Consider the following 72,089-nt stretch of genomic DNA (forward strand, 5'->3'; position numbering starts at 1 on the left):
TTCTTCAAAAACTGTTTACTTGATTCACATCGGTAAAGACGTGAATTGCTGTAGAGCTACACAAAGCTAGCACAGGGTTTTCATGACCTTCAGTCAGACTAACCACAACTACTTCATATATATTCTCTAAGCATTCAAATAACAATTAAGTTTAAATTGTAAAAGAATCCATTTATATCTGACTTCCGCGCGCGAGGCTCAAACTTATGTAGTCACTTTCTATTATTTTTTAAGCTACAACAACATAAAGGAAAAAAAATCCATCATCACCACCGCGACGAACACAGTAGTTTTGTCATTATATGTTAAATAAAGATCCAATATAAAATATAAATAAAATTTAACAACACAATCATATCCGTTCGTATAAAACTTCGTCAGTTACAGGCTTCAATTAAACAATCAATAAATAAATAGGTTTCAAAAATAAATATTTCATCCAGAATAAATCCGTTGTTTGAACTTCGTCATATAAACTCTCGTCATTGTTAAAAGCTTTTAAATTTCGTTCTGTACAACAGAAACTTTCACGTGTGAAATACATTGTCTCTTGAACTCCGCAAGTGTTGGTGCACGTTTAACATGTCTTGGCATCGAATTGAAAAAAATTATACCTTTATAAAACAATGAATTCTGTGAAGCTCTGGTTAAAAAGAAAGGTGTTCTTATTTCATCCGCGTTTCTAGTGTTATATCTATGAAAATCACTTCCTCTTTCAATTCGATCACACAAATATTGAGGTAGCAAACCATTAATTATTTTAAAAATGAACACCATAGACAAATAAACAATTCGTTGCTTCACGGATAACCATTGCAAAGCGTCCAACATAAAAGCAGAGGAAGTTAATCTATCATAATTTAAAATCAAACGCATTATTCTATTCTGCAAACGCTGTAACCTCAATAATTGTGTGTTATTGGCCAAATACAAAAAGGTAGGGCAAAAATCCAAATGGGGCGAGATGATTGACTTGTATAGCTGTATTTTACTACTAATTGTTAATTCGTTTTTCAAACGGCATAATATTCCATACTTCTTGGCAATTTTCTTGATAACATTGTCAATGTGAGCGTTGAACTTTAGGTTGTCATCAATAATCACGCCAAGATATTTAATCTCCCGAACGCGACCAATTGTCTCATCATCTATTATAACAGAGACATCGTCATTTACCACGGTGCGCGAGAAAATCATAAATTTAGTTTTATCAATATTCAATTTCAATTGCTTATACTGCTTAGAGAACGTAAATCTTCATTCAAGTGTGAAACAGCTTCTTCTAAATTTTTAGCTGCAATGAACAACACGGTGTCATCGGCAAAAAGATTTATGTCACAGAAACGTAAAACTCGCCGCATGTCATTTATATACATAATAAATAAAAGGGGCCCTAATACACTTCCCTGTGGAACTCCAAGATCATTCTCCACGGGACCAGATACAGAATCATTAAAAACAGTCCGTTGAGTTCTGTCAGACAAATAGCTTCTAGACAAATAGTCAGACAAATAGACAAACCATCTGAATGCAGTACTCGAAATTCCAAAGCGCTTGATTGTGTTCAACAATAAGGGCCTAGAAATTGTTTCAAAAGCGCGTTTCGATCCAAAAATACAGCAACTATTGTGTCTCTATTTTCTAAGTTATCTTTCCATTTTGCAAGAACTAAATTCAACGCGGTTTCACACGAATGGCCTTCCCGGTAGCCAGATTGTTCCGGAATTAATAACGAGTTACTATTTAAATATTCTAACAGCTGACCTTTAACAACAAGTTCCAATATCTTTTCTAACGTGTGAAACATATTGATGGGACGAAACTCTTCGGCTTAAATCGTTCCAGCAACCTTTTGAATCGGAACAACCAACGATTCTTTCCACACTTTAGGCACGTGCCCAGTTAGCAATGATTCATTAATAAGGTTCAGCAGAGTGTGATCAATAACATTAAAGCAATCTTGAATAACCCTAGCATTTACATTGTCTACGCCAGCCGTTTTACCTAATGAAACAAATATTTTTAAGGTCATCCATTGTGATTGGGTGAAAACCATCAAATCTACTATTAACGTTAGTCGGCTGTTTTATTTCATCCGGTTCATCGACCAGTTCAATTGATTGATTGATCAATGAAATACTATTGATGAAATAATCATTAAACTTACTAGCAATTATTTGTTCTGTTTGTTCTAATGTGCCACCAAAAGTTATGGACCGCGGTTTACAATTACAAGGTTTTAATAAAGATTTCAAAATTTTCCATAACTCTTTGCTGTTGTTTTGATGCTGAGTAATCTTTCTCTGGATATATTCACAACGCGTCTTTTTTAACGCTTGTGAAGATTTATTACGCGCGATTGTGTACTCATTCCAATGACTCTGACTATTTGATCTACAAAACTTTTTGTACAATTTATCCCTCTTGCGCTTAAGACGCAAAAGATCCAAATTGTACCAGCTGTTCGCATTCTTTAAGGTTACAAATTTATGTTCAACTAATTGATTCGTACACGTTTTCAAAATACTCGTAAGAACAGCTGCAGAATCATCTAAATTACCGGACGCGATTGGAAAATCCAAGCTTCTTTCAACAAGATTCGAAAAAGCCTGTTTAAAATAATTTCTCCAACATTTCAATTTTTTTAAATCATTTTACTCACTCAAGTTGTCTAATACAGTGATCACTAATGTCTCATGATCGGTTATTTTCATATCAGAATCCGTTACTGAACAAATGGAATCCAAATTGGAATAAACATGATCAATCAAAGTTCTACTTCGCTGGGAAATACGTGTAAATTCATTAACGCTTTGTTTTAAATTAAAAGATTCTACTAAACGCTTCAAATGTTTCGAATTTGTATTATCTCGCCAGTTGATATTAAAATCGCCAGTCAATATATTCAGTTTACTATAATCGAGAAATTCATCAAGCCAATTTTCCAATATTTCAAGGAAACGGTGATCACTAGCATTGGGAGAATGATACAAAACACCAAAATTACCCACCTTCATACCACGTACTACTGTTATGCCCAAGAACCAATTGCCATCCTTCGCTTCGTTTCGGCAAAGCTCGAATTGAACTGATTCTCTGACATAAATAGCAACACCGCCAGTTTGTCTAGAATGTGATAAACAAGCAGCCATTGATCATATGCTTCAATATCGACAATATGAGTCTCTGATAAGAACACTAAAAGTGGACGTTTATCTTCAACAATCTGACGTAATGCAACGTAGTTTGTTGTCAACCCCGCAATATTCAAATACAAAAATTCAAACTTATTCACATTCTTCTTGAAACTTGTTTGCTATTTATTGAAACACAAGCTGCTTTTCTTTTGATTGAATAATCTTTTATATATCAAGCATTCTGAACTAAATGCGGCATGGTTGACGTCCAAATTCATGTTACGCTCTTTATTCGTCTTTAAACAATTAACGCATTTCAAAACAGTAGACGTGCATTCAGATGTTTTGTGTTTTAGGCTGCACCTGAAACACGTATCACAATTTTTGCAATCCATGCTCTTGTGCCCAAATTCTCCACATTTGAAGCATAATACCGCGGGAAATACTAAGCACCGATCAAATTCTACATTTACTTGCTTAGCAGATAACAAGCTGTTATACGTTTCCAAATCAACATCTATTACCGCGCTATACTTGTTATACCGAAAGCGTGGATTTTCATACGAGTTTATTACTTTTACATCATTAATTTTGATACCTTCATTTTGACTCTTTAAAAAGTCAATGAAAACATCAGGAGAAAGATTCTCGCTCATGCCCACTATTTTCAATCTCGGCACCGACGTGGGAACAACAGCACTGTGTGTCTGTTTCCACCCAGACTGCTTTCAATGCCATTTTTCAACTTATCAATATTTTCGCCAACAGCGCATTCAACAATAATGGAACCATCTTTACCGTTCCTAAAATAACTCACTTTGTGTGTTTTTGGATCTAATTTTGTTTTCAAAAACTTCCGAGTTTCCTCGCAAGCTTGTTTGGACTCTTTCGGTTTGATCACAATGACCGGACGAGTCTTATGTTTAACGTGCTTAAAACCATCATTTATATTATTATTATTACTAATACTCGTTTTAATACTTTTACGGCGACCCTTCACGACTTGCGCAAAAGTCACGCCGTCATCAAAAACATCATCACTATTATCGTCATCAATTCTACGCTTCTTGCCGATTTGGTCCGATTCAGAAGGAACCGTCCCATTCCGCGCGCGGGCATCATTAATTGCAGCTTTATTTTGACGCGTATTTAATTCCAAAACCGAATTGTTCAATTTATCAAATTTCTCACAAAATAATTTTTCAAGAGATTCATTTACATTTAATCTCAACTGTTCCATACCGAAATTCAACGCGCTGTTTATCTGGGCCGATATTTGATCCCGCATTTCAATGACCGAATCAGAGAGAGAAGATAATTTCTTCATCTCTTCTTCAATACGCTTGATGTCCGGTATCAAATGTTGCCCACCACAACACTGGTTTGATAAACATTCGTCACACTTGAAGCAAAGATTATCATTATCTGTAACTATCTTTACCGTTGCCTTGGTGAGTCCAGTACACTTGTAGTGAAACAAACGTGCACAGTTGAAGCCCACACATTTCAACGGCAAATCCGATAGGACAATTGCCGTACCACAGCCAGAGCAAATCATCGCACACAACACACGTTAACACGGGACGCTATACCAATAGACATGCAGAGAAACAAGAGACAGAGGCAAAAAAAATGATCGCCACCACCGCTGCTTTGAAAGCGTCGGGGGGGATTTTATTTTAACAAACTTTAACGCGAACTTGCTGCTTAAAGCAACTGTTCTTGTACTTAGCCTTTTGTAGATTCACTACCGACACACGTTGGAATATTTCTACCGTGAATCACTTCACTATTTCACACGTAAATTAACAATTATATATCACAACAAAATAACATCAACTACTTTGTTCGCCATCAAAAGAGAAGGAGGTAAAAATAAATTGTATGCTAACGGTTGCTTGCATATTCAAACACTCAACTCCTCCGAGCACAAAAAAAAAACAAAACACTCAAAAACATTATGGGTATTCATGTCGAGCTCGTAAATAAATACCCAGCCGTAAAAATACTCACCTCCATTGACGAGTAATGGAAGATACACAGTTTACGGCTGGGTATTCGTATACGAGCTCGATGTGAAGACCCCTATTATTTTTTAATTTATAAAAGTAGGGTAAGGAACGGCTTAAGCAGTAGCGCCTATTTCAATCAGTCGAAGAAAACAGGCCTCAAACTCCTGAATTTTGATCAATATCGACAATTTCAATGATGTAAACAAAAACTTTGATTGTCTAACTGTCTTACGAATATAAGAAATACCGTTAATACCGGTGCTGAAAAAAAACGCCTGCAAAACAGATGGAAACTGCTTAAAATAGGATCGGGGTAAAGTTTGCCAACTAGTTTTACAATCTGAAAACAAGTTCTGACGGAGAAAAAGATAGAGAACAGATTGATATACTTCGTCTCAATACACAGGCGGTTCCTGAAACTGCTTAGAATATGTTTCCTACCCTATCAAGAGCCATAAACATATTATCAAGGCCCCTAAAATGCGAAAAAGTACTATATTTTCAGTAATAGAGTTATTGAAAATTTTTGAATGTCAACACGGCAGCGTCAAAAAGTAGAATAAGAGCGCCAGTGTCAAACATGCAAACATGAAAACTTTATAATACATATCAGGGTGCCTAAAATATTAAAAAAAAAATTAAATTAAACGGAGTTTAATTTATTATTATGATTGTTATGAGGAATCAGAATCATGGTGCAGATTTATTCAATCTGGGTGCAGAAATTAGGAAGAAATGTTTTCAATTAAATTGATAAGCATTAATCAGGCCCTCAACTTTGCAAGATAAAAAAACAGGACGCTTAGAACAGAGCCAGATTCTTTTGATTCAACACTTGAAAATGTTTCAAGTTTATCTACAGAAATAACCATATAATAATATACATTAGGTTAATCATTCAAAATGAAATTTTGGAATAATTCGAGTTGAAATTTGTTGAACTATCTAAAGTTGTTTAAACTTGAAATGTTCGTTGAAAGTCTCAAAAAAAAAAAAAAAAAACAAATACTGTAGCAAATTTACTAAAATTCATCAGAATGGAGGTGTAACAATGACGAACATTAAGATTGAGAAGAAATTTGAAAGTAATAATCGAATTTATAGGCCAAATTCAATATGCAATTGCCGAATTGTACTATATTAGATATGAATTGCGATTTGTCTGATTGCTAGTGATATCGTTTGTTGTAAACTAACAATCGTATTTTTAAGAGGTTATGATTGATGAATTATTTTTCCTGGACAAGTTCGGAGAAGAAAACAACACGAAGAACATATAATTTATATACACCTTAGGACACTGGTAGTATACACCGATACTTATTTGTTATTTGATATGAGTTTACTGGAGATTTCTGTTTCTAACTTATCCATTTTTTATTATGTTTTAGTACACTCTCTCAGCTAATCCCGAGGTAGGGGAACAACGGGCAACACGGACAGGGCGAGCAAGATAGACCGTTGCTCATTTCTATATAAACCATTGAAATTAACACAAATCAGTTATGCCAGTTACATACCAACAGGATCCTGGGAGTTTCGAGATATTATGTAGATTGAAACAATAGTTAGTTATTTGAGAAATAATCAAAATAAGCTCACCCTCAACAGCAAAGCAATCTGATGTAGTTTTGGCCTTGTCGAATTTAAGCTTCTGCTTCGGTAAAACTTCAAAAAAATATAGTTTTCAATGACATAGGAATAATTGAGCATATTTAAGATATGTGGGTGAAGATAGTTTAGTAAAAATATTATTTTTTTGGAAATCACATCGATCCAAAAAAATGTTTGCCTCTTGGGCAAGATGGTCAGATGTTGTGTTAGCAAAATGGGCAGTCTGAGAAAACGACAATAAGTCATTACCTCTCATTTGAAACAAAAATCATCATTGAAAACATTGTTAAAAGCTGTAAATATACTACATCTAAATGATGTGAATGATTCCATCGGCGCAGCCGACGGTAAGCTTCAAACACGTTTTTTTTTGCGCAGCGTGTCGTCCCGTATAGAAAAGAAATTTGCTATAGTCTTTCATAGGTCTGTCTTTTCAGCACAGCCGGTCCGTTTCATATGCACGTTGTGAAATAGTGGCTTTTCGAGACTGTTTGTATTTTAGTGAAAACTAATATAAAATCACTCTAAAAAGGAAAAGTTTGCATTATTTTATGAAAAGCACTAGTCAATGTCAAATATTATGAATATCGTTGGTTGAAATGTTGTGTTTTGAGCAGAATAATGAATGATTTCCTTAGGGTGACCGTCTTGACCGTTGTTCCCCTATGATGTTGGCCTACCAAGCCAGTCGTCGTAGGTTCGATTCTCGGCTCGACACTGTTAGCGTCAGTAGGATCGTAGCGCTAGCACCGCAATGGTCCTGTACACTAAACTGTTCGCTGCAAAGTCTGTGTATAATAAACAGAAGCTCGAGCGCTAACCAGGAATGTAGCACCAAGGCTTTGCTTTTTAGTGCACTCTTAAAGAAAACTTGCTAAATAATATTCTGGCTTATGGTTGCTAAGCTGCACGGCCATTTTTTCCATCTTCTCAACCCTGTCGAATTCTGAGTCATCTCTCCGCTCTTTTGCAACTTTTGCGGTGTTGATTTTTGTAGTAATTGAGAAATCGAAAAACGAACATTATAATTTTTCAAGCATTCATAAGCCACGCTTCATCGGCTAAGATCAAAAACAGAATAGGGCTCTAAAACACTTATTTACATTAATTTCTCTTACTTTACTTTACTTTACTTTACTTTACTTTACTTTACTTTACTTTACTTTACTTTACTTTACTTTACTTTACTTTACTTTACTTTACTTTACTTTACTTTACTTTACTTTACTTTACTTTACTTTACTTTACTTTACTTTACTTTACTTTACTTTACTTTACTTTACTTTACTTTACTTTACTTTACTTTACTTTACTTTACTTTACTTTACTTTACTTTACTTTACTTTACTTTACTTTACTTTACTTTACTTTACTTTACTTTACTTTACTTTACTTTACTTTACTTTACTTTACTTTACTTTACTTTACTTTACTTTACTTTACTTTACTTTACTTTACTTTACTTTACTTTACTTTACTTTACTTTACTTTACTTTACTTTACTTTACTTTACTTTACTTTACTTTACTTTACTTTACTTTACTTTACTTTACTTTACTTTACTTTACTTTACTTTACTTTACTTTACTTTACTTTACTTTACTTTACTTTACTTTACTTTACTTTACTTTACTTTACTTTACTTTACTTTACTTTACTTTACTTTACTTTACTTTACTTTACTTTACTTTACTTTACTTTACTTTACTTTACTTTACTTTACTTTACTTTACTTTACTTTACTTTACTTTACTTTACTTTACTTTACTTTACTTTACTTTACTTTACTTTACTTTACTTTACTTTACTTTACTTTACTTTACTTTACTTTACTTTACTTTACTTTACTTTACTTTACTTTACTTTACTTTACTTTACTTACTTTACTTTACTTTACTTTACTTTACTTTACTTTACTTTACTTTACTTTACTTTACTTTACTTTACTTTACTTTACTTTACTTTACTTTACTTTACTTTACTTTACTTTACTTTACTTTACTTTACTTTACTTTACTTTACTTTACTTTACTTTACTTTACTTTACTTTACTTTACTTTACTTTACTTTACTTTACTTTACTTTACTTTACTTTACTTTACTTTACTTTACTTTACTTTACTTTACTTTACTTTACTTTACTTTACTTTACTTTACTTTACTTTACTTTACTTTACTTTACTTTACTTTACTTTACTTTACTTTACTTTACATTACTTTACTTTACTTTACTTTACTTTACTTTACTTTACTTTACTTTACTTTACTTTACTTCACTTTACTTCACTTTACTTTACTTTACTTTACTTTACTTTACTTTACTTTACTTTACTTTACTTTACTTTACTTTACTTTACTTTACTTTACTTTACTTTACTTTACTTTACTTTACTTTACTTTACTTTACTTTACTTTACTTTACTTTACTTTACTTTACTTTACTTTACTTTACTTTACTTTATTTTACTTTACTTTACTTTACTTTACTTTACTTTACTTTACTTTACTTTACTTTACTTTACTTTACTTTACTTTACTTTACTTTACTTTACTTTACTTTACTTTACTTTACTTTACTTTACTTTACTTTACTTTACTTTACTTCACTTTACTTTACTTTACTTTACTTTACTTTACTTTACTTTACTTTACTTTACTTTACTTTACTTTACTTTACTTTACTTTACTTTACTTTACTTTACTTTACTTTACTTTACTTTACTTTACTTTACTTTACTTTACTTTACTTTACTTTACTTTACTTTACTTTACTTTACTTTACTTTACTTTACTTTACTTTACTTTACTTTACTTTACTTTACTTTACTTTACTTTACTTTACTTTACTTTACTTTACTTTACTTTACTTTACTTTACTTTACTTTACTTTACTTTACTTTACTTTACTTTACTTTACTTTACTTTACTTTACTTTACTTTACTTTACTTTACTTTACTTTACTTTACTTTACTTTACTTTACTTTACTTTACTTTACTTTACTTTACTTTACTTTACTTTACTTTACTTTACTTTACTTTACTTTACTTTACTTTACTTTACTTTACTTTACTTTACTTTACTTTACTTTACTTTACTTTACTTTACTTTACTTTACTTTACTTTACTTTACTTTACTTTACTTTACTTTACTTTACTTTACTTTACTTTACTTTACTTTACTTTACTTTACTTTACTTTACTTTACTTTACTTTACTTTACTTTACTTTACTTTACTTTACTTTACTTTACTTTACTTTACTTTACTTTACTTTACTTTACTTTACTTTACTTTACTTTACTTTACTTTACTTTACTTTACTTTACTTTACTTTACTTTACTTTACTTTACTTTACTTTACTTTACTTTACTTTACTTTACTTTACTTTACTTTACTTTACTTTACTTTACTTTACTTTACTTTACTTTACTTTACTTTACTTTACTTTACTTTACTTTACTTTACTTTACTTTACTTTACTTTACTTTACTTTACTTTACTTTACTTTACTTTACTTTACTTTACTTTACTTTACTTTACTTTACTTTACTTTACTTTACTTTACTTTACTTTACTTTACTTTACTTTACTTTACTTTACTTTACTTTACTTTACTTTACTTTACTTTACTTTACTTTACTTTACTTTACTTTACTTTACTTTACTTTACTTTACTTTACTTTACTTTACTTTACTTTACTTTACTTTACTTTACTTTACTTTACTTTACTTTACTTTACTTTACTTTACTTTACTTTACTTTACTTTACTTTACTTTACTTTACTTTACTTTACTTTACTTTACTTTACTTTACTTTACTTTACTTTACTTTACTTTACTTTACTTTACTTTACTTTACTTTACTTTACTTTACTTTACTTTACTTTACTTTACTTTACTTTACTTTACTTTACTTTACTTTACTTTACTTTACTTTACTTTACTTTACTTTACTTTACTTTACTTTACTTTACTTTACTTTACTTTACTTTACTTTACTTTACTTTACTTTACTTTACTTTACTTTACTTTACTTTACTTTACTTTACTTTACTTTACTTTACTTTACTTTACTTTACATTACTTTACTTTACTTTACTTTACTTTACTTTACTTTACTTTACTTTACTTTACTTTACTTTACTTTACTTTACTTTACTTTACTTTACTTTACTTTACTTTACTTTACTTTACTTTACTTTACTTTACTTTACTTTACTTTACTTTACTTTACTTTACTTTACTTTACTTTACTTGACTTTACTTTACTTTTGTGGCGACAGGACTATCATAGATGTGGCCCTAAAGCTTAAATTGGTGAAAATGAGAGATTATAGCTTTTTACACATTCCTGTGAACTTTGGTGCCTCTAGCCATCAGCATTTTTCAGAGAGGGGCCATCCACATACCACGTGGACAGATTTTTAACGATTTTGAACCCCCGCCCCCTCCCCCCGTGGACATATGCCCATAAATTTTTTTTTGTAACCCCCCCGCCACAAGCTGTCGACGTGGTATGTGGATGGCCCCAGAGATGGGTTATCCCGTAAACATGACGTTGGAGGGACGAACCCGGTGAGCAATTACTATGCGACACTTTGACGTTAGTTTCACAGGAGTGGTTTAAAAGCTATAATCTCTTTAGGTCAACTACATTAGACTTCGGGGCTGATTTTTTTCGCTTTTATCGACAGCACGTATCTAACCAGTGCAAGGTCTACCCCGAAGTCAACGGCCTTTAGTGGGGTTACTGGTAAATGTAGCCTTTGCTGGTCGTTTTTTCGGTATTTTAGGTACATACTTACCGAAGCCTGTCCTGGTTTGTTCGCTTGATTATGCCGCCGCTTTTTATACTTGGTACACTTCATGGTTCATGCGTCTGAACCCAACACTATTTTCTAGTTTACCACCAAGGATTGAACGTAGGATCCCACGCTCAAAAACCCCAAGAGCTTGCCGATTAGCCTATTCCAGTGTCCATGCTTCATGGTCATAGAGGGACACTGGGAGAATCAGGGTTGTGTAGAGTCTAATTTTTGTACGGTTTCGCAAGCTGCGGAACGTTAGTTGGTTACGCAACCTTTTGAAGGCCCTGTTTTGCGGCTACTATCCGTCTTGTTATCCTTCGGCTAACTTCATACCCAGGTAAATAGGCTCCTCGGCTATTTCAAATGAATTCACCGTTCAACAGCACAACCCTGTGCCTCTGCAAGGAACGCTCCCATTGCTCACGTTCCTTCTGGCGCCCTTTTTAGCGGACCTATAGCTGCTCGATATCTCCCTCCGTTTTGACGTATCACAGCTGTTGACAACATTTAAACTGTGACGCAGTTCTTCTCATCCGTCGTTCGCTGGCTTTCAGCATCAAACCAATTGGACATGGTTGTCGCAGTTGTACCCAACACTTTTCGCGCTGTGGTGCTGATCGTACTGTGGATATGTCGCCACTGTTCGTTCAGGTCTCCTCCAACACGTTCATCGATCTGCTCTTAAACTTTTTGCGAGTACTCTGCAATCACTCTTCCAGTTCATAACCGATGTTAAACTGTATCTTCCTTGTTGAGCTATCAAAACGTTCTTAATCCTGTATTGTTTGAAATAAGTACTTCAGATAACCATGCTTCTGCCTGCAGCAAAATTGATATACCTTAGACCATTGTCGTGTGTAGAGGAGTGGAAGCTTTCTTTACCAATTACAGGGCGGAAAAGTCTTCCTTTCCAACCTCTTTCTGTAATCTGTAATGTAAAGCTTTTCTCATAGAACTCCTGCATCTTCTCATCGTATTACTTTTTAGAAGATACGTACACATTGGTTAGACTGTAAAGGAAGAATTTGCCTTGAATTCTTAACACGTATATACGGTCACTGATCGGCCCCCATCTAATAACACACTTCATCTGTTTCTATATTAGCACTTAAATTATTTCTCCTTCTACTTTGACGCTGCATGAAGTATTTGTAATAGGATCAACTGCCGGAATTCACGTGTTGCACAAGTCGGTTCCAGCAGAGTCCTTACATTTCAAATTTCCGAGTTTCCTATAATCATCATCCTCTTTCGTTCGCCTAGGTTCTCCATAGCGACATTCCGGGATGGCCATGCCATCTACCAGAGCTGCGGCAACACGCATGAGCTGGGGACAGCGAGAGATGGACGAGATTCGGTACCGACGCCCGCTCCGGTTAGATCTCGCGCAACTGAAACAACCTTGCGTCGCTGAAAACTACGCGCACTCACTCGAAGCTGCGCTGCCAGAAGAGGACCAGCTGAAGGAAGGCCCTCTCGAGCACTGTAGGAACACAATTGAAACAGCCATCAACGGCGTAGCGGAAAACGTCATCGGTCATGTGGGACGAATCCAACGGAAAGAGTGGCTCGATGACGAATGTAGGAAAGTGATGGATGAGGAGAATGCTGCTAAGATGCGTAGTGCTACTCGTCGGCATGTGGAAAGACAAAGACAGAAGAAGATGCAGCAAACCCAAATTTTCCGGGAGAAGAGGTGCCGCCTAAAGGAGGAGGAGTTTGCAGAGCTAGAATAGCTGCACCATTCTCAGGAAACGCGAAAGTTCTACCAGAAACTCCACGCATCCCGTAGAGACTTTGTGCCGCGAGCCGAAATGTGCCGGGATAAAGGTGGTAGTATTCTGACGGACGATAGTAAGGTGACCGAAAGGTGGAAGCAGCACTTCGACAGAACACCTGAATGGCGTCCAGGCAGTACGACAAACGTGGAAGACCTGCCAGCCCCAACGATAGGCGAAGTTCAATCAAGCAGCTGAAAAATAATAAATCGGCTGGAAAGGATGGCCTCGAAGCGGAGTTTATTAAGATTGGCCCGGAGAAGCTGGTCACCTGTTGCACCGGCTGATTGCAAGTATTTGGGATACAGAACAGCTACCGGAGGAGTGAAAGGATGGGGTTATCTGCCCTATCTATAAGAAAGGCGACAAATTGGACGTGTGAACTATCGTGCGATCACCGTCCTGAATTCCGTCAACAAAGTGCTTTCCCAAATCATTTTCCGCCGCCTCTCACCCCTAGCCAACAGATTTGTGGAAAGTTAGCCGGCTTCGTGGAAGGACGATCTGCGACGGACCAAATCTTTACCATACAGCAGATCCTCCAGAAATGCCGCGATAACAGAACCCGCACGCACCACCTATTCATCGGCTTCAAAGTCGCGATGACACTATCGACCGAAAAGAGCTATGAAAGGTCATGAACGTAAACGGCCTTCCGGGGAAGCTGATTAGACTGATAAAGGATACGCTGAATGGGACGCAGTGCTGTGTGCGGACTTCGGGTGGATTGTTGGGTCCATTTGAAACCCGCAGGGAACTTCGATGGGGTGATGATCTCTCCTGCCTGCTATTCAACATTTCGCTCCAGGGTGTAATGAATCGAGCAGACATCAACACGCGGCACAGTGGGGAATCGCCAGCCATCGACCCAAAATTGGAAATGCGAATTTCATTTCAATTATATTTTTCATATAGTTGTATACTATTGAAGTGTTAGAATCCAAATTTTTAGAGTAATACAATAGACTTTGAATTTTCTATGATTTTTCAAAGTGTACTGAGTCAGCGTTTTTAAGCGTTTTTTTTTGAAAAAAAAATGCAATGTTGCGAAATTTGCTGGAGCCTCAAGGGTAACTTGAATCTTGATGACGCCTAAGGAAAAGTTGTCTATAAAATAGTGGAGAATAAATCCTCATCATTCGATAATGCATAATCTCATTGCAATCTTCAAAAAAATTAGGCGGAATCAAAAAAGTAGGAGGTTGTATCCAAGACACGACCGCATAACTGACGTAGAACTACGCACACTATTAACAAATGCATTGTTGTAGGTGTTTCATCAATGAGTCATAAAGTCTACTAATGCTTGCTTTGTGCTGCCTCAATAGTGGGGTAATAAAGACACTGAAAACACGAGCTGTAAAAGCTGTTTCACATTCTGTAAATTAGACGGCTGCTACAGATTTAAATTGCTACTATCCAGCACAGATTGCTCGCTTTAGCTGTCAAAAATTATTAACTTTTAAATGACTTGTTATTTGCCTTGAAAAAGGCATTTTGCTGTTCAAAATTGGATTAGCAGATAGCAATCTTTATGCTGCCCCAATAATGGCGGAATAATGGCAGTCTGGCGAGACACGCTAAGAAGAACCGCGCTGCTACTGAGACATGGTGACCAACCCCAGTGCAAGTGATTTATTTAATTTGAAGGCAGCCACAGGCGCAACCCGCTGTTACTTCTGAGTGCTGTATCTGCTTCTACTGCTGTCAACGTTGTGGACGGTCCATCCAGCTCACCTTCCGACTAATGAATGTAGCTAGTTTTCCCAGAAACACTCTTTTATAGCCGAAGGGTGCTACGTAATAGGCCACGCCTTTCAGTTCAGTTGTCACATTGTTTGATTTTTGTATCCAGCTAGTAAACACCGATGGTGCTCTCACACACGCAACGATATTACCCCTATCGTATTACGGCTTGTAATATCAAGCAAGCGATTTCGTTTGGTCGCTGTCGCGTGTTGCATCATGTTGCAACTGAGCAGTTAAGAGACGACGCAATTCTGTTCATGCTGATTGATAGAATCGACTTTATATCAGTACTGCATATTCGAATTAACTGCCTTTGTGAATGCGTTCTAACAGGGCAGTTTGTTATTCAAAATCGGTTATGTTGATCGCAGCCTTTGTGCTGTCCCAACAGTGGGGGTATTAACTAAATAAACTACAACAGAATTTGATTGCTAGGATCCCGCGAAGAATGTTTGCTTGTGTTGATGCTAGGAAATTTTCACCCTTCAATTACTTGTTTATTTGCCTTGAAAAAAGGCATTTTGCTGTTCAAAATCGGTTGCTGATCGCAACCTTTGTGCTGCCCCAACAGTGGGGGAGTTAAGATACACGGCCAACATGCACTGTGGAAGCTATTTCACCTTCTGTAAATTAGACGGCCGCGACAGATGTAACTGCTAGAATTATTAACTTTCAATGACTTGTTTATTTGTCTTGAAAAAAGGCATTTTGCTGTTCAAAATTGGATTTGGTGATGACGATCTTCATGCTGCCCTAACACGGGGGAACAATGGCAGTCTGGCGACACACGCTGAGAAGAACCGCGCTGCTCCTGAGACGTGGTGACCAACCACAGGGCTACTGCTGCTGCTAAGGAAGGACGACTGCTGTTGACAACTTGTCGCTGCAATTGCAAGGTATATGATTCTGTCGACCGTGCTTGGGAAGCAATTATATAAGGACCAATCACAGGACGTAATTTTCGTTTAAACAAGGCTTGACAATTATCAATAGTACAATAGTTTGCATAATCAATCAACAATTTTCTACATTTGGGTGGATGCGTGTATAATTTTCCAAACAATTGCTGCAAAAATGAAGGAAATCGGTTGAAAACTAACCGATTTATAAGCATTTAAAAAGGGACATATTTCGTCCCCTTTTCGTTAATAGTTTTCCTATTTACATCCCTATGTGGTAGGCTAAAGAAAAACGTAGTTCTACGTCAAAATTACGTACTTTTTGCATAAAACAGCGTTTATAATTTGGACGGCAGGGTTTGGCACTATTGGCACTAGTTTTAAAAGATAGCTTGAAAAAAGTGCTTTCAAATGTGTTCAGTCCAACCTGTTCGAACTGAAGCGACAGAGTGGCAGCGAGCGAACGCTTTATATCCACTAATTGCGTCGCAGTAGGTAAACAGCGGTGTGAGATTCAGCCCCGCCCCTTTGTATACTTTAGCACTGCGGAATGATATAAAAGAGCAACAGATGCGGCAGCATTTATTAGTATTTTTCCAACCGCGATACGATAAGCAGTAGAAAGCAGACAGTGAAAGGAGAACAATAGCAGCAATAACAGTAGCTGCAGTAGCAGTAGCATCGGTGGGCAAAGTTGCGTCACCGCGAAGAACTTTAACGCGAAGAATAGATATTAAGAATAAGAAGAAGAGAAAAATGAATAAATTCGTGTAAACAGTAGTTCTGTGTTTGCACCTGACCGCCGAACATTCTGTCCTCTGTCTCCACCCGTAAGAGTTAATTGAAATTGAAGAGTTTTTTGAGAGTCTTTTTCAAGGCTCATATCTTCGAGTTTGATTGCTGCTAGCCAAGTGGGCTAGTCCAGGCCAATCACGTCGCGGCTTCATGAGGCGAAGCCGATCAAAGGAGTCCGGCCAATCTAGTTGCCCGCCTGGGAAGGAACGAAAGGGTCCTGCTCCCATCCGGCTTGGTTCCCGCTGGGAACGCAAGCAACGTTTACCGACCGGCGCAGTCACAGTCCACTGCAGCCCCAACATATTTTTGGTCCTTCGAACCGGATACTCAACCGTGAGCGTATTCGGTTCATCTTTTGATTCGTCACCCGGCGATTGCGAACTGTTACATCGGAGTGTGGGATGGATGTTGGAGGTCGGAGGCAAACACGGAGATTGAAAGTGAAACAACGCTAAAAACACTCAAAGAACTCATAAGTGAAAGTTAAACAATCAAAGAGACTAAAAGTGAAGTGTGAAAATGACGACGTTGCATACGCCAGCCAAAACCAATAAGGGCAATGAAGAGGCAGAAGCTGCATTGAATACGCTGGTCCACATGCGTGGAATGGCTCAAGGGAATGTCACTCGAATCAAGAACATCTTGGCTCGAGCCGAAGCGGATCAGACTGAACTAACTCCTGCTCAAGTAAAGGTCTATATCAAGAAGGTGGAAACCGCATACACCGAATATCACCAGTTACATCAGCAAGTTATGGCCAGTCTTCCAATCAACAAACGAGAAGAGCAGGATGCAAAGTACTTGAGTTTTGAAGCGTTACATGAAGAGGTATCAACTATTCTCGAAACCTGGCTCGGGAATCTGACAGCACCTCCACAGAATCAGCTCCAACAAATGGCCCCAGTCACTGGGAATCAGCAACCGGTGGTAATCCAGCAGTCCCTTCCTCGTGCGATTCCCACGTTTGACGGAAGATACGAGAACTGGGAAAAATTTAAAATCATGTTTCGCGACGCCGTGGACCGTACCAACGAAGCACCACGCATAAAGCTGTACCATCTTGAGAAGGCTCTCGTTGGTGACGCAATGGGGCTTATCGATGTGAAGACGATTAGCGACGGGAACTACGAACACGCCTGGAAACTTTTAGAGGAGCGTTTCGAGGATAAAAGGCGAATGATCGACATTCACATCGCTGGCTTACTCGGAACAAAGAAAATACCGAAGGATGATTATGCCGATCTGAGAACACTGGTCGAAAGTATTAGCGGTCACGTGGAGAATCTCAAGTTCCTCAACCAGCAATTCACAGGTGTGTCGGAGCTAATTGTCGTTCATCTTGTCGCTCGTTCTTTGGATGCGACAACGAAGAAAGAGTGGGAATCAACAATAAAGCGAGGCGAGCTTCCCACCTACGAAAACACCATCAAGTTTTTGAAGGACCGCGTCTCAGTTCTGGAGAGATGTCAGGGTTCAAACGAAGAATCTCGGTCCCAGCGAGGAACAGCCAAACAACTAACAGGGAAATTTGCAGTTTCGAAGGCCAACACCGTAACGGCCTCTTCGACATCGGATCCACATTGTGAGATGTGTGGAGAAAGACATCCTACGTTCAAGTGTTCGTCGTTTAACAGCCTTTCCACGAGTGAACGGCTGTCCAAAGTTAAAGAGAGGAACATCTGTTTTAACTGCTTGAGGCGTGGACACAGCGTGAAGAACTGTCCATCGAAGAAGTCTTGCTTTAGGTGCAACAAGAAGCATCATACATTGTTGCACTTGGAGGGTAATGCCAGCTCGACGAGGCCTTCGAGTGAGAGCAGTGAAGAGAAGCATTCGCAGTCTAACCCAAATTCTGCGATTGGAATACCTGGCTCCAGTAAAGCACCGGAGTCCAATAAGAAACCGGAGACCCAGCCATTGGTTACGGCAGTACACACTAACAACCCGATGAATTTGGCGAGTCAGGTGATCTTACTAACCGCCCTTGTTCAAGTGGATGATCAACATCAGCGCTCTCGTTTGTGCAAAGCCCTGTTAGACTGCGGATCCCAAGTGAGTTTTGTAACGCAATCATTGGTCGCTACTCTTGGGATTAAAGTGGAAGAAGTAAGTGTCCCGATAACAGGCATTGGCAGTGTGAGATCAACTATAAAACAAAAATGCACCATAAATGTCCGCTCTAGATGTAATGACTACTCATTCCTCGTGAATTGCTTGGTCTCACCGAAAATCACCGGTCGCATTCCATCGGTGAAGATAAATTTGGACAATTGGGAACTGCCACAAGGTCTAAAACTGGCTGATCCGTCGTTCCATGAACCCAGCCAAATTGATTTGCTTATTGGCATGGACTGGTTCTATGATATAATGAAACCAGGGTGCTTTAAACTAAACGACGACCTACCTAGCCTTCATGACTCCCAACTGGGATGGTTAGTGGGTGGTAAGCTGCTCGAGAGGTCCTGTTCAAACCTTGCGATGAACTCCTGCGCTGTTAGCGTCGATCCAATGGAAGAGCTTATGCATAAATTTTGGGAAGTGGAAAGCGTTTCACCAGAGATGGTTCCTTCGAGCGAGAAGGAGCAGTGCGAAGCACACTTCACTGCAACATATCGTCGAGACGACAGTGGTCGTTTTATCCTCCATCTACCGCTGAAGGACAACGCTCCCCAGCTGGCAGATTCTCGTTCTATGGCCTTGCGGAGATTTTACATGTTGGAATCGAAGCTACAACGTAACCCAGATTTGAAAGTCCAGTACGACGCCTTCTTGGATGAGTACGAGACTCTTGGGCATTGCCACGAGATCAAGGAGCATGATGACCCCCCTGGAATATTGAAGTTTTATCTTCCTCATCATGCTGTTTTACGTCCCTCAAAAACGACTACCAAATGTCGAGTTGTGTTCAACGCATCGGCCAAGGTGTTTGGATTATCACTTAATGACGTGATGATGGTCGGTGCTACAGTGCAGAGCGATTTGCTGTCCATAATTCTTCGCTTTCGAAAGTTTCGATACGTTTTGAGTGCAGACGTATCAAAAATGTATCGTCAGATGCTGATCGACCCCGCCTTCACTCCATTACAGCGGATTTTCTGGCGGAAGTCCCCTCAAGATCCTCTGCGAGTCCTCGAGTTATCAACAGTGACATATGGTACAGCGGCGGCCCCATTCTTGGCAACGCGGGCTCTTCTTCAATTAGCTCGCGATGAACGACACAGATTTCCTCTCGCAGCGATGATCGTGGAAAGGAATTTCTACATCGATGATGCACTGTTTGGTTCCGACGATTATGGAGAAGCGTGTGAACTTCGGGACCAACTGATAGGCCTACTGAAATCCGGTGGGATGCATCTACACAAGTGGTCTTCCAACGATGATAGCCTTTTGGATCCTATTCCCAATGAAGACAGAGAGCGATGCGTTCCACTTGGTGACAGCGGTATCAACGACATTATAAAAACATTGGGTTTAATGTGGAACCCTTCTACTGATGAATTCCTGTTCCGATCGCAATCTCCAGAGAAGATCAAAGAACCAACAAAGCGACAAGTTCTGTCCGAAATCGCCAAGATTTTCGATCCTCTTGGTCTTATTTCTCCTGTGGTAGTAGTGGCGAAGATTCTGATGCAAAATCTATGGATTTGTAAGCTGAAATGGGACGATCCGTTGGACGATGGCCTTTTGTACCAATGGGAAAGCTTTTTGACATCGCTGCCATCTTGTGAGCAGATTCGGATTCCACGCCAAGTTATATCAAGCGAAGCTATCCACTACGAGCTTCATGGGTTCGCCGATGCCTCCCAGAAGGCATACGGTGCTTGCGTATACGTGAGGTCGATTTTTCCTGATGGCAGAGCATCATTGAGGCTAGTCAGCGCGAAGTCTAAAATAGCACCGATCACACCTGTGACGATTCCGAGAAAAGAGTTACTAGCCGCTCGACTTCTAACAAGGTTAAATAGTAAGGTTAAAGAAGCATTAGAAATGAACTTCACGTCTACGATATTGTGGTCTGATAGTCAGGTTGTACTGGCATGGCTACGAAAGCCACTTGATAGTCTTCAAGTGTTTGTTCGCCACAGAGTTGCAGAGATTACGTCCCACAAGCATATTGTCTGGAAGTACGTTCGGACCGACCAGAATCCAGCGGACAGTGTGTCACGAGGACAAGCTGCCAAGGAATTAGCAGAAAATGACCTCTGGTGGAATGGACCTCACTTTTTGCGTACCGTCGACTACCAAGAAGAGAAACCAATTACTCTTACGGATGTCGAGATTCCAGAGTTGAGGGTCCAGCTGGCAGCTTTGCCAGTGATGAACTACGAAGAATTCCCACTCTTGACAAAGAATAGCTCCTTCCGGAAAACGCAGCGGATTTTGGCATACGTGCTACGCTTCATATCGAATACTAGAAAGAAGAAGGAAGACCGGTTGCTTTCAGCGTACCTCACCTTACCAGAACTTCGAACGGCATTGCATTTTATCGTTGGAGCTGTCCAGCATCAGGAGTTCTCCAAGGAGATCGAGTGCATTAGGTCAGGAGAGTTCAACCATCGTCTAAATAACTTGAAACCGTTTCTGCACAATGATCTACTGCGAGTGGGTGGTCGACTTAGCCATTCTGATCTACCATTCGAAGTGAAACATCAGTTGATATTACCTGACAAGAGTCCCATCGTTCGTGGTTTAATCGCCGATATACATCGCGAGAATCTCCACACTGGATGCAGCAGCGTTCAATATCTTCTACGACAACAGTTTTGGTTGATCAACGCAAGATCTACCATCAGAAAGGTGTTGAGAGGTTGTGTCACTTGCTTCCGAATGAAGCCTACTACGATCGATCAACAAATGGGGGATTTGCCGTCATACCGTGTCACCTCTGCACCAGCCTTTGAGAGAGTTGGACTTGACTTTGCAGGTCCAATCTACGTGAAGCAACCTGGACGGAAAGCCACTTCAATAAAGGGTTACATCTGTGTCTTTGTATGCATGGTCACGAAGGCCATGCATCTGGAAGCAGTGGAAGATTTGTCAGCAGATTCATTCCTGGCCTCATTTCAGCGCTTCGTATCCCGGCGAGGCTTTCCGAAGGAAGTGTTCAGCGACAACGGAACAAATTTCATCGGTGCAAGATCAGCTTTGCGGGATCTGTATCTACTCTTCAAGGAGGAAGCCACCCAGAACAAGATCTTCGAGTACTGTCAAGCGAAGCAGATTGACTGGAGAACGATACCCCCAAACGCGCCACACTTTGGTGGGCTTTGGGAAGCTGGAGTGAAGAGCGTAAAGACAGTACTAAAGAAAGTGTATCAATCTACTTCATTGACACTCTTCGGACTTTCCACCCTGTTATGTCAGATTGAAGCAATACTGAATTCGAGACCATTGTATTCCTTATCAAGCGACCCAACGGAACCGGAAGTGCTAACTCCTGGACATTTCATCATAAACCGTCCACTTTTGGCTATTCCCGAACCATCATTGATGCATCTTCCGACCAATCGACTATCGCACTGGCAGCGCATACAGCAGTTGCGCGAACACTTTTGGAAGCGACGGTCTAAGGAGTATGTCACCGAGCTGCAAGTAAGTGGAAAGTGGACCAACAAAAGGAACAACATTCGACCTGGAATGATTGTCGTGCTAAAGGAAGATAATCTTCCCCCTCAATGCTGGAGACTGGGACGTGTTGTGAAGGTTTATCCTGGAGCCGACGATTTGGTAAGAGTGGTTGATGTCCAGACAAAAACGGGTACGTTTCAAAGGCCGATACACAAACTTGCGCCTTTGCCGATAGCTGATAATGAGTCTTCTTCTGCAATTTCCACTTCTTGCCTGGGGGAGAATGTTCAGTCCAACCTGTTCGAACTGAAGCGACAGAGTGGCAGCGAGCGAACGCTTTATATCCACTAATTGCGTCGCAGTAGGTAAACAGCGGTGTGAGATTCAGCCCCGCCCCTTTGTATACTTTAGCACTGCGGAATGATATAAAAGAGCAACAGATGCGGCAGCATTTATTAGTATTTTTCCAACCGCGATACGATAAGCAGTAGAAAGCAGACAGTGAAAGGAGAACAATAGCAGCAATAACAGTAGCTGCAGTAGCAGTAGCATCGGTGGGCAAAGTTGCGTCACCGCGAAGAACTTTAACGCGAAGAATAGATATTAAGAATAAGAAGAAGAGAAAAATGAATAAATTCGTGTAAACAGTAGTTCTGTGTTTGCACCTGACCGCCGAACATTCTGTCCTCTGTCTCCACCCGTAAGAGTTAATTGAAATTGAAGAGTTTTTTGAGAGTCTTTTTCAAGGCTCATATCTTCGAGTTTGATTGCTGCTAGCCAAGTGGGCTAGTCCAGGCCAATCACGTCGCGGCTTCATGAGGCGAAGCCGATCAAAGGAGTCCGGCCAATCTAGTTGCCCTCCTGGGAAGGAACGAAAGGGTCCTGCTCCCATCCGGCTTGGTTCCCGCTGGGAACGCAAGCAACGTTTACCGACCGGCGCAGTCACAGTCCACTGCAGCCCCAACAAATGCATCTAGTCCGATCCTGCGCAGAGTTGCGCAGAGTACTCTTCTTTCGAAGAGAAACAACGAGTGTTCGGCACATATCGGATTTTATAAATGTAAATTAAAATTGTACACTGCAAACCGTCAACAGAAAAACAAATGGCTCGCCATAGTTCGATAATAACAACGTTTTCAAACATGTTTCAGTATAATTGATCACACTATTTTCATATTTACAAGTTGAACTCATCTATATTCTGTTTTTAACGCAGTATCAAAAACTAATAATTGTTTATGTTTTGGATCACCAGCACTGAGTACCAAAACCGTGTTTTAAGTTTGTATCATACCAGTCACATGTAAAAATAATCGTGTAAACTCAAATCAAGACATAATAAATCGCCTGCTAATTTCTACAATGCAAATAGTGGTTTATTATTTTGACTTTAGAAACTGCATTTTGGAAACTTTTCTTGAATGTATTTAAACTGTATTGAAAATGAACACAAATATGAAAATGAAGGTAGAAGTGAATAAAAAGATGAATGCGATGAAAAAAGTTACAGTTCGATGAAAAAAGTAACTTTAAAAAAAAGACATAGGTGATTTTCAACACGAAGCATATTTTTCAATTAATATTTTTTTTATTTTCTTTATAACTGAATGATATTTTTATGTTTTTTTTTTATTGCATATGAAAGTCTTTCCAGCATCATGCATTTTATTTTGCAAAACATTGGAACCGAAGTTAAATTTTCCTCATATAATATATATAAAAAAACATTGAAATTCCACTGGCATCAAAAATATGCATTTTCATGCAAAAATAATATCAAATTCGGACTCAGCGTCCCAAAATTACATAAAAACCATGTATTTTCCATAATTTGAAGGCATTTTTTTGCTTGGCCAGCATTTGTATGGAGTCGCTCCACTGTGCGCGGGGTACGATTCTAAACAAATCCAGTCAATTCGTTTGCTTTGCTGATGACATGGACATTGTCGGCAGAACAACTGCGGCGGTGGCAGAACAGTACACCAGACTGAAACGGGAAGCAGCGAGGATTGAGTTGCAGGTAAATACGTCTAAAACAAGGTATATGCTAGCCGGCGGAACCGAAGCCAAGCGACAACGCCTAGGCAGTAGCATTACGATCAACGGCGATGAGTTCGTGGTAGTCTATGAGTTTGTCTATCTTAGCTCACTGGTTATTAAGGACAATGATACCAGCCGAAAGATCCGGAGGCGTATTATCAGCGGAAGTCGTGCCTACTATGGGCTTCACAAGCAAATGCGGTCGAACAGACAAAGCACCCGTACGAGGTGTCACCTGTACAAAATGCTTATAAGACCGGTTGTTCTCTACGGGCTTCACGGGTGGACAATGCTTGAGAAGGACCTGCGAGTGCTGGGAGTTTTCGAACGACGGGTACTAGGAACTATCTTTGACGGCGTGCAGGAGAACGGAATATGGAGGCGAAGAATGAACCATGAGCTCGCGCAACTCTACGGTGAACCCAGTATTCCGAAGGTGGCTAAAGCTGGACGGATACGTTGCAAGAATGCCGGACAACTACCCTGCGAAGATGGTGTTTGCTTCGAACCCGGTAGGAAGAAGACCACCAGGGGCGCAGCGGGCAAGATGGGTAGACCAGGTGGAGCTAGATCTGACAGAGAGTAAACGGTGTCCCAAGGATTTGAGAGCGGCAGCTAATAACCGAGTGAATTGAAGAAACTTTGTGAATCAGACCAGGTCATTATGACGGAATGCCAAAAAAATAAATAATAAATAAAAAATAAATAGTGAAGACCCAACCGCGTACAACCCCCCTTCCTTGAAAACTTTGGTTGAAAAGTTAGTCACCCGGTCTCCACTAAGGTTGCCCGTAATCCGATTGACACCTCGTGGAGGTTCAAGTGACACGTATCCAGATTTTCTTCTAGATATTCATCGGTGTGGTCAACCAGAAGACAATACACGATCAACACGTTGAAATCGCTACTAATAACCGTCCACTGCTTAGCCAAACTTTGAACAGGATTTTTCCAGACACGATGATGATTTCCATGGTATAGTGCCACGGTACTACGTCTGGAATACCGCAGGGAATCCACTTGGGTTTTATGCTCTTCTGTGCATAAAACGCATATAGAAAGGTAAAAAAGTTAAGTGTTGAACATGTTTTTCAAGTTATCCAGAAATTTGATGAAAAAAAATTAACTTTGACTACCCAATGTGGATATTTTCATTATCAGGATGATGCTCAGAGACCAGCTATCCAACAGATCATGCTGAGAAAGCACTACCAATCAAAAATTATGTAATCAGACCAGATTGGTCGCAAAGCATTCAAAAACCAAAGAATAACAAGCAATGATTCCTTAAGACAAACTCAAGGGTGAGGATGTTCTCATTCCTATTGAACCCATCATTTCAAACGATTTGCCTTTCGACAAGGTCAATCTATAAAAGTATGTGGAATCAAGAAAAATGGGCGGGAGTCTGCGGGTCAGCAAGTATAATAATAAAAACTTCATCCCGATGTCATGCAGTCATTGTCATTATAGAATGCATAAAATTTTGAAATGTCTAATGTCTAATGAAAGGAAATTGCACACAGTGATTATTTATACTGTTAGTAAATAATTTTGAATAGAAATCATTTTCTAGTCCTCTGATATAATCAGCGTACATAAATTAATATTCGACTAAGTACTAATGCTTTTACCAGAAATTGAATCATATTCATGGATAATTAATATGGAACGAATTTTTGTTTTTCAAAAGTATCGAACACCGACATAGTTGAAAAAAGATATATGATTGTTCAAGGGCGACTAAAACTATTATACTAGGGTAGAACACATCTTTGGCAGTTTGCATGTTATATCAGCCGGTTGAATTTGGTTCACTCCTACGCCTTCGTTTTGCTCAAAAGGTGATCGTTAATGAAACACCATATTTAGAGCTCAACATGTAATATTATTTTCATCTAAAAATGCACAACAAAACCAATTCATGCGATAATCCTATCTTAGTTTTGAAATTAAAGAAATTACCAGTTGGCAAGTACATTAAAAATTGGTTTACGAGATTCAACTACTAACTGAACGAAGGGTAGTTATCGAAATCGAAGACCGAAGAAAATTTAAATGAATTCTGTGTCAAAAACTCAAAACTAATGCACTTATTGTAATGGCGGAATTCTCCGAAAAAAATGTCAAAAAATTCATCAAAACTATACCCGCTTGTCTGTATACCTGTAATGTATGCACAAATAAATACAACCATAAGAAGTATGAACAGTTTATCTCATCGTAAGAAATTCCAATCACTAAAAAGTGTAAAATTCTTGCTCTCGAAATGCTCCCAATTATAAATGAGAATTATTGATAAATAGCGTGGAAAATCAATAAGATAGCCTCGCATGGTAATACGCCAAATAACAGTCATTGATACTTCCACGTAAATGCATTCAAGGCTTAGTAATAAAAACAAGCTAAAATAGGGCTTACGTCGATAACTCCGACCGATATCTGGTCGTTCCATTTATTTGCTTAATAACTTAACAGATAAACAAAAATATACAATCTACCAGTGAATTGCATAACCAACACGATCTGACATCATAACGCAAAACCTGACATCCGGAATGCCTGCCCGAAGGGTGTCGCAATAGCTGACGTCGCTTTTCAATGGTAAGTTATTTGGTTTTGCACACCCCCAGCACTTACCAATAATGCATAATATTCACTTTCGTTTCGCCTTTAGCATTTCCCCTATACATTATACGTCTGATAATACGTACCAGCTCTGGGGCTATTTACGGGAGGAAAGCCTGCCTTGCCATGATTGTCATTAGCGACTGATTGACATAATTGGTATAGCCAACATGCTTATTTTCATAACTGTTTCTTTCAGTGGGATTTGTCACGGCTCGTATTACGACCTTAAGTACACCTATGTGAGTATTTGTTAAAATATCGGTTTGTGTATTGTCTGCTCGAATCAGTTTCCATTTGTGGCGGATTGTGTTAATTGTCCGCGACTCCTTCGAATGAGGTTGAGGTATGACGGTATGATTTTCTCGCGTCGCCCTGAATCGGATTGCTTCAGTATTAAAGAATATTTTGTACAAAGTTTCTCTGAAAACACTTATCTCTCTACGGTTGAGTTCGTCTGATAAACTATGATATGAACGATAGAAGATACAATATTTTTGGCTTTGTGGATCTGCTAGCTGCAGACTATTCGTTGGAAAACGGAAAACGTCATGTTACTTAAGCGCTAGGTTGCATTATGCGTTGTCCTATGTGTCGTTGTAAGCTATCTACAGAGCATTTCGCCTTTTCGCCGTATTCGATCGATAGCCGAAAACTGTTCTCTGCAGCCGGAGGTTTGTGATGTTGTACAGATTCAGCTTGATGTAGAAGTTTTTCGGGTTGAAATCGAGCACCATCTCACGGAAGTACAGGAGGACCTAAAAGTGTTCATAACAATTTTAGAATGTGAATAACAAATAGTTGTAATAGGTACAGATTAAAAGAGTTTCTAAGAATATCTTGAAACAAAAATGTTTGTTTGGGAAGGGCACCGCTAGCGAATCTAATCCCATGCAGGCAGTCCTTGCCCTACTCATGATCGGACGGCACGACTGGACGCGTAAGTGGGCGTTCGGCGGGAAAAGCAACATTAAACGAAGTCGATAGAGGTCACGAACGAAAACATGGATTGCTTTGGCATGCGTGCGACAGCCACGGCAGCACGTAATAAATCGGGTGTATGTGTTTTTAATTCATTAGATTGTACAAATTTACTCTGCGGTCTGGCTAAATTGAGTGTAAAAAATGAACCACCGAACGTCAGCAAGCAAATCCTCTGTGACTGTTTTTTTTTCTCACTCTGCTCGATGTACCTCGACCGGTTAGTTAGGCTTGTTCACAACAAAACCATTGTAAACTAAATGTTAGGCTATTGGGGTAAACTAATTGTTACCACAATTTATCTACGATTAGTTTCAATGTCAGAGATATAACAAGTGATGACTAGGTTATAACTCTTGGAGAAAGCTGTGAATTTTAAATTAATTGGTATGCGAGATTTTAGGTTGAAGTTAAGATTCTTTGGAAATTTAATGCCGAGTACTTGTTAGCCTAATGAAATACGATCCGTTTTACCCCAAGTTGACTGTTGTATAATAGAGCAGCTAACGCCGGCCGGGCAGTACATCAACCGGACTGGCAATCAACTTACTACTGCACAGTTGCCCATTGAAACACATTCTAGAGTGCAGCGGACGACGTCCGTCGCGTCAGCACGAGAGAGAGCTCCACATAACGCTACATTTATGACCATCCATTCAATCCAGAAAGAGCTTTGGCAATTTGTGCTCCAACAAATTCCACCCATCCAACACGCTCAATCAGCAATCAATTAAACTTCGAGCTGTTGGATTATAGAAAAAATTGCAGACTAATCAGGACTGGATGCAGGAAAAAGCATTCCACCGTCGTCCCATAGACAAATATGGAATTGCACTAACGGTGATGGAGGGAGCTAATGGTGGGGATGATCGCGTACCGGAAGGGTAAATTGCTGCTTTTAATCACCCGTGGAGGCCGGTGGAGTCTGCGATTTGCATTAGCTTCGCAACAGTTTTCACTTTTCATCATCACAATTAGCCGCTTGAATTAGTCATATTCAACTCGATCATAATCACCATTAGCGGTGCGCATCTTGATTAGATAATTTGCCTTGCATTATTGATTATTCGCGCTGCCCCGTCATATAGAGAGAGTGCAACAGTAACTTACCCGCGAAGTATTGAATTGTGTGAATGTTATGCTTTCGCCTTCGCCGGCGGTGAACTTCTCAACGATTGTCACATTCTGCGGTTCAGTGAAAGGTCCAACGGATTTGTGCAGCACCTTGAGGACTTCATCACCTGTAAATTAAGATAAAAAAAATTACTCACCCAGAATATAGAGGGAACAAAACAAGTCTTTTTCTATGCGGTTGATTGTACCCCGTTTAAAAGATTAGATTAGATTTATTTAAATTGAGCTTATTTGATACCGCGTACAATAATAATCTTCTAAATCCCGTGAAAATAATCCGCGTTATTGTGGAAGGATCCCATTTGAAAAAACGCATGAAAAGAACCCGCGTAAAAAAGACGCCATTTGTAAATTTGTACTTTCACCAGAAAGTACAAATTTACAAATTTTGTGATAACTGTTTTGGTTACAGATACAGATTTACAAAGGAAAATAGAAATTTGAATGTGGCAACCCTGGTTGTTAGAAATCCCTTCATTTGTGTTTCTTTATGCATTTGACCCGTACAAACGAGTCCGTTTTTCTTAGTAATTCATTTGTTATTCGTCGTGCTGGAAAGATCACTCCTACCCGGTTGTCCATGAAGGTCGAGAAGTTTTTGACGTAGAATTACGTCTAACGGCAACATATACAGGGGACCAATTTCATTACAGGGATCCAATTTCAAAAACCAAAAACATCGAGAGCGTCACAAAAATTGTCCATTTTCAACCGTTTTAAGCTCAGTCAGTTTCCAACCGATTTTCGTCATTTTTGCAGTAATCAATTGGAAAATCAACCAAGCACACGTTCAAATGCAGAAAGTTGTAATCTGATTGTTCGAACGATTGTACTATTGAAAATTGTCAAGCCTTGTCGAAACGCAAATGTCGACCTCTGATTGGTCGCACAATGCTTCCTTCACTAACAAGGACGACAGAATATACCTAGTTGACTAAGAATGCGCGCTTTGTGTTTTATGTATAATTCATTCCATGATTGTGCCGATACCACACGGACGTTGGTTGTTGATCGTGAAGAAGAAAGAAAAACCGGGTTTCAATTTCTGGCTGATCGCGCTGGTCGCGTTGATACTTAAGCACCTGACTATCTGGCGGCTGTTATGGAGTTTTCTTTAGCTGCAGAATCATTGGAAATGGCAGGCAATTCTATTAAAGAAAACGGGAGAACTAGAATCATCGGCGAATGGTTATCCGAAATGATGATAATTGAACAAACTTGCCAGTTTGTAACTGTTGTCAAATATAATAGCACCTGTTGGTGCTCCACAATTATGTGATTGAAGCACCGTAAACTGGGGTGACTTTGATCACCGGGGTGACTTTGATCACTGTACCTCTTTTTTGAAAATGTGGTAAAAAAGCGCTCGTAGTGCTTGGGACTTGTCGTAATTTTCACTGATTGCGTGGATATATGTTCGCATTGCTACTATTCATGCATTTGCTGCTATTTAAAGAGTGTTTTTCATGCTAAAATATTAATTGAAAATAAAGTGTATTTTTGGCGATTTTTGTTGCATACAAACAATCGGTTCAAGCAGATTCAAAACAACAAGTTGCAATACGTAAAGTTTTTTTATTTTGTTCCCAGATTAGTTCTTAAGATGAACAAATATTATAACAATACATTTTATTGTTATTTTTGAAAATTTTTCCTCGAAGGCAATATTGAATCCCAATATTCTCCACAGCGTATTATATATTTCCTCTTAACAAAAACCCAAGACGTGAAGTAACATGCAAATTTTGACAATTTCATAAGTCATATTCCTCGTAGACTAGTTTTTGATGATTTTAGACCACCTTCTCTCTCAGTTTGTTGTCATTCATATATACTCTAAAAATTTTGTATGAATCTTGTACATTCGCCATTATAAACTGTTCACGTTGAATGTGAATGGCCAAAAATTGCTTTTCATATTCATAAACTCGTTTGAGTCGTTTAAGACTGTTCAATTTAGTGAAAGTAGCAAAGTGTTACACCAAATTCATCAAAACAATGAAGTGATCAAAGTCACCCCGGAATGATGATTGGTGTAAAATTTTTAGAGCATATTTAAAAACAGCAAAATTGTTGCTAAACTTTCGAAGTAGTGACTGAATCTTTTTTAATGCATGCCAGTACTTATTTTAAAAATATCGAAAAATATTGTTTTCAGTATATTCTGAAAATATTTGAGATACAATCAAAAAAGTGATCAAAGTCACCCCAGTTTACGGTAGTTAAGATTTTTCATCATGTGTAATAGACGGAAAACCGCTAATTTCAGCATTCGCAAGACAAGAAAAATTCAACATTGCCTCAAGAATGTGTTGGTGGCCGGTTGTAATATATACTTGTGCTAGTGCTGGATGGCAGCAGATAACAGAAATGCAGCACTTACGCTATTGCGTCTTAAACCAAACGGTTATAGTTCGACATCACAGCAGAATTTTCACCTCCATACTCATGTCTACCGTCGGCAGTATCAAACACGCAACAATCTGCTCCAATGCGACTTTAGTCACACCTATTTTTGCAGTTATCCCATTCCACAACGTGCGAAAAATCTATGTCAGAGCGGATATCGCACGCTATCTGGACCATGAAGCATTTATGCTATATGAATGAAATTTGCAACTGCAGCAACCAGCCTTTCTCAAGGCTACTAAATGTAATTGGAAGAGCATAATGAATGGTTATTACTAAACTGCAACTTTGATTGCAATTTGATGCTACTGCAATTGCGCAGCAGTGTGATGTATATTACGATTCATTGATACTGTGCATCACAAGCGGTATATGCGAAACAAATCCGATTCCAAGCAGAAAAGTTCAGCAAGTTCTGCTCACGGTGCTGAGTCCGTTTTAGAAAATTTATAACAGTTCATTCACAAGGATGTAACGGTTAGAAGGTTATTGCTTTGACATCACAGCATAATTGCGACCCTTCTTCCTTCAAGCCCTGCAACACTAGATACATGTTATATTGTTGCCTTTCTCAGGCAACAATAGGTTCACGAGAGGAATGTAACAATTTACTTGGAGCAGGAAACGTACGGTGGTCTGAACTTTGCGGCAAGTGTAATAGTAGAACGTTTGTTGTAATCCGCCAAACGGTAAGCAACCGAAAATGTTTCTCCTTACAACGAGGTTTGACCTGTTGTGACAAATTTTCTGGTTCCCTTGTTGCTTGCCTCAGGTGCCATCTCAATGATGATACATTTGTTGGCAGGTAGGTACACAGTTGACGATAAAATAATGCGCTTTCACGCTCAAATTTCGCTTATATACCGACAAACAGTGAGCAGTGTAGCCCATCCTCTTTTTTTCGAACGTTGTAGAATGGCATAACTGGAAATTTTTTTTGTCAGTTATCCCATTCCACAACGTGCAAAAAATCTATGTCAGAGCGGATATTGCGCGCTATCTGGACCATGAAGCATTTTGTCAGTTGAATTCAATACTGGCACAACTCAAAATTCATAGTTTCGAGAAAAACGCGTTTGAAAATTTGCGTCAAAATTTTCTTTTTTCATTTTCGTGAAAAATTCTAATTTAAAGATTTCCCATATTTATTGAACTTGTTTGGGTCTATCATGTGCATGTAATAAGCAAGTTATAAGAAATGTATCCTCATTTTTCTGTCTTCCCAGGGATATTTTAGATTTGTGCAATAAAGGCACATCTATTTATGTTTCTGAGTGTATAGTGAATTTTAAAACGGGTCTTTGTGAGATGAAACTTAACTAGATTTCGCATCGTTTGCCATCAATAACTCAAAACTGCAAAATTTTGAGTTGTGCCAGTTTTGAATTCAACTGACGATTTATGCGATAGTTGAATGAAATTTGCAACTGCAGCAACCAGCCTTTTTCAAGGCTGCTAAATGTATTTGGAAGAGCATAATGAATGGTTATTAGTAAACTGCAACTTTGATTGCAGTTTGATGCTGCTGCAATTGCGCAGCAGTGTGATGTGTATTACGATTCATTGATACTGTGCATCACAAGCGGTATATGCGAAACAAATCCGATTTCAAACAGAAAAGTTCAGCAAGTTATGCTCACGGTGCTGAGTTTTAGGAAATTCATAACCCTTGATTTACAAGGATGTAACGTCTTGAAGAAGACGGTTATTGCTTGACATCGCATCAGAATTTCCACCTTCATACTAATGTCTACCGTCGGCAGTATCAAACACGCAACAATCTGCTTCCATGCGACACGGGGAAGGAAACATTTTTTCCTTCCAAGCCGCGCAACACGACACAATTCAATTTTGTTGCCTTCATGAGAGTTCTATCGGTCCGGCTCGACAGAATGTTTTCCAGCTATCTCATACCATTCCTTTAAAGCAAAAATAATATACGAAACATATACGGAAAAATATATCGCTTCACACCATTAAAATGATTAACCCTAATCGAGTGTATTCCCAAAGCTATTGCAAAAAATTATTGACATAAGACAGGCTGTCGTAATTCTACGTTAACCTTGCGGTCGTTTCTTATAAACAACCTCTTCCACTTTTTTTTAGAACTGATTCTATCAGTACAATCTCCCAGATGGTCTCGAGGTACGATGCTGGCCTAACAAGCCATTCGTCGTAGGTTCGAGTCTCGGCTCGGGAGAGACTGTTAGTGTCAGTAGGATCGTAGTGCTAGCCCCGCAATTGTCCTGTACACTTTAACAGTTGGCTGCGAAGTCTGTGTATAATAAACAGAATGTCGAGTTCCAAATCGGAACGTAGCACCGAGGCTTTGGCTTTGTCTATCAGTACAAGCTACGAACATAACCTTTTATATTTCGAATAACTACAAAGTGCAAACTCCAAAACTTTATAATTTTATTCGATATTTAAATAAAGATTATTGATAAAATGAATTCCACATCTTAACAATTAGAAATGCACTGTTAGACAAACTTGTAGAAAGAGCGCCATAACACGGCTCACATTTGATTCAAACTTATTATACAAATTATACATTAAGATATCGATTAATCGAAGCACCTGAATCTGAATGACCGAGTAGTTAAAAGGTGCCTAATAAACAAACAAAAAACACGGTCAACTACTTGTTCTAAAGATGTATAAAACTATCGTCCTACTGGAACCATGCGGACATGCTCTAAACGTAACCCCCTTCACCCCCGTCCTCGTGAAATCTTCACTATAAATGTTGACTAATTTGAAAAGGATGTGTAACCACAGACTATTTCAAGATACTCGGACAAAAACGGACAAACCAAAGCTGAGATTTTTTCTTTATACAACACTTAAACACATGGGTGATCGTTAGGGTGGCAAGTATGAACAAGACAAGTATGAAAAAAATTTACCTTCGAATTTCGTTTAGAAGCAGGGTTCACAAATTTCGTCTTTCCGAAAAAAGTCCCCATGTAAAATTTCAGCTCAATCGGGCTTCGAGAACACGTGTCCTCAAGGACGCGATCGTAGTGCTCACGTTTCTTACGGCGGTTAAGCCTCTTTTCGGCAGCTTGTGCCTCCTGGTATTTCTCCCGCATCAGACGCGTCACACGATTAGCTGCTACTAACGTGTTGGTGTAGGCCCGGTTCTTCTCTTCCGTCACCTCTAGACACTCAGCATCGAACCACCCACTTCGCGTGGTTCTCGTTGTAATGCCTATCACTTCTCGCGCTGTTTCGCTGACCGCATCATGGATGTGCTTCCACTGCTCGTTCAGGTCCACTCCAGCTGGTTTACCGATCCATATATCAACTTTCCGAGCATACTCTGCAGCAACTCCTTCCGTTGGTAACCGCTGGATGTTCAGACGTATCTTCCTCGCTAATCTCGATTGAAATATGTTGGTCAGCCGGGCGCGAATGGAAAGTACCGGCCGTCGATCTGGGAGCAGGCCTCTCCATTGGAGTGTCTCCAGGTGTGCTTCCGAATGTTCCGATGTGCAAAAGTAGTACTACAGATGGCCATTCCCCTGGCCACGGCGAAGTTCACTAACATCAAGCCGTTGTTCTTGATGGTAGAGTGAAGACCTTCCCTACCAATAACTGGACGAAAAAACTTCTCTCGTCCGACTTGTGCGTTCATATCTCTGATGACAGTCTTAATGTTACGTCATCGGTTTTATCGTTTGTCGGCGTGTACACGTTGATAAGGGATAAGGTAACTGAAGAATCTGCTCTTGATCCTCAATACGTTTATACGGCCATTAATAGGCCTCCACCTATTGACACGCTTAATTTGGTTTTCTAGTAGCACGAAACCGGCGCCCAGTTTCGCTCTTTCGCCGCCAGTGTAGTAGATGTGGTACTTGAAAGAAGTACCCACGGTCGGATCAACCACCGTTCTACGATTTAAGACAACGCACCTCTTGTATGGCTGCTACCTCCACTTCTGCCTTTTGTAGCTCTCTGGCTAAGATACCCGCGTGTGCCAGTTCGAGCAGAGTCTTAACATTCCATGTGCCAAGTATGCAATCGTTGTCCTTTGTTATTTGCCTGTGTTTATACCGATTGTTCCGATCGTATCGTTCTCTGGATTGTTCGTAGTATGATTATTTCAGTATGCTGTACGCTATGGCTGAGATGCCAAATCTCGCGACGAGGCTGCCGTTTTGGATGTAGCTGGCGAGACACCGCATTTCATGGTTCAGGCATCCGCTCCGAATCAGTGACTGTTTGAGTCGCCCCTAATCTAGGGAACAGACGCTCAGGCAAGCTGCTCTCCAAAGAGAACAACTCCCCCTTCTCTGTCAGCATACGACCAAGAACCCTCCGGTTCACCAATCTTCCCTTGGTTATTGGTCATCTGCTAGTAATTTGATTGGTTTGAGCAGAGACAGGCTCGTATATAGCCCGAAGAGCGCATAATTCTCATCTTGCATACACATTCTCAAACATCCATTTTAATACCTATTACAAAGATGATTAGAAGATAGTTGAAATATAATTGTTAGACGATAAACTTGCGCTGTCGAACTGTCCTTCGAGTGAAATTCCAATTCATCGCGGTCGTATCTTCTAAAGTGTGCAGAATAAAAAACTTTCTAGTCGTGATCGTGAAACTATTTCAAATTCTTTGTCGACGTCTGTGAATCTGAAAGCGGACAAATTTTGTTCTCGAAGTCCCCGAGTTGGCGTGCACATAGTGTGAGAGACGATAAGTATGATAGTGGGTAGTGGCCGGTTCGATGCTGAGTGTCTAGAGGTGAGAAAAAAAGAAAACAATCGGGCCTACGCTACCACCTGAGTATGTTATTTTGGAGTAGATTATAGAGAAAAAGACTTATGTCCTGTCTAGAAGCAGAGCCATAGACTTGACTGTAGCAATTATCAAGGCAATAAATTTTTTTCCTACACGCAAAAGTTGGATGGTGCGAAACCAGTACAAAATTGTGCGTTTTCAGCGCAATTGTTGATGTAATTCGGAACCAGTACAATGATTGCGTGTTGGGCATAACGCAATCAATGCTCTAGCGTTTCTCCAATGTATTTGGCAGCTCCAAACTACTACACCTAAACAGTTTCAACATTTGTGCGAATCGGGAAGACACAATGATTGTACAAAACTTCAACTTTTACGTATGTATGGACTTTCTCACTGCGACCAGAATTGTTGATCTACTGTGAGATATGCCCGGGTGTCTGCTGTATTCTGCACTTCAATGTGTGGTATGCTTATTATTATCATTATTTTTTTTTTATCAGTGCTTGTGTGTAATGTACTATCCTTCCATTTACACACTTGCTGCCTCGTTCCTCCTGCCAAATATCACCAATTATAATTCCCTGGAGAAGTTTCGTCATGCGTCCTTCTGGCCAGTTTTATTGATAAGGGAGCCTTTTGAAGTAGAATACTTCTCTCAGGAAGTTCGGCTACATAGGGATGTGAAATGATAATCTAAAACCGAAAAAAGTGAAAAATATGTCCAATTTCAAATGCTAATAAATCTGTTAGTATTCGATGGATTTCCTTCGTTCTTGCAGCAATAGATCGGAAAATCTTCTAAGATTCTTCCCAAAATAAGATAATTGTAATTTTATTATTCACACTATTGTACCATTGAAAATAGTCAAGCCTTGCCAAAACGAAAAATTCGACCTCTGATTGGTCGTTATATGCTTGCTTCCCAAGCACGGTCGACAGAATCATATACCTTGCAATTGAAAACATGCTATTTAGCCTATATAAGAGCCTGTTTCAGCCGGAGCCGCTCATAATAGTTCTAGACAGCGACAACAGCAGTCGTCCTTCCTTAGCAGCAGCACTAGCCCTGTGGTTGGTCACCACCAGAGCTGCGGAAAGTCAATATCATACTACTGACATTACGCCAAAATGATGCAACACCAGAATCAGCCAACTACGATGCATGGTTCATTACAAAAGAGTTTGCGATGTTTCGATGATTCTGTTAGCGTCAACTCTCACTCTCTTTTTTTTCTTGCTATCTTTCTCCATCATTCGGGTATGGCTGTACTGAGATTGAACCAGCAGAAATATCAAGTTCATTTTGACAGCATGATGTTATTAGGATAGCAAACATTAAATCAATGATTTTTCTTCAATTGATATGTATGATATTGATATATGGTCGGCGTGCGATCAGACTGAACTAAGCGCCGTTTTCTCAGATTGAGTTATTGACATCCTGTGGATATGAGTAGTAATAATCTATCTATTATGAAGTAACGAAATCGTTTGAGCATTTGATAACGATATTATAACAAAAATTCTCTGTAGCAGCTTGCCTACACAGCAATCGCGGCGGTAAATGTCTTTCGACGCTTGGTTCGGTTTGGCTGCACGCCGACTAAAAGCATTGTCAATAAACAACTATTAAGGCTCGAATACACACACGGCGTATAAGGCGTAAACGCGCCTTCCGTTGGGACGCCTTTCAACCAGAACCTTCTAGCTTTGTCTTCTAGTGAAGAAGGTAGTCGTTCGCCGCCTTCAGCTGGGTACTTGACTGCCTTCCGTGTAGACGCATCGTGCCTTCCACGCGGTCTTGTGTCGCCTTCTTTTGGCGAAGGCGCTGGCACGCCGTGTTGTATCATTTTCCGCCTGCTGGTAATTCTAGAAGTGTGTTGCCTTATTTTTTCTTCCAACAAACATAAACAAACATGAATTAGGTGGCATGACGACAAGAAGGTTAGCGCACGCCGGAGTTCGAGACGGCGTGATTGCTCCTTCCGTGTAGACGAGTGGAAGGTGGCAGATGCTAGAAGGCACATTAAAAGGTTTTATGAAGGTACTGACAATTTTCGTCAGGAAGGCGTTGTCACGCCGTGTGTGTATTCGGGCCTTTACTTCGTTTTGTAACTGAGCGTATTTAAGTTTGGTACATTTTGAATCTGTATGATCATTCATTTTTATTCTCAGTAGAGAATATGCTTTTTAACACCAATTGTAATAAACAAATTCTATTATTTTTTTTTCAAATGATCTCATATCTGAAAAATAATATTCCATTTTTATTACTCTTTGAGTTTATGAATTTGACTCTTGAATATCGTGCTTGTTGTAGCTTAAACCAAAAACAGTGTTCGTTCGCGGCAAAAAATGAATCGCGGGTGGCAAAACAGAAAACTTTTAACTATGTATGGGTATGTATATTTATATACAGATCCTGTTAAATTTTGGCACGGTTCAACTTTGAAACTGTTCAATTTCAATTTCAGTCATGTTTGGTTTTGTAACAAAATCTAGTTAAACAAATATTAAATTAAAATCGATCATCCAAATTAATCTCATTTCAATGATCTTACCAATGGCAGAACAAACGCTAGCGTAGTAATCCCAATACAGCAAAGGAAATCAAATTTAAAAAATCCTGATAGCAACAATCTTCAAGCTGGCACTGAAATAATCACGCTACTGAACCGATTTTTGATGTTCCAAAAATCACCTAGATTTGCATTGCAGTGATATTTCCGAGTAAACTCTGTACATTCACGACGGTTGACAATGGAAACCCGAAAATGGCAACAAAAGAGACAAGATATTGATTCACTTGTCGGATCTCCACGCTTACTGTGATGGTTACTGGCTGTTCATTAGAGAAAAAAACGAGTGCGATGATATTTTCTTTCTCGTCATAGTCAACATTTTGCTTGGATTAATCGCAGCTCTGGTCACCACGTCTCAGGAGCAGCGCGGTTTTTCTCAGCGTGTGTCGCCAGACAGCCATTATTCCCTCCGTGTTGGGGCAGCATGATAATTGCCATCAGGAAATCCAATTTCGGAAATCAAAATGCCTTTTTTAAGGCAAATAAACAAGTCATTGAAAGTTAATAATTTTTGTCAACGCAAGCAAGCATTCTGTGTTGCATCCTAGCAATTCAAATTTGTCGCACCCGTCTAATTTACTTAATGTGAAATAGCTTCCACAGTGCATGTTGTCCGTGTATCTTATTGTGGCGCAAGCACTAAATTAAAGTTCGGAAGTCGGACTTCCGACTTCCGAACTTTCTTCCGACTTTACAAACACATAGAATAAATGCGTGTTCACGGTGTTCACACAACATGAACTGCGGGAATGATTTCAATGTATTTGTTTTTGTAAGCCGTAGTGACAGCGCAGTGGCGGCTGAGATGGTTGCAGTGTTGCGAAAACAACAAAAATAAACATCGGAAGTGAGCCTGACTGCCAGATCATCAGCGACGATTTGATCATTTTTATTTAAATGCACAATATTTCCACCAATGTTAGGGCAGCTCAAAGGTTGTAATTAGCAACCGATTTTGAGCCGCAACATGCTTTTTTCAAGGCAAATAAAAGAATAATTGAAGGTTGATAATTTTCTGGCATCAACACAAGAAGACATTCTGTGCGGGATGCAATCAAATTCTGTTGTAGTTGTCTAATTTTCACTTTATTTAGTGAACCCCCCACTGTAGGGGCAGCGCAAAGGCGCGATCAGCATAACCGACATTGAATAATTAACTGCCCTGTTAGTACGCATTCACAAAAGCAGTTAATTCGACTATGCAGAGCTAATATGAAGTCGATTCAATCAATCAGTATAAACAGAATTTCGTCGTCTCCCAGCTGTCAAGTTGCAACATGATGCAACACGCAACAGTGAGCAAACGAAATCGCTTGATGTTACAAACCGCAATAAGATACGGGTTAAAACCGTTGCGTGTGTGACTGACACGCAAGCAGCCGGGTTATCTTTCTTGTAAAAGTATTCTACTTCAACCTTGCGGTCGTGGCTTTGCATACAACCTTCTTGTGATTTTTTTTGTTAAGAGGAAGTCGTAGGTTTCAGCGTAAAAGAAGGGTAACTGGTGGGGAGCCTGAGAATAAGCAAGTCCTTTTTGACATAGAATGGCCTGATTCTACTAAGATTCGAACCCACGACCATCCGCTTGACAAAGCGGACTCTGTAATCTTGCGGCTACGCAGCTCCCAAGACAATACCTTCCTCAATTCCGCACAAAAAATCCTATCCCGTATTTCATAGACTAAGGAAGTTATTGTTGATGATCACCAGTGCTATTTTCGAGCAGGACGATCTGCAACGGACCAAATGTTTATCTTGAGATAGATCTTCGAAAAGTTTCGAAATCACAACTTGCAGGCATATTATCTAGTGACTTGAAGGAGGGGTCATATGCGACTGTGTCTCCATGTTAGAGACGGTGTACAACAGCGTCAGATCCGTAGTGGGCGGCTGAATCATGAAATGCTGTATTCCCGTACATGGCAGGCCCAGTACAAGGCTACAGCTGCAGTACGAGGAGGACACGTGCAGGAAAACGGTACGATCTTCACATGTTCCTTGGTTTTGCGGGTGGTAATGAGATCGTCGGTAGTGACCGTAGGGCCGTGGAGGAGGTCGTCAGGCCTTTTAAAAGGGAAGGCGGCGAGGTTGGGACTTATCATTAACTCTGCCAAAACAAAGTGCATGGTAGCTGGCAGGGAGCGTGGGTGTTCCGGTGGTGTTGGTGCTGAAGTGGAAATTGATGGGAACGATTTGAAGTGGTTGATAATTTCTTTTATCTTGATACGCTTGTGAAATGTGACAAGCGAGTGCTCGAAGTTTTTGAAGTGTAAAGCTATACGATGGAGTGTGGCGAATGCGCATAAATCGCGAGTTATAACAGGCTGATGCTGATATAATGAAGGTAAAACAGATTTGCAGGCTACAATGGGCTGGACATGTAACCAGAATGCCTGACGAGAGAGCCACCGAAAATATCTTCAACAGCGAACCAGGAAAAGGCCGTCGACTTCGTAGTAGGCCTCAAACTCGGTAGATGTGTGCGGTGGAAGAAGATGCACGGTCTGCTGGTGTAGGAGGTGACTGGAAAACGGCTGCCCAATACAGAAGAAGCTAGACCTTCCTAATTCGTTCGGCCTTAGGCCGGTGAACGGTCCATCGCCAACAAAGCAAAGTAAGTAGGTAAGTAGTTCTTGAATTATAAGTTGATATACGAAAATTTATCTCATAATTTACTAGTTATAATTTCCCTCTCCATCTGATCTGATGTTTTTAATTTAATAGAGCAGGATCACGTCTACTTTTGATTAGAGTTAGTGAATAATCATTAGGGTGCCAATCACTTATATGGGAAAAAAGTAACCAGAAAATTTAAAGAAAAAATCCTACATAAAATGTTCATCCACCCGAGAAAACTCGATCGGACTAAAAACGGGGTGGCGCAAAACGAACGAAGTTTGACCTTGAAAAATTTGTAAAATCACCAAAATCGAGAATTTTTTTTTTATATGATACAAGATCTGGACAGCATTCTGTGCCGAACACGCATCAGTATCGGATGTGTTTGGTGATCGCTCCGATAGAATATAAAACAAAAGACGCGCGAGCAAGTGTTGGCATTGTTTGCCTGGTCGAGTGAAGGTTCAAGGTCGCCCGCCTTTGTGCAACTGTTTCGCATCGTGGCTGTTTGCTAGTGCGTAAGCCGATTTGGCTGCTAAGTGATTTGTGCTACAGCAGTGGTCGAGAATCTCAACACAAAGGAGGAAAAAGAAGAAGCCAACAGTTGACAGCGAGTTGTGTCGCTGTGCTGAGTGATCACACACCCGGCTCGCTGCTGGTGGCTGTTTGGAGCTGCTGTATTGGTGCTGCTGGCTGTAACGGCTGCAGCTTCGACCGTTCAGACAACCAACCCTGCTGAAAGGAGAAGTAAAGGGGTACGTGCTCTGTCGGCGCTAGTGCGCTAGATTTAGCGCGATGGATGTAGATCCCTCGCCTCCCGTGCCACCATCCCCGAACCCCTCCGACCCTGTCCCTCCTGCCAACCCTTCCTCTGTTAATTCTCCAGTCCCCCCTCGCCCCAGGCTTTACCCGGACGGATCTCAGGGCAGCTTTACTGTTTTATTTCGGCCAAAAGCAGGACCGAAATCGAAACCGTTAAACATCCTGCAGATTTCGAAAGACCTGACGGAGGGGTACAAGGCCGTGATCGAAATCTCCAAGGTCAGACCCAACAAGCTCCGTGTCGTGGTCAGCGACCTGGAACAGGCCAACGCTATTGCTCGCTCCGAGCTTTTCACACGCGAGTATCGCGTTTATATACCTGCACGAGACGTGGAGATCGACGGTGTCATAACCGATTCGAGTCTGTCGGTCGAGTGTATCTTGGCAAGCGGTTTTGGCTGCTTCAAAAATGCTTTGTGTCACGACGTAAAAGTAAAGATCATAGATTGCAAGCAATTGCGGTCTGTGTTTCTTGTCAACGGCACAAAAGTGTACACTCCGTCAGACTCGTTTCGTGTTACGTTTGCCGGATCTGCTCTCCCTAGCCACGTCTCGATCGATCGGGTTCGTCTGCCTGTGCGATTGTATGTACCCCGTGTTATGAATTGCACCAATTGCAAGCAGTTAGGCCACACAGCCGCCTACTGCTGCAATAAGGCACGATGTAGCAAGTGTGGAGAAACTCATGCGGACGATTCTTGCAGTGTAAATGCTGAAAAATGTATTCACTGCGGGGAAAATCAACATGAGCTCTCCACATGCCCGGTGTACATGCAGCGCAGAGATAAAATCAAGCGGTCACTTAAGAAGCGTTCAAAGCGATCTTACGCTGAGATGCTGAAGAAGACCGTGACCACTTCTACCATAACATCGAACCCCTTTGATCTGTTGTCCTCTGATGAAACCGATTCTGACGATTCACCAGCGGGAACAACTTATGCCAATCCTGGGGCGTCTAGAAAGAGGAAAAATATTTCCTCTCCTAAACTTCCCCGAAAAGGTCCTAAGATTTCCCAAAGTGAAATGAAAAATACAAACAAACCAAACAGTGCTGCGGAAAAACCGAAGCAAACTCCTCCTGGGCTTGCAAATTTAAAGTCCCAGCACTGCCAGGAACATCGAAAACCCCAGTTGTTACTTTTGCACATCCAGTTGATGAAACAAACTCTGGATTAGTGAAATTTTCTGACATTGTTGACTGGATTTTTGAAACTTTCAATGTACCCGATCCAGTTAAAATTTTTATTACAGCATTCCTCCCAACAGTTAGATCATTTTTGAAGCAGTTGACTGCCCAATGGCCCCTCCTTGCAGCGATTGTATCCTTCGATGCCTAATTCATCTGCGTATATGAAGGATTCTATCTCTGTCTTACAGTGGAATTGTAGAAGTATTTTACCAAAAATTGATTCGTTTAAAGTTTTGATAGATAAAAACAAATGCGATGCATTTTCCCTTTGTGAAACTTGGCTTACTTCAAATATTGATCTCAACTTCCATGATTTTAATATTATTCGCCTTGATCGAGACACCCCATATGGAGGAGTACTTTTAGGGATTAAAAAGTGCTATTCTTTCTATCGTTTTAACCTCCCCTCGATTCCAGGCATCGAAGTTGTCGCATGTCAAATGACAATACAAGGTAAAGAGCTTTGTATTGCCTCAATATATATTCCTCCCAGAGCACAGGTTGGGCAACGGTTGCTCTTTGATTTAATAGAACTTCTTCCCTCGCCACGTTTGATTTTGGGAGACTTCAACTCTCATGGTGTGGCTTGGGGTTCCCCCTACAATGATAACCGCTCCTCTTTGATCTATAACCTTTGCGATGACTTCGACATGACTATTTTGAACAACGGTGAAATGACACGTATCCCGAAACCTCCAGCGCGCCCAAGCGCTTTGGATCTATCCTTATGTTTGACGTCGCTACGGTTGGATTGCACATGGAAGGTAATCCTCGATCCTCACGGTAGCGACCATCTGCCTATTCTTATTTCAATTACTAACAGTTCAACTCGCATGCGACCAACTGACATTCCGTATGACCTCACACGGAATGTCGATTGGAAGTCAACGAGGAAATGATTTCAAAAGCGGTCGAGTCGATTCAACATCACCCACCACTTGAAGAATACAACCTTCTCGCGGGCTTAATCCTCGACGCCGCGTTTCAAGCCCAAACGAAGAAATATCCCGGCGTAACGATCAAAGAGCGGCCTCCAACTCCGTGGTGAGACAAAGAGTGCTCCGATGTCTACACGCAAAGATCCGACGCGTTTTTGGCCTTCCAGAAGGGAGGTATACCCGACGACTATATACGGTATTCGGAGCTTAATACCAAGCTTAAAAGCCTGGCTAAAGCAAAGAAACGCGGATATTGGCGTCGGTCCGTGAACGAGACGTCGAGGGAGACATCGATGAGCACTCTTTGGAACACAGCCCGAAGAATGCGGAATCGGGTAACGGTCAACGAAAGCGAGGAGTCTTCAAGTCGGTGGATATTTGATTTTGCCAGGAAAGTATGTCCGGACTCTGTTCCTGAGCAAAACTTTGTTCGTGATACGTCCCCGGGTCACGACGCGATAGAATCACCTTTTACGATGGCAGAATTTTCAGTTGCCCTCCTGTCCTGTAACAATAACGCACCTGGGTTAAATAGAATCAAATTCAACTTGTTGAAGAATCTACCCGGCAATGCCACGAGGCGCTTGTTGAACTTGTTCAATAAGTTCCTGGAGCAAAACATTGTACCGCAGGATTGGAGGCAAGTGAAGGTGATCGCCATCCAAAAACCAGGGAAACCAGCTTCTGATCACAACTCTTATAGGCCGATTGCAATGCTATCCTGTATCCGGAAATTGATGGAAAAAATGATACTCCGTCGTTTAGACCACTGGGTCGAATCAAATGGTCTACTATCAGATACTCAATTTGGCTTCCGCCGTGCCAAAGGGACGAATGATTGTCTTGCGTTGCTCTCAACAGATATTCAGCTGGCCTATGCTCGCAAAGAACAAATGGCGTCTGCGTTCTTGGACATTAAGGGGCTTTTGATTCCGTTTCTATTGACATTCTTTCGGGTAAACTTCACCGACAAGGATTTTCTCCAATTTTGAACAATTTTTTGCACAATTTGTTGTCCGAAAAGCACATGCATTTTACGCACGGCGATTTGGCAACTTTTCGCATCAGCTTCAAACACAATTAATGGGTAAAACGATTTCTCAGGTTTTGGTACACAAATATCTTGGTGTCTGGTTCGACTCTAAAGGCACCTGGGGTTGTCACGTTAGGTATCTGATGAAAAAATGTCAACAAAGAGTGAATTTTCTTCGTACAATAACCGGACAATGGTGGGGAGCCCACCCAGGAGACCTTATAAGGCTTTACCAAACAACGATATTGTCTGTCATTGAGTACGGGTGTTTCTGCTTCCGCTCCGCAGCAAACACACATTTGATCAAACTGGAGCGAATACAATATCGTTGTTCGCGTATCGCCTTGGGTTGCATGCAGTCGACCCATACGATGAGTTTGGAGGTCTTATCTGGAGTACTACCATTGAAAAACCGCTTCTGGAGCCTGTCTTCTCGCATTCTTAGCAAATGTGAGGTCTTGAACCGGCCTGTGATTGAAAATTTTGAAAGGTTAATCGAACTTAATTCTCAAACCCGTTTTATGACATTGTATTTCAATCACATGTCCCATAATATTAACCCTTCTTCGAATATTCCAAATCGTGTCGACTTAGCAAATACTTCTGATTCTACTGTGTTTTTCGATACATCCATGATAGAAGAAACTCGTGGAATCCCGGATCATTTACGCGTGCAGCAGATCCCCAAATTTTTTTCCAATAAATATCGAAACATCAACTGCGACAATATGTTCTACACTGACGGATCACTTCTTGATGGGTCCACTGGCTTCGGTATTTTCAATAACAATTTAACCGTCTCCCATAAGCTTGATAATCCTGCTTCTGTTTACGTCGCAGAATTGGCTGCAATTCAGTACACCCTAGGGATTATCGAAAAAATGCCCACGGACCATTATTTCATCTTTACGGACAGTCTCAGTTCCATTGAGGCTCTCCGATCGATGAAAGATGTTAAGCACTCTCCGTATTTCCTGGGGAAAATACGGGAACATCTGAGTGCTTTATCCGAAAAATCTACTCAGATTACCTTAGCGTGGGTTCCTTCTCACTGCTCGATACCGGGTAATGAGATAGCGGACTCTTTGGCTAAGGTGGGCGCAACAAACGGTGGAATTTATGAAAGACCAATTGCCTTTAATGAATTTTTCTCATTTGTACGTCAGAATACGGTCATCAGTTGGCAAAATGCTTGGACCAGAGGGGAACTAGGAAGGTGGTTACGTTCCATAATCCCCAAGGTGTCGACGAACCCGTGGCTCAAGGGGTTGGATGTAGGTCGGGATTTCATTTGCGTGATGTCCCGGCTTATGTCCAATCACTATAGATTTGACGCGCATCTCCGTCGTGTTGGGCTCGGGGAAAGTGGTATCTGTGCCTGTGGTGAAGGTTATCACGACATAGAGCACGTTGTTTGGTCATGCCCTGTACACCGTGACGCCAGGTCTAGATTAATAGCTTCCCTGCAGGCCGAAGGTAGGCAGCCGGCTGTTCCTGTTCGTGATGTCTTGGCGAGCCGTGACCTATCCTACATGTCCCTTATATACGTTTTCCTGAAATCCATCCACGCCCCAGTTTAGTCCTATCCCCTTCCGCCTACATCCAACCTAACGACAAGAACACGTTTAGACCTCGGATCCGGAAACAGCAATCAGACCCGCACGATACTCTCAAGGCCCGAGGGAGACAACCCAATATGCCAGTTCGTAATATCTTGGCCCAGCAGCGGAACATGTGCTTACCTATGGCAATGAAAACCATCATACAGTAAACCAGTGCTTTTAATGCAAAATATTATAGCTTTAAGTTACATTTAGTTTCAGCTCGTAGTCGGCAGCGAGGATAAAAAATTTGCTTTTAGTTATTAAGATACTTTAGAAAGTAAGCTTCCAGATATAATTGGCGCCGTTAAACATTAAATTGTATTTGTGCCGTGTCAAATAAATTATAGATGAACAAAAAAAAAGATCTGGACGTTTTAGGCATTTTGGAGCCATCTGGGGCTTGAAAAAAATCTCAAAGACCGAAATTTAAGGCACCCCCCTCCATTGGGCTTTTTTTTTAAATGGGGGATTTGTTAGTAGCTTAAGTATTTATGATAAATATTAGTAAATAATGAGTATGTGTGTCCAATCACAAATGGTGACTTCTCAACACTGTTAGAAATTTGTAATTTTAATTGTTAGGATTTGTTTGCTTTCGCAATTAGGACTTATCATTCGTAGGGATTTAAACCTACTTGTCAGAAAAGGGGAAGTAAACTTACAACTAACTTAATTGCTAACTTATTGGCTATAAAGAGAGCTTATCGTAGCAATTGAGGATTGCAACGATTTTTGTCGAAAATTGTTAATAATTTTATTTGAAATAGCTTCTAATGGTTCAACACCAGTAAGTCTATGTAATTCGAGTGTACCAAACCAAGGAGGACGCTTCAAAATCATTTTCAGAATTTTATTCTGAATCGTTTGGAGCGTTTTCTTCCTTGTTGAACAGCAACTTGACCAAATCGGTACAGCATAAAGCATATAAACATCTCGTATATTTGATGCACTTGGCTTGTATACTCTCAATGTGCTCTTTGAAAATTAGTTTTTTATCATAAATTAGTCCCAAGTACTTAACCTTGTCGGACCAACTTAAAATAACCCCATTCATCTTGACAACGTGATTATTGTTTGGCTTGAGGAAAGAAGCCCTAGGCTTATGCGGAAAAATTATCATTTGAGTTTTAGAAGCATTGGGAGAGATTTTCCACTTTTGCAAGTAGGAAGAAAAAATGTCTAAACTTTTCTGCAATCGACTGCATATGACACGAAGACTTTTTCCTTTTACGGAAATGCTTGTGTCATCGCAGAACAATGACTTTGTGCATCCTGGAGGCAAATCAGGAAGATCTGAAGTGAACATGTTGTACAGGACTGGACCCAAGACTGAACCTTGAGGCACACCTGCTCTGACAGGAAATCTATCAGATTTTGAATTCTGATAGACAACCTGCAGAGTTCGATCAGTAAGATAATTTTTTAAAATTTTGATTAGGAAAATTGGAAAATTAAAAGTTTGCAATTTCGCAATCAAACCTTTATGCCAAACACTGTCGAATGCTTTTTCTATGTCTAAAAGAGCAGCTCCAGTGGAATAACCTTCAGATTTGTTAGCTCGTATCATATCAGTAACTCTGAGCAATTGATGAGTTGTGGAATGCCCATGGCGAAATCCAAACTGTTCATTTGCAAAAATTGAATTTTCGTTGATGTGTGACATCATTCTGTTAAGAATAATTCTCTCAAACAGTTTACTTATTGAAGAAAGCAAACTGATTGGTCGATAACTTGAAACTTCAGCTGGATTCTTATCCGGTTTTAAAATTGGAGTAATTTTTGCATTTTTCCACAATTTGGGAAAATATGCAATTTTGAAGCAGCAATTGAAAATTTTCACTGAAAATTCCATTGTGCTCTCAGGAAGATGTTTGATTAGTATATTAAAGATTTCATCGTCACCAGGTGCTTTCATAATTTTGAAATTTTTAATAATTGATTTAATCTCATTCAAGTTAGTTTCAATTATTTCTGCAGGTGAAAAATTCTGGAAAGAAATTAAATCAAATTGACGTGTGACTTCATTTTCAATTGGACTCACAAAATTCAAATTTGAGCTATGAACACTCTCAAACTGCTGAGCAAGTCTTTGAGCCTTTTGTTCATTGGATACAAGAAAACGTTCACCATCTTTTAAAACTGGAATAGGCTTTGAAGGTTTCTTGAGAATCTTCGACAGCTTCCAAAAGGGGATTGAATATGGTTTCAATTTTTCAACTTTAGTCTCAAAATTTTGATTTCTCAGAAGAGTAAATCTATGTAAATCTCTTTCTGTAAATCTTTATAAATAGTTTTAAAAACAGGGTCACGAGAACGTTGATATTGACGTCTGCGGACATTTTTCAAACGAATTAGAAGTTGAAGATTTTCGTCAATTATTGGTGAATCAAATTTCATTTGAGCCTTTGGAACAGAATAATTCCTGGCATCAAGAATTGCACATTTTAATGCTTCCAAAGCGGAATCAATATTCACTTTGTTTTGCAAATCAATATGAGTTTTGTATTTTTCCCAATTAGCCTTGTTATAATTAAAAACAGAGCTCATAGGGTTTAAAACTGATTCATGTGATATAGAAAAAGTTATTGGAAGATGGTCAGAATCAAAGTCAGCATGTGTGATCAAATCACTACATACATGACTTTGATCTGTAAGCACCAAATCAATTGTTGAAGGGTGTCTTACAGAAGAAAAGCATTTAGGACTATTCGGAGACAAAATAGAATAGTATCCTGGAGAACAATCATTGAATAAAATTTTGCCATTGGAATTACTTTGATAATTATTCCATGAACGATGTTTAGCGTTAAAATCGCCGATTATAAAAAATTTCGAACGATTTCTGGTGAGTTTTTGTACATCACCTTTAAAATAATTTTTGTGCTCGCGTGTGCATTGAAATGGTAAATATGCTGCGGCAATAAATAAAATCCCAAGTTCAGTTTGAACTTCAATTCCCAAAGTTTCAATAACTTTCGTCTCAAAATGGGGAAGAGCACGATGTTTGATTTGGCGATGAATAACAATTGCAACCCCACCGCCGGAACCCTGAATCCTGTCATATCTATGAACCACGTAATTGGGATCATATTTTAATTTTATGTTAGGTTTCAAAAATGTTTCAGTAATAATTGCAATATGCACATTATTTACTGTTAAAAAATTAAAAAGCTCATTCTCATTGGCCTTCAATGAGCGAGCATTCCAATTTAATATTTTAATTGTTTTATTTAAAATCATTGCTAAATTTTAAATTAGAAACAATTTTAATAGTAAAATTTGTGCCTATTTGAATGGCTTCAAACATTGATTTTGCCTGTAACATGGCGTTCATAAGACCGAACATTGCCTGTTGCAAAAAAGATAGTTTACCTGCCGTAATAGGCCCCAGGCAGTTGACATTAGAAAAAATATTTTCGGCAGCAATATTAGCTGGAGTAATAGGTGTACAATTATTTTCTAGCGTGGTTTGCTCACCCATATTAACGGTCATTTTCGAACTACCAACATTAGGCGGTATAATGTACGAACTACCTGTAACCTGTGCATAAGTTAAACGGGCATGCAAAGGAGTAGGTAGACTATGCGTCATTGGTACGCTTGGAGAGTTTTGTTTTGAAGTTTGTTTTAAATTTTGTTTACCTTGCCTTGCCTTAACAATTGCTAAACGGGCTGGGCATTGATAAAATTCGACATATGGTTGCCGTTACAATTCGCACAGCGAAAATTTTTACTCTCTTTCACAGGACATGTGTCCTTTTTGTGAGAAGAGTCTCCACAAATGAGGCATTTTTGGTCCATTTTACAAAACTTTGAACCATGGCCATAACGTTGGCAAACACGGCATTGGGTGATATGCTTTTCACCTCCGCCAAACTTTCGATATGATTCCCATTTTACACGCACGTTATATAAAGCATGTGCTTTTACAAAAAAAATTTAAGTTATTAACCTCACTGCGGTTAAAATGAATTAAATAATTTACAAGGGAAATTCCAGTTCGCTGACTGTTTTCGCCTCGTGATTTTTGTTTCATCAGAATTACTTGGGTAGGGGCTATACCAAGTAATTCTGTCAAAGTAATTTTGATCTCATCAACGGTTTGATCGTTGGTGAGACCTTTCAATACGACCTTGAACGGCTTGGCGCTCTTGGTATCATATGTAAAAAATTTATACATCTTTTCAGTTAAATACTGAATAAGACGACTCCAATCTTTCAATGTCTGGGCCAGTAAACGGCATTCGCCTCTTCGGCCAATTTGATAAGTAACTTTGACGTCGGAGAGAAACGTTGAAAGTTCTCTTTTAAAAATATTAAATTCAGAAGCAGTAGTTACCACAATAGGTGGAACTTTCTCCTTTTTTACAGAAATTTCACTTTGAATAGTTTTACTTTCGAACATTTCAATTTCGCCGGCTTCTTGCTCAGGCAGAATATCATATAAATTTTCACTGCATAAGCTAGTTTCAGAAAGAGATGCCTCTCTTTTCCTCCCCGTAGCGATGCGTGGTTTCTGTTTTCGTCCTGCCATTTCAGGTGATACGAAAAAAGTACAAAAATAAAATCAAATTGCAAGTATTGAGAAAGAATGAAATAGGTAGTCTTGAGAAAGACTGATGTAAGTTAACTTCCAGGTAATCTTTAAAAGACACACTGACAAAACACAAACTTTGAAGCTATAGGCAGTCAAAGACCAGTCCACAAGCAACCGAAAATACGTCTGATCTGTCGGGCAGCTCAAGACGCACTGACCCTCCATTGGGCTAATTTTTGGATTTTCAAAGGCCAAAATTCAATTGCTTTGCGCCACCCCATTTTAAGTCCGATTGAGCTGAAATTTTGCAAAGGGTGTTTGTTCGGGTAGGTGAACATTTTGTATAGGGGTTTTCAAAATGACCATTTTCATTGGCACCCTAATAATCATATAGTTTTTGTTCTGTTATAATGATTGGATAGAGCCCCTTGTCTCAAAATTTGAAATAATCCTTACAAGAGTCTACATAACGATAACTCAAAAGTATATGAGTACAAGAAATGATAATAAATCATTGATTGTCCCTGAATTGAGTTATTTGTTAGGAAGATGACAGGAAATCACGTTTTCCTAGATAAAATACAGGGACAACAGTCAATAAAAATGTATATGTTTCTTTATAAACCGTTTGTGTTTAAACCATTTTTTACGCCAGTCAAATGTTAGCGAAATTCTAATCTTTTTATGACATTTTAGAAATCAAACCAACGACAAGCGGATGAGTTTGTACCTGATATCTAAGTCAACGACGTAGAACTACAGATGGTATGACGAATTGTTTTCGCTATGAGTCATATCGATTTGGGTGGGTTTTGCAACTGAATCCAATAGTGGTTGGTTACCCACCGAATTGGTAACAATATCACAGCTTTTTGGCATTCGATCCAATTTATAAAGGATTTATATTGACAATAAGCATGATATTCTGCTTACAGGTTGATTTTAGAGAAGTAAAACAAATGGCACATTTAGGTGAGAAATAAGACAAAATTGTTGGTTTTCCCCAGACCAGACGAAACTACCGCCAAACTATCTCGCGTGATCACAATTTGATAAAATTTTGTCCCTAATGATAAACTAGTATTATTACCTTCCTTTCTGCTTCCCAGACCATGTCCGATCCAAAATCCTTCTTCGTCGTAGTCAGTATCATTCTCGCTTATATCCGTCCGTACAAATTGCAGACAGATAAGGGCACACGCTGTGCCCACTAATAGGGCGATATTTTCTCGCATTTTCACTATCCACTGATCAAGCTTCTTCGACGATTATGATTTTCTTAGTAAACTTCGAATGTTACATAAGAGTCAACAACAAAAACAGACAGTCAACTGGTCAAAAGCGGCCACTCTCCCGAACCGGTCTAGAGACGGGTTGAAACTGCGCGAAAACTGACCACATGTGCTGCTGTGAGGAACGATTCACGACGACGATCAGCGGTGATTGGTTCGGCCTAAGGTAACTTAAAAATCGACGTTTCTTTATTTGGGCGCTCGGAATTTCGCACACCTTGTACATAAATTCAACACACTGTTTGCCAAGTTTTTTCGCCAAAAATTATACCCGCGCACTTGCACTGTTTGCGCATCAGTCTACAACAGGTTTGTTTACGATCGATCGTTGAAATCACCACTGCAGAAAGGTTCACTCGAGGCGTTTCCCCATTTCAGGTACCGCGGATAATTAACGTTTAATACACAAGTTTCTTCTGCGTCTTCTGCAAAACCTTCTCACTGCGTATTCCAATCCCGACTGATAGAGCGGAAAAGACCTAATCGAGAAAAGTAGAGGCAAAAAAGTCATACCTGCGACGCCCAGCTCGGCGTTCGATGATCGCTCTTCACACAAGCACAAAGCTATCTGTTTCGAGCGTTCGCGCGATCGCATACATCAAAACAGTCAAGTCACCGTACCTCGCAGCCACGCTGGGTGACGACCAGCGCTGACATTGAGGAAGATGATTTTGCTAATTTGTAATTTAAATCAATACTAAAAATATTAAAATTTCGTAGGCAAATTCCTTTCAGCGTCGTCACCGGCAAAATGCGAACCTTGGATGTGCGACTCGAACTGAAACCATCGAAGGTTTACTAACTGCGTTCAACTTGAATTGACATTTCGTCGGTTGGTTGTCGGATATCGGCAGGTTGCGATTTATTTACGTATCGCCGGTACCGTAGTAGCGTGAACGCGTGTATGATCGTGCGGAAGAAGCTGGGCTGTAATTTCTGCAGATCTAAACCGCAGGCGGCACTGGTGATCTGGCACGTAGCGGCAGGCAAGCGAAGGTAGGGGTCACACAATGAGGTATCAGTAATATGGTTCGGGCGGTATAAAATATTTGCTTTGACGATGTTAGATTAATCCTGTGATTAACCTTTAGGAGGTTATAGAATATTTTATTGCGAGGCATTTGGTTTCAATACGACAGTAAATAAGAGGGACTTATTGACATTTTGTCTAAGGTATTCCACACTGATGTTCTACGATGTTCTGTTGCCGTCTACCAAATCAAACACAATCAGTCGACGTTACCTAAGCTAATCAAAATTTTCACAAGAAAACACAAAATATGTACAAAAGTTTTATCTATCATTCTGATAATTTAAACTGGGAGAGGTAACGGAATCTAGCATTCAATGCCTTCGATACTTTATTTCATTTTTGCGATAGGTCATGTTGATTTTCAAAACTAAAAACAAAAATTATACGAAGTAATTGTCGTAAAAGAAACGAGTAGCTAAGTTCATTTTCCGGTCAGAAATCAAGGTGACCTCCAACGTCTGTGATCGATCTATTTCCGTTTCAAAACCCGGGTTCGAAGGCCGGTTAAACTATTTTACTTGTTTGATAAAAATAAACTCTTTTTTTAAATTTGAATTTATAAATAAATAAGAACCTGATCTGAGTGAATTTCCAACATAGGGTATCAGCTCTATTATCGTCAGGTTTTACCTATTATCGTCCGGAGCTAAATGATGTCCTAGAGCGTTGATTTCTTGCATGATGTTTCTTCATAATGCAGAGCATCTTCCTGCAAAAGATTAGCTCTCTATGACTTCATTAGCCCCCCGAAGATAATTAGATAAACCTGACGATAATAGAGCCGATACCCTATGTTGGAAATTCACTCAGATCAGGTTCTTATTTATTTATAAATAAATGATTTCATATATATTATATTATTATGTTATGCAAATATGGTTAAATAACAATAGGATTTCAAAGTATGAGATAAACGAAAAAACATGAGGGATTTACAGCATACAGCGTATTTTGCAGCAATAAATACACACTGACTTTGATCCTATCGTGTGCGGTTTCTGACCTTTTTCTTCACCTTTTTCAAATTTACTTAGAGTTATCCGATAAAATTTGCTCAGAACTCAATCAGGTAAAAAAAGTTGCGGAAAGCTCCTGATTTCACTTGTTCCGATGCCGATCATTCATACAATGTGTTAATTATAATTATGCTCGAAACTTTTTTTCTTTTAGAAAGACTTGAGTCAATTCACAAAGTAATTTATTAAAACGAATCTATTAACACATGTTGCAATTTGTACGCATCGCGTGAAAAACAAACACCCCACAATAAGAAATTAACGTCGTTAGCATCAATAATCGGTTGCTTAAAATAGCACAACACATTAAGCAATAGTGCTAACTAAAGTCGCCGCCACTTCGCATCACACCGCATCACCCGTGCACTGTGCCACCAATAAACACTTTATTTCTTCTGTCGGAGCGCCGACGCTGCGCACCGCTGGATCATCAGTAAGTAATTATGTAAATGCTGTTGGCTCAAAAACCACTTGATATAACTCCACGATGATGGGCAATGGCGGTTTCCATTCGCCCAGTGGCGCAATAATATTCGGCCTCGTATCATTACACAGCCCGCCTCTTCTTCACTATAACGATTTAGCACACCCTGACAAGCACCATAAATGCAGATAGTCACACCCTGGCTATTAGGGTCCGAAAGAATGATTAACACCTTGCCTAATGGCCAAAGATATGCGAAAACGCACTTCCTTCTGTTGCAAATCACCAATCAAAACTGATTGGAACTAATATTTTTCCTCTTCACTAGCGTCGTCGCGGAAGGCCACATCATTGCCAAGAGACACTCCTTTTTACCGTCAGTCAGTCAACGCTCCAGCCTCCGAACCCCATGAGGCGTCCATCTGACGCACTCCGTGGGGGTAAACGGTTTTCTTCGTCTTCGGCTGCAACCGTTTGGAAGTTACCGCTTGCTATTATTTTGTTTTTATCACTCAATTTTCGCTCCCAACTGCGGCTGAAAATTACACCGAAAACTACCTAGTTGGAATCGCGGACGACAAACGCCGTACAGCATCTCAGGGCTGGGAGCACGCGTAATCGACCGAAGGCACGGGGAAATCTCTTCGCAAGCAGCGGTGCGTTTGTTTACCTGGTCAACATCGGTCCGGTGACTACTAGCAACTGAGCGATCGGTGACGACTTGGGCTTCACTTTCGTTTTCGTTACTATACTGTGACTACTGCTACCAACTGTGCATAGTGGGAAATGCTGGCTACCGATTTAACTACAACACCGTCTTTTTCTCAAAAGTTATTCTTCATTTCTTGAGAAAGGTTCGTTGAAAGCCACCACCTAATTATTCTGAATCTGATAACATTAATACAAAGGCAGACTAATCCCAGTGTGCAAGTTACGCGACCGCAATACCCCAAGCAGACTCTATGCTGAAGGCATGCAAGGTGAGGGCAGGTATGGGCTGGCGACCCATTGCACGCGGCAAGGTAACGCAACTTGGAGACTCTATGCGAGCGCCTCAAACTTTAATCCATCCTGTAAATGCGCACAATCGCTTAGCCGCTTGCGGGCTACCGCCGCCAAGCCGCACAGAAATTACATTTCCACAGTTAGTAATCTGAATAATAAATATTTAAAGTTTATTTTCGTTTGATTTGTATACCATTTGACTGTTTCCGCACACGCTAAATCGCTTGGCTTCTTTGCCATATGAACGTGTGTGCAATGTCGCTTAGCCAGGGCTACGAATCCGGGCGTACTTGGAAGTTATTGATGCTTGATCTTGGCTGAGAGACGGCTACTAACGAACTGGAATCCGTAACATTCCAGAGGTCGTTTGGAATTCAGTAGGTTCTACCGTTCGAACGTCGCCGCAATTAAGTTGGTAGATAATGCCTGTTGACATGCATTCGTACGAATGCATTCGCGCGCAAACATCGCTGTGGGGCCGTTGCCTTCCACGTCCGCGGCCCAGTTGCAAGTCGCTAGAAAATTATTATTTATATGTGATGACCCACGCGATGCCAACAGGCAGCACGTGCTGCTTGAGTTACATCAATAGTGATTTTCTTTGGTCGATAAACGAAATAAAAAAATTACTTTAACATACTCTTTACATGGTACAGAAAAAATTCTAAAATATGACCGTCAGTAACAATTTGAAGTATGAAAAAACATTGAGGAGGTGAAAACAATGTAAAAAAAACCAAAAATTGGATACTCAGAACAATTAAGTAAAAAAACAAAATGAAAATAATAAGAAAGAATACCAAACATTAACATAGTAATAGCAAAAATTGAAAGAATAAAAATAACGATGGAACCTTTAATATATTACTCAAACATCTTCCTGAGAGCCCAATGGAATTTTTAGTAAAAATTTTCAATTGCTGTTTCAACATTACATATTTTCCAAATTAAGGAAAAATGCAAAAATTACTCCAATTTTAAACCGGATAGGAAACCAGCTGAGGTTTCGAGTTATCGACCAAAGTAAACTGTTTGAGAGAATTATTCTTAACAGGATGATGTAACACATCTTCGAAAATTCAGTTTTTGCAGTTGAACAATTTGGATTTCGCCATGGTAATTCCACTACTCATCAATTGCTCAGAGTTACTAATATGGTACGAGCTAACAAACCTGAAGGTTGTTCCACTGGAGCTGCCCTTTTAGATATATAAAAAGCATTCGACAGTGTTTGGCATAAAGGTTTGATTGAATCATGTTGTCAAGATGAATGGGGTTGTTTTAAGTTGGTTTGACAAGGTTAAGTATTTGGGAGTAATTTACGATAAAAAACTTATTTACGAAGAGCACATTGAGAGTATACAAGCAAAGTGCAACAAATATACGAGATATTTATATCCTCTCATTAACAGGAATTATAACCTTAGTTTAACGAATAAGCTTCTGATTTATAAACAAATTTTTAGACCAGCAATGCTTTATGCTGTACCGATCTGGTCAAGTTGTTGTTTAACAAGGAAGAAAACGCTGGATTCAGAATAAATTTCAGAAAATGATGTTGAAACGTCCTCCTTGGTTTGGTGCACTCGATTTACATAGACTTACTGGTGTTGAAACATTAGAAGCTATGTCAAATAAAATTATTACCAATTTTCGACAAAAATCGGTGCACTCCTCAGATACTACGGTAAGCTCCCTTTATAGTCAATAAGGTAGGAATTAAGATAGTTGTAAGTTTATTTCCTTTATTGGACAAGTAGTTTTGAATCCCTACGAATGATAAGTCATAATTGCAAAAGAAAACAAATCCCAATGATTAAAATTACAAATTTCGAACAATGTTGAGAAATCACCATTTGCCACACAAACTCATTATTTACTAATATTTATCATAAATACTAAAAAATTTATTAAAAGAATAGATAAAATTGGGAAAATGAAATCAAATAGAACTAGACTTTGCAATAAATGACGCTAATAATAGACAATATATTGCGTAAATAGAAGTTAATTTTCTTCAAATCCATCGGAACGCTTCCAATATGAAATTTGAGAAGGAATTTAGAAAACAAAAATAAAAGCCGATTTTGTATTTTGATTTAGGACATTGTAAATCCATTATTATATACAAGAATTTGAAGCAAAACTGGGCTTTTAGTGCGCCGACAGTGAAAATAGTAGGAGGGTGGTATTCAAGACACGACCGCATGACGTTGAACTACGGTATTCTTATATTCCATTAAAACAAATAGTAGAGGGAATTGCAACTCCAGTATTTGCTACAATTTTACAGTGCATTTCTGAACGCTGAGACGTAAAAACGTTATTAATAATAATATATACGAATGGATCTTTCTTATTTAATCGTTGTCATTTCATACATATTTTAATTACGTCGTCATTATAAATATTTTCCAAGCTTTCTTCCTTTTAATCGAGAGATTGTAATACTGTCTTGCTTACATGCATGCATTGAGTGTTATGAAATATGGAAAATATAACATAGTTATAGATCAAAGAGAAAGTAAACGAAGAGAGTCTCTCAATGTTAGATAGGTCTTTTTGAAAAATTACGCGAGAATTTATCTTTTGAAATTGATCACTAGTCTCTCGAAATAGCCTGTATAATAATATACACTATAACTAGCATCGAATACATAATGTTTCATTAGGGTGGTTCATTAATTCGGCATAGGGTGGTTCATAATATTGTGCAAAATGAGTATAGAATAAAAAAGAAGTACTTCGGTTCGTTTGATTGGTGTGAAGTCTTCGACAAAGTTTTAGATAATAATTCTGTCTATCCAAAAAAATTACATTTAAAAAAATTATTTATTCAAAAAACAAAGTTAGAAGAAAAATTAAAAATTAATTATTCAAAAGAGCTCATTTTTCAAAAATCTGATTTTTTCATAAAACCTACGAAAGACTACCAAAACAATGAAACCAGTCCGATCATATAGAAATTATGAAAAAACATCTGGAGATTTAAATTGCGTGCCTTGATGGAATAACGCAAGGCAGCGAACTATTTCTGAAGATGGCCGAAAGAAATAAAGTAGGTCGAAACGTAAAGAAATAAGAAAAAAGGTTGTTTAGTTTCACCGAAAAGCATCAATTTAAACACGCAAAATGAAACAAACGGTGATGAAAACAAGATTCAAAAATATTTGTTATCATCAATACCTATGCGAAATAGCATTTTTCAATAGCTTTTCAAAAATTAGTTTGTTTCAAAAATTAAACCAATAATAGCACAAAATGGCATCTTTTGCCTATAAAAACGTCTATGCAAAGTTTCAGCCAATGGGCATATTCCCGTTCTGATGATGTGAACTTGACAGAAAATGTATGGTCGAACTGTCAAAACGACGCAAACTCAGAAACAACGAGTCAATTGTGTTGAGTATCTGATTGAGACCCCTATACTCTCATTATCACTGAATAACATCGATACAGTCTATTGTCCGATTATATAAGCCAGAGCACTGTCTGTTCGATCAAGTGTTTGAAAAGGACATTATTGTGGTAAATAAAACGAATAAATTGTCTGGTACAACATTCGAAAGAACAAGTACAAGTGTCCTAGAGAGTAGATTTTTCAAACCAATTAAAAAAAAACATTCCACCAGTTTCCAGCATTTCATCTACTTTTAAGACATTTGGAATCGAAAACATTTTTCAAATATTAAAATTCCATGTACCTCCCGTGTGTTATTTTGCAAATGACATGAAGCATTCAACATTTTTCGAGACACAATCTTACTTTTTTTGAATACTTTTTTTTGCAAGGAGTAGTTTTTTGAAACATTTTATATATTTGTGTTGTAATATCTTGCCATTTTACATGGTATTTTTCCCAATTCAACATTGCCACCCTACCGACAATGATATAACAAATATTATATTTTCAGGATTTTTTCTATTGGTATTCAGTGAAAAGTGATTTTTTTTATTTTATACTCATTTTTACACAATATAATGAACCACCCTATGTCGAATAAATGAACCACCCTAATGAAACATAATGTATTCGATGGTAGTTATAGTGTATATCATTATACAGGCTAATTCGAAAGACTAGGGATTAATTTCATTCAATAAATTCTAAATGTTTTAAACTCCGCCTTCCACAATTGAAAAAAACGACTATGTCCCAGAGAGTCGATTTTTGCAAAAAAATTTCAGATGACACCAATTCTCAACGTTTCATGCGTTTTCAAGTCATTTGGCATCAAAAAAAAAAATTTTGAAAACCGAAATTTCACGTACATTTTGTATAGGGTTTCTTTTTGAAATTTTCTTGTCACTTTTTTCCATACGATGATTGGCACCCTACTACAAACGCTATAGACATGCACGCGCTATATAGTTAGCCACGCACGCTAGCGACACACGCTATAGATATTCACACCAGGGTGCTCCTACAGACCGTTATTATAAAAAAATGCACCAAAGAATCTGAGTACACCATTCGATTCGTTATGACGTCCAGAATCTCTGGTCAAAATTTCAAAATCATCGTAAGGTACATTTTTGAGTAATGCCCTTCTAAAGGTTGTAAAGTACATATAAGTGATATCAAAACGACGAAATACTCAATGTAAAGCACGTTTTTCAGCCACAATTTTATGAAACAGCTTCCAAAATAGTTTCTACACATTCCAAGTATTATATTTCAGGACATTTACTATTGGTGGAAAGATTTATTCGAAAATCCTACAGTGCACAGTGGCCTTACTTTTGGCGTTTTTGGTTTTTCGATCAATCCACCTAACAGTTAGATAAAAAAAATATTTTTTCTAATTTTCATTATACCGGATTGCTTCTTTCGGCAAATTTGTGGAAAATTTTAAAAGAAAACAATTGCTGAATACTGCGATGTCCTATCTGTACGTTGAACATGACAAAATAGAGTTTTTTTTATGGAACACCCCTCCTTAAAATCAGTTTTTTGTCTATAATTTCGTCGGTAATGGTCAAAACAATGCAAAATGTTCTCAGAATTTATGCATTCAACTAAGTTTTCCCCAAAACTTTGTAAAATTTATTGTTTTGACAATCACAGAAAAAATTATAGACTAAAAACTGACTTTAAGGAGGGGTGTTCCACAAAAAAAACTCTGTTTTGTGTTCAATGCACAGATTGGACATCGCAGTATTCAGCAATTGTTTTTTCTTTTAAAATTTTCCACAACTTTACTAAAGGAAGCAATCCGGTTTATTGAAAATTAGAAATAATTTTTTTTTTTATTTTACTGTTAGGTGGATTGATCGAAAAACCAAAAACGCCAAAAGTAAGGCCTTGTTCTATAAAACAATTTTGCTGAAGACATTGAGTACATGAAATCAATTTTTCATAGTCAAATCTAGAACGATCACGATTTTTCGAATTAAGACCACTGTGCACTGTGGGATTTTCAATTAAATCTTTCCACCAATAGTAAATGTCTTGATATATAATACTTGGAATGTGTAGAAACTATTTTGGATGTTGTTTCATAAAATTGTGGTGAAAAACGTGCTTTACATTGAGTATTTCGTCGTTTAAATATCACTTATTTGTACTTCACGACCCTCAGAAGGACATAACTCAAAAATGTACCGTACGATGATTTCGAAATTTTGACCAGAGATTCTGGACGTCATAACGAATCGAATGGTGTACTCAGATTCTTTGGTGCATTTTTTTTATAATAACGGTCTGTGGGAGCACCGTGACACACGTTATATATGTGCACACACCCTATATACATACACGCTGGATGATGGTGGCTTCTCAAACCACCTGGCGGTGCGAGTCTCATTCAGTTTCTGGCTGTATTCACCCAACGATATCTGAATTGAATTACCACTGGTGGGATCCAACTCAGATCAAAGGGGAGCCGAACTGAAAAAGGTAGGAACTGCAGCTAACCACTACCGCCGCTGTTGCCCGCTGCTGCTCCATGCTGCCTTTGGCAACTGCCATCGCTGTGGGCGAGTGCATTCCCGGCTAACTAGGTATTCCATTCTGTCTTCCTTTTTAGGGGAAGGCAGCAAGCGACCAATCAAAGATCGACATTTACGTTTCGACAAGGTTCAACAATTTTCAATAGTACAATAGTTCGAACAGTCAGATTACAATTTTCTGCTCATGGACGGGTGCTTAGATGATTTTTCAATCGATTGCTGAAAAAATGACGCAAATCGGTTGGAAACTGACTGAGTTTAAAACGTTTGAAATTGGACAATTTTCGTGACGCTCTCGATATTTTCGGTTTTCGAAATTGGATCCCTGTATTGAAGTTTGACCCCTTGTATATGTTGCCGTAAGACGTATGCTACGTCATTATGGTCTCTAATCAAGTTTTAGATTCACAAAAGGATGTTGTCTAGTTATTCGTGTACCACAAAGAAAACATTGAATCCAATAGTTTCAATATAACAAAAAACCATTACTGTTTAATAATAACTGCTAAGAGTAAAGAAGTCAAGATTCGTGTCTACTTCTATATCAATTCTGATATGTAACGCAATAAATTCCCAATAAATAACTGTATTCAATCAAATTGTAAAAAGCTGCCATTCGTAGGATGTTGGTTGAGTAAACATGTTGTAAATTGTGCAAAACCTTACTAATCACAAACGGTAGTTACTATCTTTACCTAAAGAATGCAGTTAGAGAATTTTCAATTGATGTGTTACACCAATCAATTGATGAATAAACCATACAACTTGAAACTTGAGCCCTACGTGAAGAAAACAACCTGAGACAATTGGGCACGACAAGCTCTTTTTTGCTGTCCTGAGCGAACAAATAACTGGCAAGAGCAAATATTCCAACCTGATTGTATATATTTACCGGTGGTCACATCTGTTCGCGACAAGAAGAAAAAAATATAATAAACGCAGATAACGTAACTGCTGGAAGGTAGTTGAACATTTTATGAGTACCTACCTACATATGCAATGTTGCGTTGCTCAGCGTACAGAAATACGCACTGACAACCTATCGGACCAGATTTCTGGCCTCGGGCAAGCCATGGGTTCGTGCAGATTGTCATCAAGAGACTTTTGCGCAAACCGAACTGTAGGGCCGCATGTAAAGAACGCAATTTTTTCATTTTCATTTATATTTCGTGTAGTAGTGCATAAGCTTTTGCCACACCGCGCACAGCAGCAGCAGTTGGCACTCGAACGTGCCTAATGATTGTTATTATTTAATTTTGTAATAAAAAGAAATCGACATCGGACGGGCTTCGAAATTGTTGCTCTTGATAATCGAGTTTCTTTGTAATCATTATTCAAAATTAGAGTCATCATAAATCAGCTGATTGTTTTGTCTAAACGAGCATTTAACCTCATTCCGTGCCGCATTAGATTATTCAACTGTTAAACAACAATTCGACCCGTTTATGCTACCGCTGCTATTTTGGAGTGGACGTACAATTATGCTTCGGGCCAGGTTAGGTTGCCCAGCTGAGGTGGAAGGTGTGTTTCGAGTATTAATTCATTTACTTTAGCGACGTGTCTCGTCACGTCTAGATTCGATATTTTATAGACATCGAAACTGGTTTCGTTACGAAAACCTGAATCCACCATCCGAAAAGTATCACTACCGTTGCAGATCGTGTGGAGTCGTACATTAATCAAATTATTTTGAAAATCGAACAGTTTGACGAATCCGACAGATCTACCTCCCACTGGTAACTTTGGGATACACGTTTATTGCGACCCTGAGGTGATGCATTCCGCTAACTGCGCATTATGTTTTATTTTAATGAGAAGCGTGACGGATTTGTAAAAATTACTCAGTTCTACAGACGCTACTGATTTGTTGTTTGTTGTACTGTAATAGGGGAACTGCTCCATTATTCATCTCATTAGACCGATATTCACGAAGAATGCACGGATTCAACACCAAATCTCTTATTGAATCGTTCAGCATTGTATATTTAGTAAAATTAGCTAGATTTATCCTGAATTTTGTAAAACAAACCATTTTTCACAACGCTTCCATATCCATCTCAAAACTTGAATCACTGCTAAATTATTCATCTCACGACGCCCCTATATTCATCACACTGTAGTGCACTGTTAAGCATGAATGAATCACATTATCATGAATGAACGTAGCCGCAGCCCGTCGTAGTTGGTTACCTAGATATCCGCTGTAGTTGTTTACGTGCAAAATTGGTAGCCTGTCGGAATAATTCAATATTTTCAGTATCTTTTTTTACGTATTAACAGAAACTGATTTGGCAACTTTTGATTTTCTTCAACGCAGTGAAAACAGATGAAAATGTATACAGTTGAAATTTAGGAATTGCAGAAATTCATCTCATATATTTCTGCTAATTCATGCTTGATTTTGGAAATTCGAGGTGAACATTTCAAAGATCAAAGTATTCTTAGTGTAGTGAGTGATTTTATTTAGTGATTGAAATAAAAAGTGGTCCGCTAGTGATGAAAGAAACTTTCGTTGGCTGCTGAACGAGTCCCATTGTAGCCGTATAGAACAATGTGCGGATTTTGTTTTCTGAGGTAGGTGATTGAATTAAATGAGTTTTCGAGTGCAGATGCCCGACTATAATATCAAATTTAGAGCCTTTATATGAGGTTTTGAGAGTTCTACTTGATGAGAAATCTAAAGTGAGCTAAGAAGAATCCATTCCATGGATTAGCAGATTGGTTTGGTTAGAAAATATACGTTTTTCCTGTTTTCAATTGTGTTTCCATATTATATGCGATGAATATATGGGCTGAGATGAATGATTGAACAGTTCCCCTATAACGTAGAAAACCGTTTCAAAATGTTTGAACCTCGTTTGAATATGATCGTGGTCAATCTAGAGAGCAAAATTCAATTTTTAAAATTTTCAGTATTTACACCAAAAATTGTGATTTATTTTTGAAACAGGTGTATGATTACCTTTGGCCTAAAACGGAAAACGTGATTGAAATGAAGTCGATATCTTGTACCGGTTTTGAGTAATTAACCTCCGGAGCCGAAAAAATGAAAATTCTTTTACTTGCCATTCCGCAAGATCTGAACCGATTTTGATCGAACCTTCTTCAAAAGATTAGAAATTTGTCATAGTTTTTGGGACAGTAGGGGACATTTCGTAATTTTCCGTTGTTCCGGATTTATCGATGGGAACCGTGGGGTAAGTACCCTTCCAGAGACACAGACTAGAATAAAAACGGTAGCGAAACCTTGTTTGCGACATATCAAACTTGAGGTTTTTGCAAAAGAACACTATTAACGATCGGTATTTGGCCACTTGGACGACTAATGGCCGTTCCTGTCCGAGTTTTTTGATATGCCGCAAGCTACCCGATCAGTCAAAAATATCAGGATTATAACAAATCTTGATATTTTGTTACGAACTTTTTGTATCAACTTGTGTTCTAAACCTGGTCTCGTTAATAGTTAAAATATCAAAATTCCTACCAAAATTACTCACTGATTATTACAAATTATAGCAAGCTTTGTAAGGTTTTTGGCAGAAAAAGATCAGAATTAGTTAGAATGTACAATAATTTGTCAATTGAATAACAAGTTTTGCTAAAAATATGCTTTAAAAACACACACTTTTGAACAATCAAGTGTATGATGACAGAATTTGATATAATTCTGTATGTTTATCATTCTGGCATATCACGAATATTACAGACTTTATTATTTCTTTCAAGTTCAGATATATTTCTGTTACCCGTTTGATCGGGTAGGTCTCAGAACCATTTCCAGAACCGATTTCCAGACCTCGGCCAGTAGTGGCCAAAACACGCTCAAATGACCAAATACCGATCGCCAATAGTGTTGCTTTGCAAAAAACTTAAAGTTTGATATGTCGCATGCAAGGTTTCGCTACCGTTTTTATTCTAGTCTATGTCCCTGGAAGGGTACTTACCCCACGGTTACCATCGATAAATCCGAAACAACGGAAAATTACGAAACGTCCCCTACTGTCCCAAAAGCTATGATAAATTTGTGATCTTTTAAAAAGTTTCGATCAAAATCGGTTCAGATCTTGCGGAATGGCAAGTAAAAGAATTTTCATTTTTTCGGCTCCGGAGGGGTCGGGTACACAAGTGTTAAGAAAGGCAGCCCGCCTTAAAAACCGTGTAAAAAAGACCTTACTGTATATTTCATGGGCTGAAAAGTCTTTGGACTGACACAGAGATAGTGTTGTAAATGAAAAATCTTTGGGGTTGACCGATTTTACTAACCTTAGCTAGAATAGTGTCGAAATTTCATGACATACTATTGACTTGTTCTCAAATTATTGCTTGCTACTGTGAAACTGCTCCTGCTCTTTCGAAAGAAGTGAAATACGTGGCACTGCTTCCTGACAGGGAAACTTACTGTTGGAGCGAAGCAATAATTTAATAAGTGTTGCGGAGCATCTTCTTCAATTAATTAAACCGTAAAGTATTAATTTCCCTGTGCTATTGAACGGTGAGGAGCCGGATGAGCAGAGCAGGAACAGGATGACGATTATGGGTGACGAACAAGCAGTGGAGCCACCAACACAGGAGGAGGTGAAAAAGGTGATCAGTGAGCTGAAAAACGGCAAGGCCGCTGGGAAGAACGATATCCCGGCGGAACTTCTGGAAGCGAGAAGCGACCGGCTGTAATATGCGATCAACCAGATAATACTAAGGATCTGGGCGGAATAAATGCCGAACGACTGGTTGGAAGGCATCCCCCATATGTCCTATCTATAAGAAGGGTCTTCGATTGGATTGTTGGAACTATCGAGGCATTACGTTGCTCAACTCCGCATATAAAGTGCTCGATATCATCGGTATTTACCGTAGGACCGTGGAGAAGGCCATTGTACCTTTTAAGATGGAAGCAGCGAGATTGGGATTAACTCTGCCAAAACGAAGTACTTGGTAGCTGGCAGGAAGCGTGGGAGTTCCCGTGGTGAGGTGGAGATAGATGGGGAACGATTAGAAGTGGTTGATGAATTCGTTTACCTTGGTATGCTTGTGACATGTGACAACGATATGAGCCGTTAAGTGAAACGACGAGTTGCAGCTGTTAACAGGGCCCTTTACGGACTATGTAACCAGCTAAGGTCACGTAGTTTGTACCCAAGTAACACATGCAACATCTTTTACGAAAAAAATGAAAGAAAAAAGTTATAAATAAGTCATAAATAAGTTACAGGGAAAACATTGGGTTTTAATTCACTCGCATTGATGTTTTAAATCGGAATGATGTTTTAAATCGAAATAACAAGTTGAAGTTGTAAATACATTACGAATTGCTGTAAAAACTGATTTATAACATGTTTATAACTAGTTTTTTTCTTGAGAATGCAAGAGAGACAACAGTGGTGAATATGTGTTTGACAGCAAAACGTATAGTGGAGACAAAATTGAAAAATGGCCGCAAAAGTTGTAGTTCAGTTTTAAATCAGTTGTAAATGTGATTTTATGGTGTGAGCTGTTTCTTCTTCAACAAATACAGTGCAGATCAAAAATACTGTTATAATATTCAAAATTATATAAAATATTTAAACACCCAGGGAATTTATGTTTGATCAAACATAAATAATAAATTTGACAGTAAATTATAATCAATAAATTTACCATTCAATTTACATAAAACAAGAAAATCGTTGGATTTGATCGGCCATGATTTGTTTCAATTCTCTTTTTTGTCTTGCTCAACGATCTTCGGTTTTATTATTATTATTTTGATCATCGTTAATAACCTCAGATCAATGTTTGAATATTTCTGTTTTACTTAAATTTCAAAATATATTACTTAATGTGTGGTTTAGTTAGGAGAATTTTTATATTATTTTCTCTACTACAATAATCAAGATGGTGACGGCGATTTTTTTATAGATTGTAGTAGCTTTATATAGCCTTGCTTAATTGGTTCACGATTCCATCTCCAAATTGTGGCAGAAATTACTCCTCGCTTGGTTTGCTAAAAAAATAAGAAAGTTCAAATAATTAGTACATAGTGCATGAAATCTTAGTTCACCTTGATGTTTCAATGTACATTTTTTTCAATTATTTTGTGATATTTTGACCGAAATATACTTTATAGATAGTGGTCATATTACGGACAAAATCTTTGGGCAATCGGTGTACCCATTCAACGAATTCTAATAATCAACATGGCTGCCTCGTTAGCGCAAGCGGCGTGCTAAAATAATATTCAACACCATTTTTCTGTGCTAAAGGCACGTTTCATAATATAATCCTATCGAAAATATATACCTGAGGCTCATTCCTCTAGAGCTCATCTGTTACTTTTTTCTTCATTTCAAATTTAAAATAAAAATATGATATTGATTACTATCATATTGTGGAATTTTCGAAGCGCGTAAATTTTAACGAAGTACAAGGCAAATATTCACGACAAATCCGAAATCGCACGTAGATTTATTGTATTTAATCACTATACCAACACCTTATTCTATCAATGAATTGTCTTGATAATTTCTAAAATATGAGCCATGATTATTTTCGTGGGTCATCTGTTATGTATGTATTAGAAAAAATCATCAGTGAGTGAAATTTCAAGTCATTTGTGCAATTTGTTTATGACCTATTAATAACAGGCCTCCATTTCTTGGTACTGGAAATGTAAGAGTGGTGGTTATAGTCGTTATAAAGTTGTTTTATATAAGTCGTGTGAACAATTCATTTGAAGTTGAATACATGTTTTATATTGGCTCCGCCCCTTGCGCTTTTTGAGTTGTTAACAAGTTGTATATAAGTTTATACGTTATTGTTATAGTGACGAGATTTGTTATATATCAATTACCTAAACTTATTAAAGACTAACCGTGTTACTTGGGTAAAATTGCACAAAACTAGCGCTGTACAGAACGCTGATACTCCCGGTGGCCCTTTATGGACATGAAGCATGGACGCTGAAGGAAGCTGATCGACAAGTGCTCGGAGTTTTTGAGCGTAAAGTTCTGCGATCGATACTTGGCGGTAAATTGGAAGATGGAGTGTGGCTTAGACGCATGAATCACCAGTTGTACCAGGTAGACAAACATGCTGATATAGTGAAGGTAATACAGCGGGGTAAGTTTCAGTGGGCTGGACATGTAGTCATGGACATGGACATGGACAATGCTTGACGAGAGAGCCGCCAAAACTATCTTCAGCAGAGACCCAGGAAGAGGCCGTTGACTCTGTGGTAGGCCTCGCACGCGGTGTATGTGCGCACTGAAAGAAAATGCACGATCTGCTGGTGTACGACGAGAGTGGAGAACGGCTGCCTAAGACAGAAGAATCTGGGCATCTTTAATTCATTCGACCCTAGACCCGGGAACGGTCCGTTAGCCAACAAGGTAAGTAAGTAAAGTAATGATATGCTATATTTCATCGTGACTGTACCTCTATGTACCTCTAAATGACCAATCTATTTATGACCATAGGCATATCCAAGGAGTGCTTTAGTCGTATTATTCATTAATGTGCATAAATGAAAAAGTTTTGTACGCGATGGGTGCTACATTTCTTAACAATTGATCGAAAAGCCATCGTGTCGACGGAGAACCTGGCACTGATTACGCGCAATAAGAAGGAATAGAAAAATGGATCCAGCACTGCCCGCCTGAGTCCAAACTACACTAAGTAGAGTGCCTTTTGTCGGATGAGAGTCCTCCGTAGTGCTCTAAAACGCAACAATCAGCCGGTAAAGTGTTGACAATATTTTGGATTTCATTAAACATAATATGCATCTACAACATTAAACAAAGTAGAACAATCAATAAACAATGTTATTGTACATAAATGGAATAATTGAATCGCTTATAGCAAAGTGCTTTTTCACCAAAACAACACTCTTGCTCGTTGGGGAGCACCCCATCCCCCGTAGTCGCCACATTTAGCCCCAAGTGATTATTTGCTGTTTCGCATTCTTCAAGGCCAAATAATACTAGTGATGTTATATATGTGATTCGTAAACGACCGAACAAAGCGTACCTGCAGTACAACCTGTGCTAGTTTCCATAAAATAGACCCCTGTGTAGTTCAGACCATACTACCCAGCAACTCCTATCCACGTTAACTGAGTGTAACACGAGCGTCGAGAGAAGATCGATGAATCGGTGGGGACTTGATCGTATGCTGGTAGGAGAGGGGGAGCTGTTCACCTTGGAAGGCATCTTATGTTAGCGTGTGTTCCCCATGAAAATGATATGTTCGAGCATTGAGATGGATTTACGTCTATACGGTTCTGATGGCACCAATCGGTAAAAATACCTAGCTGACGTTGAAACAAGTGATAGTCTTCAATTGTGTGAACTTGAGTTTAAGGTCATCCGCGTAAGACAACCGTGGTCATTTAAACACTGGGTTCATGTCATTAAAATAGAGCAGGAAGATTAGCGGTCCCAAGTGAATTCCCTGTGGTATTCCAGACGTAGCGTTGAAATAAAAGGATTGGCAATAGCAGCGGTAAGATGGCGACCGATATGGTACGATTGAAACCAAAGTGAAAGATTCTCGTTGATTCCAAGATTGTCAAGTTTTGCGACAGCTATGTGATGGTTCAGTTTATCAAAGGCAGCTCTCAAGTCGGTGTAAATGACATCCGTCTGAGTACGTCTTACCATACTGTCACTGATGTAAGAAGTGAGACTAAGCAAATTGGTGGCGGTGGAGCGACCGGATATGAATCCATGTTGGTCAGTGCTTATAAAAGCTTCACAGTGAGCGAGCAACGGCTCCATGATGTCAAGCTCGAACAGCTTGGCAACAGCATAGAGCGAGGTGATGTCACGATAATTACTCAATGAAAACAAGTACGCCAATTTCCAGCAGGACGGGAAAATACCGAAATCGACAGATATCTGAAAAACATGCAGAAGCGGAGATACCAGGTCATCAATCTGCGTTTAAAGAAACATCGACGGAATCCCGTTAGGACCCGGGTTTTGGGATGATTTCAGTTTGAAACAGGCTCTATAAATCATCGTCATGTCTTAATGAAAAGTGTTCAAAGTTTGACCGGACCGTAGGGTATTACTGGCGGTCCGTTTAACGTAATGATTGTCCAGTATCTCGTCAGTGAACACACTGGAGAATTTCTCGGAGAAAAGCTGACAGATGTCCCGCGGGGTGGTTTGCTCCTTACCTTTAAATGTCATAGAGGAGGGTATCCCATCTTCATGTCGCTGTTGATTGACGAACCTCCAAAACTGCTTAGGACGAGACTTGAGCTTGCTCTGTAAATGTTGTTGATATCGGAGAACGCACGTTTCACAACTCGTTTGTATGTGTGGTTGATTCTCGCATAATGACGTTTTGGGGACAGTGTATGGTGCTTAGTAATTTTTTCAAGGCAGCTCGCTTCTCAGATTTCCGCTGCCGAAGTTCTTACGTTTGGCATGGCTGTTGGGGCGTAGAATGCTGGCACTTCTTTGGGACGTATCGGTCGATGGCTAGGCCAATTAGTTGGAGGGAGTTGCAGTGGCGTCTTCGGTATTTACGGAGTCCAAAATACAGTTCCAGCTGGTTGGTAATTTGGTTAATTTGAGTGAGTGTGGAGCTATAACAATTCAAAAGTAATGCAGCGTTAGGATGGATACTCGAATGATCCAAGTCCAGGAAGAAAATCCCATCTCGATATTCTCTCCATGAATTCCGGGAAAGATTGAAATCGCTGAACACCATAACTTCGTCTGTTGCTTTTGCGGTTTCTAGCAC

The 72,089-nt window shown here is 39.1% G+C and overlaps 2 protein-coding genes across 4 annotated transcripts; one reads left to right on the plus strand and one right to left on the minus strand.

Moving 5' to 3' along the window:
• Positions 1–17,314: 17,314 nt before the first annotated feature.
• On the plus strand, positions 17,315–22,714 carry LOC129720280 (uncharacterized). The gene has a single exon (XM_055671738.1). The coding sequence runs from the start codon at positions 17,315–17,317 to the stop codon at positions 22,712–22,714; it is 5,400 nt and encodes a 1,799-aa protein (XP_055527713.1).
• Positions 22,715–26,820: 4,106 nt separating this feature from the next.
• Positions 26,821–56,738, minus strand: LOC129725365 (uncharacterized). 3 transcript variants are annotated; one of them, XM_055681125.1, is made up of 4 exons: positions 56,605–56,738; positions 52,732–53,412; positions 29,123–29,253; positions 26,821–27,789 (listed from the first exon to the last, which is right to left on the minus strand). In XM_055681125.1, exons 2-4 carry the CDS (start codon positions 52,874–52,876, stop codon positions 27,640–27,642), a joined length of 426 nt encoding a protein of 141 aa, XP_055537100.1. In that variant the 5' UTR covers positions 52,877–53,412; positions 56,605–56,738; the 3' UTR covers positions 26,821–27,639. The 3 variants fall into 3 exon arrangements, with proteins under 3 accessions (XP_055537100.1, XP_055537101.1, XP_055537099.1); XM_055681126.1 differs by lacking the exon at positions 56,605–56,738 and adding an exon at positions 56,077–56,099; XM_055681124.1 differs by lacking the exon at positions 56,605–56,738 and adding an exon at positions 55,965–56,096.
• Positions 56,739–72,089: the final 15,351 nt, after the last annotated feature.

This window comes from Wyeomyia smithii, chromosome 2 (assembly GCF_029784165.1).
Source record: "Wyeomyia smithii strain HCP4-BCI-WySm-NY-G18 chromosome 2, ASM2978416v1, whole genome shotgun sequence".
NCBI classification, from domain to species: Eukaryota; Metazoa; Arthropoda; class Insecta; order Diptera; family Culicidae; genus Wyeomyia; species Wyeomyia smithii.

Coding starts and splice junctions, on each gene's coding strand:
- LOC129725365 (XM_055681125.1), bottom strand. CDS start 52,876: ATGCGAGAAAATATCGCCCTATTAGTGGGCACAGCGTGTGCCCTTATC. Junction 29,254..52,731: donor TCTGGGAAGCAGAAAGGAAG/GTAATAATACTA, acceptor CTTAATTTACAG/GTGATGAAGTCCTCAAGGTG. Junction 27,790..29,122: donor CACAATTCAATACTTCGCGG/GTAAGTTACTGT, acceptor GAACACTTTTAG/GTCCTCCTGTACTTCCGTGA.
- LOC129720280 (XM_055671738.1), top strand. CDS start 17,315: ATGACGACGTTGCATACGCCAGCCAAAACCAATAAGGGCAATGAAGAG.